This window comes from Capsicum annuum, chromosome 4, assembly GCF_002878395.1.
Source record: "Capsicum annuum cultivar UCD-10X-F1 chromosome 4, UCD10Xv1.1, whole genome shotgun sequence".
Taxonomy (NCBI): Eukaryota; Viridiplantae; Streptophyta; class Magnoliopsida; order Solanales; family Solanaceae; genus Capsicum; species Capsicum annuum.
In genome coordinates, this window is record NC_061114.1 from 167,652,418 (window position 1) to 167,724,506 (window position 72,089).

The 72,089-nt window shown below is 36.3% G+C and overlaps 2 protein-coding genes across 3 annotated transcripts; one reads left to right on the plus strand and one right to left on the minus strand.

Annotated features, from left to right (window-relative positions):
• The first annotated feature begins 14,510 nt into the window (after positions 1–14,510).
• On the plus strand, positions 14,511–16,487 carry LOC107867744 (trimethyltridecatetraene synthase). The gene is made up of 2 exons (XM_016714131.2): positions 14,511–15,567; positions 15,654–16,487. The coding sequence occupies exons 1-2, from the start codon at positions 14,680–14,682 to the stop codon at positions 16,287–16,289; spliced, it is 1,524 nt and encodes a 507-aa protein (XP_016569617.1). The 5' UTR covers positions 14,511–14,679; the 3' UTR covers positions 16,290–16,487.
• Positions 16,488–17,264: 777 nt separating this feature from the next.
• On the minus strand, positions 17,265–42,026 carry LOC107867745 (2-alkenal reductase (NADP(+)-dependent)). 2 transcript variants are annotated; one of them, XM_016714132.2, is made up of 6 exons: positions 41,827–42,023; positions 40,655–40,922; positions 39,940–40,117; positions 39,492–39,658; positions 39,341–39,423; positions 17,265–17,892 (listed from the first exon to the last, which is right to left on the minus strand). In XM_016714132.2, exons 2-6 carry the CDS (start codon positions 40,901–40,903, stop codon positions 17,514–17,516), a joined length of 1,056 nt encoding a protein of 351 aa, XP_016569618.2. In that variant the 5' UTR covers positions 40,904–40,922; positions 41,827–42,023; the 3' UTR covers positions 17,265–17,513. The 2 variants fall into 2 exon arrangements, with proteins under 2 accessions (XP_016569618.2, XP_016569621.1); XM_016714135.2 differs by lacking the exon at positions 40,655–40,922 and having other exon boundaries at positions 41,827–42,026.
• Positions 42,027–72,089: the final 30,063 nt, after the last annotated feature.

Genomic DNA, 72,089 nt, shown 5'->3' on the forward strand with positions numbered 1-72,089 from the left:
ACTTTGGTGGTTCCTTCATAGGTTACCACCAATTTGTCTCACATTTCTTTGGCAGTCTCATAAATTGATATTTTGTCGTATTATTCTCCACACACTACACAAAGAAGTAGACTTATATCGCGTGCATTAGTTTAAATTATCTCTTGTTGTTCTTTGGTAACCTCAAAGCTTTCAGGGTCTCTTATGTTAGAACTACTAGATTCTTTGTCTTTGTCCATTAACTTCTGTTTAAGTCCTAAAATCAGCTTTGGGCCCTTCTTGATAACAACCCATTCGTGGAAGTCATTTGATTGGACAAAGATTCTGAATCTATTTTCTAGTAGGAGTAAAGTTGTCCATTAAAGTATGGTGGTCTTGTGGAGAAGTGGCCATCCTAGAGAAGAGCACCGGCGATTTGATAATTTTTCATTTGATCTTTACTCACTTGCAGTTAAGAAACACTGTTGGTGAGACCTACTCTGATACCAATTGAAATTTAAGAGGGAGTGAATTGAAAATTTTCTGTGAGTCGACTACTGACTCTTCACAGTCGACTCACCTGCAGATCAGTACATTTCACAAGAAATATTATATTTAAAACAATTAATCAAATACATAACTAAATATAAGTAAAGACACCAAGATTTATCCTAGATCAAAACACCAATATAGTGCCTACTTCCAGTCCCCTTAGGTTTAAACTTTTCCTTAGATCTTTGGCTTCGAGTACAATGATGAGAAATAAGTTTTGGAGACTTATTTTTCTCTTGGAATCTTGTGACACGCTTCAGTTTATATCACAAAGTTGACTCGATCCTATTTATTGTATAAAAATTATAAGCTAAAGATTACAAAGCCTTATGAGACTAAGATTGAGACACTTTGAGTTTTTCTTCTAAAAGTTGCGCGCGTACTTCAGCCTTTTGTTTCTTCTTTTATAGTGTCTACCCTTTTCCTGTCGTTACCCTTTGTGAGGAAACCCAAGAGATTTTTTCTCAATCAAGAATTTTGATTGATTCCTTGATAAAGGGATGGCACCGTAATGTATGTCCATATCAGATATGTCCATACGAGGTGCAGTTTTCACAATTATACATGTCCATATCAGATATGTCCATGTAACGATTGTGGCCTTCCTTACTTTTGTTTTATGTCTTGATTGATTTGTTCTTTCATGATTTTGGGATTGTGATCCTTCTTATATTTCCAAGATATTTGATTAATTTGCTTGCCATACTATTTGAATATAGTGATCCTCTTTTTCATGATTGGATGTTCTTCCATTTTTTAAGATGGCTCTCTTGCTTGCTTCCATGTTGAGTTAGTCTTTTTGATCTTCCATACCTTCGGGTGAGATACCCTTCTATATTCCAATATCTTGCAAAGGTTCACTCATTAGTTTGTCATTATTAAAACTTGAATACATGAGGCTAACAATATTAGGTCGGATAAATCCCTTATCAAACAATTCCAATAATTGATTTTTTAATTCCTTCAAACTCTGCTGGGGATATCCTCTAAGGAGGAATAGAAATGGTCTTGGTTCCAGGCTCAACATTAATAGCGAAATCAATATCACGATTCGAAGGCATACCAAGCAAATTCATGAAAAGAAATTCATAAACTGATTGACAATACAGATAGAATCCAAAAGAGGCGGTGAAGCAACAATAGTATCACAAATATGTGCCAAATAAGACAAACATCCCCTCTCTACCAAGCGACTAACACATAGAAAGGATATAGCTCTCTGTAGACCCGAGAAACATACCCTTCTAAGCTATCCTTAGCACAGCCGACAAAGATAAAGTCATAATCTTAGCATAAAATCTAGAATAGCATGATAGGGAGCTAGCCAATCCATACCCAAGATAACGTCAAAATCTATTATATCTACCAAAGTCTCATGCCCAGCAAAGGTCACATCACAGGATCGATGCACCCGATCTACCGCTAAAGAGTTTCCTATAGGGGTAGATACACGAATAGGCATGGCGAGAGTCTTATAAGTAGAATCAAAACTAGAAGAAAAATATGCAGAAACATAAAAGAAGGTCAACCTTAGGCCAAATAACATAGATACAGATTTGAAGCAAATTAGGACAATAACTATGATAACAGCATCAAAAGCCTGTGCCTCGGGTCTGGTGGGTATAGCTTAGCACTGATCACGGCCACAACTGGATGTAACCCTACGACCAACACTACGGGTGCCACCATCTCTACCTCACGTACCCTTAGTTGTACCTTTACTACCCTAAGAGTCACCTCTCACTGTCAATATAGGAGTAGACATAGAAATATAGCGAGGGAAATCCTTGGCCACATAGTAAGACTCATTACACACAAAACAACCTCTATAGCCTAATGTAATTTGAGGAGGTATTTAATCTAGACCAACCACCCTGGGATGATGCCCAACCACCTATAATTGATGGATCTGAAGACCTACTACCTGAACCCTGCAAAGCTGCCTGCACTAGTCTACCATGGTACCCATGGAAACCATTAAAACCACAACCTCAAGAAGCGTGACTGCCAAACTTTCCTAGATGACGCATTCTCTTGATGCCTTCTTAAGTAAATTGAAGCATAGCCTTAGTTATCTTCATATGATCCACCATGATTTGAAATGATTCCCCTGACACTATCATCTAGGTAGTAGCCAATTAAAATAGAATATCCATTCCTTTCACAAACTTTTAAATCTTTTTAGACTTGGTGGCAATACTGGTTATTTAATATCGGGACAAGGTATGAAACATGCCTCATACTTAGAGACAGTCATGGATCCATGCTCCAAGTGATCAAACACCCTCTCATCTAATCCCTTAAACTGTAGGGCATAAAGTTGTCCAAAAAAGCCTCAACAAACTAATTTAAAGTCATCTCTAATGAACCAAGGGATTTGCAACTAATAAGTTTCCGCCACTAATCCTTGGCTACATCTCTTAATTGATAAGTAATGTAAGCAACTCTGTATGACTCAAAAATCTAAGGTTATACAACTTCTCCTAACAATCAATCAAGAACTCATAGGAACCCTCACCCGCAACACCATTGAACTTGGGTAGACCCAAGCGAGTAAATTTCTCAAACCTCTTCTGATCCTCAAAAGACATAACAAAACCTAAAACAATAGGTAAAATAGTAAATCCGGTAGACTGTGATCCTATCTAAGGGGCCAACATAGATGAATGTTGAACTCATGGACTCAAAATAGCACACTCAAATACTAGCATAGAAGGACAACACTCTGAGCCTCTAAAATACCATAAGCAGATATTGGTACTAATGAAGGAACCATACTAAAAACTGGAGGAACACCATAAGCAGACTCTGGCACAGATAGAGGCACAGCACTCGAAGCTGGAGGAATACCAGGTATCTCTAAATGAGTCAGCAATGGAATTAATAAACCCTTCAAGACTAAGGTAGTAATACTCTGTGGAACCTGAGTAGGCCTTATATCTCTAGCATGCTCAACCTTGAGCTAATAGGATATCCCTCTAGTACTATCTTTGAAAGGGGTAGTTCCCTATGCCCGTCTTCTACCTCGAGCTCTTTCGCGAACCATGACTCATCTCCTAGGCTGGGATCCCTCCACGGATGCTAGCTCAGCATCGCTAGCCTTATGAGATCTAGTCCTTTCCATCTGTACGAAAAGAGTGAAACATATTTTAAAATATAGAATATGGAAAACTCGCATGACAAGGAACAAATAAGAAAGTTTTCTAAAGATATCTTATAGCCTTTTGAAGATAGATACATAGGCATACGTACCAATCTACAAGACTTTACTAGACACACTAGTCTTACATTGGTGAGACTAATGAACCTAACTCTGACACCAATTTGTCATGATCCAAAAACTCAAGTCATGATGGCACTTATCGCGGCTAAGCCATAATAAGTAAGTCAATCACCCAAACTGATATATAATAAGGAAACAACATAACATTACCAAAGGCAAGCCTTCTTGAGTAAAGTCAAACCTTTATAAGTACGCCAATAATGGAAGTCTGAATAATAAAGATACAATATACCATCCCAAAACCTGGTGTCACAGTATAAGAACAATCTAAATACAATTCAAAATTGCAAATACAATAAAATCTACAAAACTACAAGTCTATCTATGAATACACAATAAAGATGTCAACTAGATAGGAGGAGCTCTGAAGGTCGACTCTAAAGGCATAGATTGTCCACAACCTCAAAAATATCAATAACCAATCGCACGAACTCAGCTGCTGCTAGATGCACTCATACTTAGATCTGCACCAAAAGGGTACAGTAAGGGTAAGTGTGGTCCACTTGTACTCAGTAGGTATCATAGGTCGACTGAGCAAAGTAAAAACTAAGGTATATAAATACATACTATGAGTATGTTACCTGCAATAAGAAAAATGTCCCAAATGGTAGCTCACACTTCTCCACTAACAGTTCATATGTAAAAAAAATGGATTTATATGCAATGAATAATATGCAGAACACAACACTAAATATGCATAATGTATGAAATATAATTATGATGATCGTGATGTGATATGATTGAGGTTATCACATAACCTTGTATACACTTAATGAGCCTCAAGGATTCCAGGTAGGACCCATGGAGGTTTCACAACCCATATACTTTCTCAATACTAAATACCAATCTCAATATCATTATCTCCTTTTTGACTCGCAGGTTACAACAAAGGGTTTTGTAAAAAATATCTCATTTTTGTCAAAATTAGTGTTACCTCAAGGGAACTAATGTCTCATGAATATATGTATAATATGAGGATGTAATATTCATAACTAAATCAGTATAAAGATCTCGAATCTATTCAAAGTATATAAACATGATCTTAGAATCCATTCAATATTTCAACCATCCATATATATATATATATATATATATATATATATATATATATATATATATATATCCCAGCCTAGTCTCAATAAAGTTAAGCCAAAAGCTACCTCGCAACGTCAAACCCAAGCCTTAAACCCTTCAATGCAGAGCTTTTCCTTTTTGAACGGCCTCAAAATCAACTAAAACATACAAATATAGAATCGAAGCATTAAAATATGGCCAACGATACTCATATTGACTATTTTCAGGTCGGGGTCAAAACGGACCCCCAAAATGTACTTTCAAAAAAAAAGGGTAAAATCAAACGTTTTATTTGGAAAAACCTTAACCATGATTAAAGAAATACATCGAATAAAACCCATGGGAAAATGGGTTTAAAATCATGCTTAAATCAAAGAAATACCTTTTTAGTCCTTTTGGGACAAAAATCCCTAAATTTTGAATTGCAATCGAGATTTAGAAGGGTTTAAAACAATATAGACGAAGTAAAATAATTAAAATAGTGATTTAGAGATTACATAAGCTTTAAAATGGAAGAAATCACCCAAAAATCACTCAACTCAAAGCTCAAAGTCTCAAAACTAGAAGAAAATTTTAGAAAAGGGATTTTTATATCATCCCAGCCATGACCGTTATAGTGGTCATCGCTTAAGTGCTAGTTAAATGCTTTAGCGGTCTATTCCAAATGTGGGATGCCACTAAAGCGGTCCCCTACTGCTAAAGATGCGACTGCTAAAGCGGTCGTTTGTCTACTATAATGGTAGTCTCCTCAGCTGCCAGTGTCTACTAAAGTGGTGGATAGGTCGCTTAAGCAGCTGGAACAGGTTCAGCTAGATCACCAACTTTGCTAAGTTGCAAAGTAGTCGATCAACCCTTCAGGATACGTTCGAAATCCTATGAAGGCAAACAAAATATGCTATCAGACTAAATTTAACATTCTATACTCAATAGAGACATCAAATTTTTGAAAAGATGTTGTTTTCAAAAAATTAACCCTCAAGACCCAATTTCACTAATTTCTGAATCAAGGGTTGAAATGAGATCCAAAATCCATAAAATTAAACCAATCACGCTACCAACCCAAAATCAATGTTTTGGATCTGTTGGTGCGGTCCGCTTTATCACCTGACACTCAAAACAATCAATGTTGATCGAAGCCAACTTTGAACCCTTTTTAACCTCTAAAAGCCACAAACTCGTATAAATCATTTTGAATCGAATTGAGAATCATGCCAAAAATCCACATACACCAAAACAATACATAGAAACTACGGAAAGGGTTAAAATGGTCAAAAACATAAAACAGAAAAATTCACAAAAACAAGTCTTTACAATTGGAGACCTACAACAACAAATATTAGAAGAAGAGTTAATGCCAAATCTTTTTATGATTTCACCAAGCGTAAGACTATTTTTACACATCCTCCACCTAGTGAAAAAGATTTGAAGGAAAAATCTTTTTGCCATATTCTAGTTAGAATTGAATTAAGGGCAGATCTGCAAGTAAAATTGACCTAAGAGTTGAGAGTCTAGATAGCTTGATCTAACTTTGTAGGAACCAATATTGACTTGAGTGATTTCATTAACCACTGGAAGAGGGATAGATTTCAACAATATGTTTACGCTCCATTTATGGTTAACTAAGTAGTCACTCACTTTTGAATTTTCGAGCTTATGAGGGAGATTGTAGTAAGTCCTTAAAGGGATTGTACCCAACCACTTGTCCCACTAAAATAAGTTGTTACCAAAACTTATTTTCTTAAAGATATTAGAATTAATTTTGTCTCTGGTATCTTATAGTTATCTCTAACTATTTAAACATAAAAAGTTCATGACTTTCAAGAGAGGATCAGATCTTGGACAATATTTGGCCTTGAGAAATCTAGACCATAGGTTGTCCTCCACTTTGAATCTCTACCACCTTTTAGCGGCAAAAGAGTAACAAATATCTTGAATTTTCTTAAAATAAACTCCATCTTCTTCATATATATAGGTCATGTTATAGCATGAACACCAAAGGTAACTATTTTTGCCTTCTTTTTTTCCCAGAAGAAGTTAGATAAATAACTCTCTATTTGTTTAATGATAGTTAAATTAGGATCCATAGCTTCTAACAGACAAAGACTTTAAGCTGGAAGCACGTGTTTAATAAGTATAATTTTGCCATCAAAGAAGAAAAATTTACCTTGACAGCCTCCAGCTTTGCTAAGGACTTTGTGAGCAAGCTCTGCAAATTGGCTTCCTTCTTTCTTTTGGTGTATATTGGGCATCTAAAGGTATTTAAATGGAAATTGTGCTTTTTTGAATCTAGTCCATTTTCTTAATCTCCTATTACCTCTTTTGTACCTATGAATTTGAGTTAGCAAATAACTTTTTCTTAGTTGATTTGTTGTCCGGAGGCATCCTGATAGTCATTCAAATCCTTTGTGAGGAGATTAATGGAAAACTTGTTATTGGAAATAAAAAGAATTAAATCATCCGCATAGCTAAGATGGTTTATCTTTGGCCCTCTCGGACTCATAGAGAAGCCAATAAATTAGGGTCCTTATTGAGTCTGTTAAGAGATCTAGATAAAGCCTCAACAATTAATATAAAAAGTCATGGTGAGAAGGGGTATCCCTATTTGAGTCCTCTAGTAGACCTAAAGAATCCATTCTAGTTCCATTAATTAGAATAAAATACCAATTGTTGTCTAAGAATCTATGAATGAGCTCTATGAAAGGTTGTGCAAAGTTGAGTGTCTCAAGAACTCCTGTGAGGAAGGCCAGGAGAGATTGTCATACGCTTTTGACATGTTTGGTATAATAATAGTGTTCTCTTTATCTTTTTATCTTTTTTTATCCCATGGGACTATCTCTTGCACCAAGAGTATGATTTTAGTGATAAATTTTTCCTTGACAAAGCGAGATTGATTCTTTAAAATAAGACTTGGGATAATCTGTGCTAATCGTCTGAGAATAATATTTGATATTATCTTGGTGGAGACATTACAAAGACTAAAAAGGTTTAGTTGGCCCATCGATACAGGACTTGGGAATAATTACCAAATTTGTGTGCGTATAAAACGTGGTTAGTTTAGAATCCAAAAAAAACTTTGGACAAAGTTGCACTCATTCTTTTTAATAAATTCATAAGTATCTTGGTAAAATTAACCATTAAAACCATTAGGCCAACCAAGCTGTTGGGGTCAATTAAAAAAACTGCCTCTTTGATCTCTTCTTCTTTGGGTTGATTGTATAGATCTTGGTTTTCCTCATCAGTAACAATAGGCATTTTATTATCGAGGATGGACAAGTCATATCAATGTCAATAGGGGTAAAAATATTGTTATAATGGTCAATATAATCTTGAACGATTGCTTTATTGCCCTTAATCCATTACCTTTGATTGTTTTTAACCCTATATATATGTGATCTTCTTCTGTTTTCCATTATGACACTATGAAAATACTTGTAGTTGAAGTTGCCTCTTCATCCCACATAATCTTAGACTTTTGCCTGATAATGGATGGATTCCTCTCTCTTCAGCCACCGAATATATTCAGCATAAGCCTTATAAAGGGCTTGGATTATTGTGTCGGAGTTGTTGACTTCATAGTGTAATGACATATTTTGTTGTTACTATAATCACTGTGTTTAAAGGGCACAAGGGTATTGATAATTTAAAATTATATAGATGTCTGTTAAATAATTCTTGGTAGATGAACTAGGGATACAAAATTATAAGGAAAAATATTAGGAAAGCTAGTTATCACCATCTTGCCATATCAAGACACTCCCTGCTATAGTGGTGCCTCTATAATAGAAGTCAGGCCACTATAGTGGGAAACGAACATTCACTCCTCATTTTAAAGCTTCCCTTTTCATCTTTAAAGTTTATGATGTTTCCTTCTTCTAAAAATATCCAAGAGTTGTCTCTTGGCCTAAGAACAACATGAAGGGATAGGCAACTTTGAGAGGGAGTATTTTCGCGGTAGATTATTTTTAAACTAAAATTCATACATTCATCTTAATTAAATTAGATTAAAGGATATTTTGGTATATCTAACATATCTTTTATTTAAGAGCACAAAATTCAAAAGTCTTTTTTATTTTCTTATATATCATGCTAAGTGAAAACAGGTCAATCAATCTGAAATAGAAGGAGTAACTTATTTATAAACGTCCTTTATAACTAGGTTTAGCATAGTGCAATGCTACCTAGGGGTTCAATTCGAGTCACCTGTATTTACCTCGACTCAGTTAAAGCTCGAGCTTAATTAAGCCAGCTCGATGGACGGGCTTTGCTCATGTAATATTTATTTTCAAACTAAAATTTATCCACTGATCCTAATTAAATTAGTAAATGTCAATTCAATAATTATTATTTATTATAATTATTTATAGTTTGGTATTTGTTTAATTATTTGATGCAATTAATTTCCTTATATAACTTGTTCTTAACATACGTTATGGGAGTTATAAAATATTAATAATTTTTAAATTTAAAAATCAAAGAAATTTATGTTACACATCAGAAACTTATGTAAAACTTGTGCTCAATGAACAGGTTCATTATCTTGAAATATTCTGAACATTTTCCTTATGAACAAAAGTTAAAACTTATATCTTGGTGAATAATATACCTAAGTTCTAACTTTAGTCCATAGAGCAAAACTTCTGGTCAATTGAGCAGGTTTATTGTCTATAATGTCTTAAACATCTGCCTTATGGGCAAAAGTTAGAACTTATGTGTGATAGGAAGTTCTAATATTTGAAGGCAGAACTTCTAATCAGTTGAGCAAGTTCACTATCTTGAAATGTTCTATTAATACAATTGACGATAGAGTCGTTGTTATGCAACCTAGTCCATACATCTTCCACAACAAGCCGTTTATACTACAACACTGGGAAATTGACTTCGACTTTGACCCTGAATGCATTAGGAGAATACCCTTATGGGTACAATTCCCTAGACTGCCTGTAGGGTACTGGTCGACTGAGGCATTAAGTAAGATTGCTACTGTGGTAGGGAAACCTCTATACACAAACAAAGTTACTGCTGAAAGAAAAAGAATATCGTATGCTAGGGTACTTATTGAGACTGATGTTTCTAAGGTGTTGCCTAACAATATTGAATTAATTGTACCAACAGGGGTATTCCAACAGAGGATAAAATATGAGTGGAAGCCTAAGTTTTTCCATGACTGCTTAAAGCTTAGCCACGAGGATGTGAATTGCTGGAAGAAGGCAGAGATCAACCTGAAAACCTCAATCAGGAAGGGCCTCCAAGAATAAAAAAAAGAAGGAGAAGAAACAGGCCTCCTATTCAGGAATGGCAGAGAGTACCAGAAGAGAAAATGCCAACACCACAACAAGAGGAGAAGCTGGACCAAATGACAACTCAAACAACTGTACATCAGCACGGCACTGAAATGCAAAGTGAAGCAGATGGAGAAGAGGGGACTGAGGCTAATGTACAATTATTGAGCATACAGAGACAAACTATTGAACCAAGCTCCTCTGGGATGAGTGAAGCTGGAAGGAGGGAATTTAAATCCCCATGATAATCAGCTCCTGGAATATTAGAAGGCTTAATCAAACCCTCAAGCAGAAAGAGGTGCTCCTCTTTCTGAAGACGAATAAGGTTGAATTCTTTGGTTGTATTAAGGCTAGAGTAAAAGAGAGAGATTCAAAGAAAATACTGCAGAAATTCAATACTGACTGGCACTACTCATGTAACTATAATAAATCTAAATTAGGAAGGGTAGGGGTGCTTGGAGAAAACATCTAACTGTTCAAGTGCTAGATATACATGAGTAGTTTATTCATTGCTTTGTAGAGAATCAGGATACACAATTCAGTACCTACATTGCAGTTGTATATACCAAAAATGAACTGCAACAAAGGGAAATATTATGGCATGACTTGAAAGGGCTTGGAATTCATACCCATAGTCCATGGATGTTGCTTGGAGACTTTAATAATGTTCTTAGCACAGTCGATAGAATTGGGCAACCAGTCACTCAAGCAGAGATGCAAGGGTTCCAGGATCTACTTGATGATCTACAACTCACTCCCCAAAGAACCAAAGGGAGCTTCTTCACCTGGAATAACAAGCAACATGTACAAAGAAGAGTACTTAGAAAAATTGATTAGGTACTAGGTAATTTGGCATGGCTGTACCCATATATTGAAGCTGATGCACTTACTCCTGGTATATCTGATCATTCTCATCTCTTAGTCCAAGGTGGTAAGAAGATCAATTTGTATCCTAAGCCCTTTAAACGTTATACTACTATTATGGAGCATACAGAGTTTGCAGAGGTGGTTCAAAGGGATGGTATCAACAGATAGATATGTCTACAATGAAACTTATCTGGCAGAAATTGAAGCTTGTCAAAGTTGAACTAAAAGAATTGAATACCTACATGGCTAGCTACAACCATAAACTCAACCAAGCCAGGCAACAATTAGAGCAAGTACAAGATAAAATTATCCACCACCCACTTTGTCAAACTCTATTTGATCAGGAGAAGAGCCTTATTACAAAAGTTAACAAATGGAACAATGTAGAAAAGAAGGTGCTGAGATAGAAATGAAGGGCATGTTGGATCAAGAGTGGTGATGCTAACACTAAATATTTTCATGCCCAGTAGAGAATTAAAGCAAGCAAAAACACTATCACATCCATTTATATAGCTGCAGAAACTAAATTGACAGAGCTAGAAGCTATTGAAGAGGAATTTATGACCTGTTTCAAATAGAAATAGGAAGTAATGCAGCTGCTCTACGATGTCCTAATACTGAAGTCATCTAGGATGGTATGTGCTTAACCAGAAAGCAACAACTCTCCTTAATACAGGAGATAACTATTGATGAAATTGATAATGCTATAAAAGGCATGCCTATGGATAAAGCTCCAGGAGTGGATGGTTTCTAGTGGAATTCTTCACCAAGAATTGGGCTACTGTTAAAAGTGATGTCTATGATTCCATCCAGGAATTCTTCTCTACTAGTACCATGGACCAAGCATGGAACTGCACTGCTATTACACTAGTTCAAAAATATGCATCCCCTACCTAGGTAAAGGATTATAGACCAATAGTATGCTGCTCTACACTATACAAAGTAGTGGCAAAGATATTGACAAATAGGATCAAAGGTGTGAGTGGCCAACCGGTAGGCTACTCTCAGTCTACATTTATCGAAGGTCGAAGCATCATTGATAACATCCTACTTAGTCATGAGTTATTTAAGGGATATACAAGAAAGGTAATATCTCCAAGGTGTGTCTTAAAGGTAGATTTGAGAAAGGCATATGATACTCTTGACTGGTGCTTCCTGAAGTCTATGTTGGTTGATCTTGGCTTCCCACAAAAGTTTGTACACTGGATAATGGAGTGTGTGACTATTGTGCCATACTCACTTATACTAAATAGAGGTTTAAAAAGCCATTCAAAGGTAAAAGGGAAATTATGCAAGGGGACCTTATGTCCCCTTACCTATTTTTGTTGGCGATGGAGTACTTGCAAAGAGAGATGAACCATCTTGCACAGAATCAAAATTTCAATTTTCATCCAAGTGCAGGAAATTTAGAGTGATACACATATGCTTTGCTGACGATTCACTCATATTTTGCAAGGCAGATATAGAATCTGTCAAGCTACTTAAGCACACATTTCAAAGGTTATCAGATGCTTCTGGGTTGCAGACAAATCTAGACAAAAATTCCCTCTATATCACTGGTGTATCACAAGAAGTGAAGACAGAGATTTTGCAGGAACTTGATTATGTAGAAGAACCCTTCCTTTTAAATACTTGGGAGTTCCATTGTCTACTGAGAAGCTGAATGCCAACCAATGCTTACCTCTTGTGGAAAACATTACTGTCAGGATCACATATTGGTCAACAAGACTACTATTTTATGCAGGTAGAATGCAGCTCATTAAAGCTGTGCTTTTTGGGATGCAGACTTACTGGGCTCATATATTCATTCTACCTAAGAACGTAATGAAAATGATAGAGACCATATGTAGATCATTTCTCTGGACAGGAGTGGGGCAACTATCAAAGAAAGCTTTAGTGTCATAGGAGAAACTATGCTACCCAAAGGTTGCAGGTGGTTTGAATGTGATTAATATCAAGATATGGAATAAAGCAGCAGTCATGAAGCAATTATGGGCAATATCAATCAAAGAGGACTCATTATGGATAAAGTGGGTGCACAACTACTACATAAAGCGCAGAAATCTGGAAAATATGGCCTTACCCAAGAATGCCGCTTGGGTAATCAGGAAAATTTTGGGCTGTCAGGAAACTTTGATGCAGATGAACTCATTACAAGGATCATTTGCTCAAAGAATAGTTGAACTACAGATGGGAGGATCCAACCAGATAAAGAAAGCTTATAAAAGGCTTCTACATCAGCTCCCAAGAGCACCATGGAAAACAATAGTGTTGCAGCCTCAGGTTCACCCCTAGACATCACTTTAACTTGTGGGTGGCCCTGCAACAAAAACTTGCCACAGTGACTCAACTCCAAAAATTTGGTATACAGGTATCTATGGATTGTATATTCTGTGCAAGAACTCTTGAGAGCTTCTCCCACCTGTACTTTGAATGCACATATACTAAAGGATTATGGAGTAGACTAGTGCAGTGGATGGGCTTTGACTATGTTATAGGGACTTGGGAATCAGAAATACAGTGGATTAACCAAATGGCAAAACAAAAATCTGCAACAGCAAACATTACATGCCATGTATTTGCTATGGTAGTATTTTGCATTTGGTGTGAAAGAAACTCTGCTAGGTTCCAAGAAAGTTGTTTTAGAGTGGATGCAGTTTGCAGAGAGGTGGTCATGCATGTTCACATAAGAGGGAGAGAATTAATCAAATGGCAGCCACACCTTCAAAGAATAAATTGCTTCCCTTAATAGTTATGTTAGGAGAATGATGAACATTGTATAGATTTAGAGAATTAGTGAGAGGCAAGGGTTTGCCTGAGCCTGGTATTGTATTACAAACTCTTTTTGATTAATAAAAGCTTGCTTTTAATCAAAAAAAAAAAAATGTTCTAAATATTTGTCTTATGAGCAAACATTAGAACGTCTATCTTATAAAGAAAATTTGTTAAGCCGGGTCAAAAAATCAAGACCCGCTCTTATGGAGGCCCATTTTATAAGACTAGTCTTACGAGGGACAAAATATCAAGACTGGTCCGTTTTAAGGTCATTTCTGAATATGGTAACATTACGATTTAAGTACATATCTCGAGGTGAAAATCTAGCTTCAATTTTAAATTACCTTATATTTAAAAACGGTAGAATTGATGTCAAAAATAAAGAAGACATTTCTCATACAACGAAAAACCTATAGGAGAAAATGATGAATTTTGCGTTAGATAATATGAACTTTGTTGAAAGATCATTTTAGAGAAGAAAAACATTGTAAATATCATATGCTTGAAAAGTCAGCAATGAGATGAAAAAGACAAAAGGTCCTTATACGTTCAATTCCTTACAATATTTTGCGGTCTAATTGATTTACCAATTTCCTTGATACTATTTGCTCTTGACTTTCGAGGAAACTACAAACTAATTATAATACAAAATGTTGGTGCTCACTTTTCAAATCTTGTGCTCTTAAGTGGTCCATATAGTTGTATGATTTAATAGAAGTTTACACGCCAGTGTCATTTTCAGTGTATTTAAATTGGACTACATAGTCAAAAGTCTCAATTTCGGTGCAACTCCAAATCCCACCTGCTGCTTCTATAAATATTTTCCATACTTTACAAACTAAACTAAACTAAACTAAAGAAACTGCTCATCATCCATCACTAGAACGAAATATGGAGAACTCTTGGGGTTTTCTAGTATTGGCAGGGCTAGCTGCATTAGCTTTGCTCTGTAAAATTACCATTTCTCCATGCCGAGTTAACCGGAAGCTACTGCCAGGTCCCAAACCATGGCCCATCATTGGCAATTTGAACCTACTTGGTCCTATTCCACATCAATCTTTTGACTTGCTTTCTAAAAAATATGGAGAATTGATGCTGCTGAAATTTGGCTCCAGGCCAGTTCTTGTGGCATCATCTGCTGAAATGGCAAAACATTTTCTAAAAATACATGATGCAAATTTCGCCTCCCGTCCTCAGCTAGCTGGTGGAAAGTATACAAGCTATAACTATTGTGACATGACATGGGCGCCCTATGGTCCCTATTGGCGCCAAGCACGACGAATTTACCTCAATGAGATATTTACTCCGAAAAGGCTAGACTCATTCGAGTACATCCGTGTTCAAGAAAGACGGACTTTGATTTCCCAGCTAAATTCCCTCGCTGGAAAGCCGGTTTTCCTCAAAGACCATTTGTCACGATTTAGCCTCTGCAGCATGACAAGGATGGTTTTGAGCAACAAGTATTTTGGTGAATCAACAGTCAGGGTAGAAGATTTGCAACACCTGGTAGACCAGTGGTTTTTACTTAATGGAGCTTTTAACATTGGAGACTGGATTCCATGGCTCAGCTTCTTGGACCTGCAGGGCTATGTGAAACAAATGAAGGCTTTAAAAAGAACTTTCGATAAGTTCCACAACATTGTGCTAGATGACCATAGGGCTAAGAAAAATGCAGAGAACTTTGTCCCAAAGGACATGGTGGATGTATTGTTGCAGATGGCTGACGACCCTACTCTGGAAGTCAAACTCACAAATGATTGTGTCAAAGGATTAATGCAGGTTAATCCCTACAAGTGTTCTAAAAACAATTTCTCAAAATTATCTCTTGTTTTTGACGAACTTCTAACCTTGCTAAACTATGGCAGGATCTGCTAACTGGAGGAACAGATAGCTTGACAGCAGCGGTGCAATGGGCTTTTCAAGAACTTCTCAGACAGCCAAGGGTTATTGATAAAGCAATGGAAGAGCTTGACCGGGTTGTCGGGAAGGAGAGATGGGTAGAAGAGAAAGATTGTTCACAGCTGTCATACATTGAAGCAATCCTCAAGGAAACACTAAGGTTACATCCTCTTGGAACTATGCTAGCACCACATTGTGCTATTGAAGATTGTAACGTGGCTGGTTATGACATAGAGAAAGGAACGACCGTTCTGGTGAATGTTTGGACCATTGGAAGGGATCCCAAGTACTGGGATAGGGCAGAAGAGTTTCTCCCTGAGAGGTTCCTGGAAAAGGACATTGATATGGATGGACATAATTTTGCCTTCTTGCCATTTGGCTCTGGGCGAAGAAGGTGCCCTGGCTATAGCCTGGGACTTAAGGTTATCCGAGCAACTTTAGCCAACATGTTGCATGGATTCAACTGGAAATTACCTGAAGGTATGAAGCCAGAAAGCATAAGTGTGGAAGAACATTATGGGCTCACCACACATCCAAAGTTTCCTGTTCTTGTGATCATGGAACCTAGACTCTCTTCAGATCTCTATCCTCCTATCACTTGATCCTAAGTGCTTCATGTTATAGCATATCCTTATCTGTCTAAGAAATAGCGGATAGGTCTCATAGAAAGGAATCTATGCATAAGTTTTGGATTACTATTAAAACTTAAAAGTGAAGAACTAGTTTTGTTTATTCTATTTTGGATTAGTTTATACAAGAACAAAAGAAGACATATACGAATAAAAGTAGCTATTATATCTTATTGTGCTTTAATATTTTATTGGACAAGTACTACCAATAATCCCACAACCACCCCTGCAGTTTGTCACCACAAAACAACAACATACCCAGTGAAATCCCACAAGTGAGTTCTAGGGAGTGTAGAGTGTACCAGACCTTACCACTACTTCGTTGAGGTAGAGAGGCGGTTTCTGAAAGACCCTCGGCTCAAGTGCAGCAAATGCATTCCAAGTACAAAGGAGGAAATAGTGAAGAAAATATAGCAACTACCAAGGAAACAGTGCAAAGTCTAAAGAGAAAAACAAGAACAACAACAAAACTGTGCGATAATCGAAAAACAATCCACAACAAGACTGACAAATATCACAAGCAGGGACCACAATACTGCGGCTAGTACACAACAAACACCAACAAGCCTAAACCCTCGACAAGCAATTCAACACTCCAACCCGACTAACCTTCCACCCCAATACGCGTCCTCCACACCCTAACAAGCCCAAACACTGTTTTTTTGATGTTCTCTTTCTGGTTGCTATACTACTGGAGGACTGCTTTATCTTTTAGAAGTAAAGTAAGTTTCAAAATGTTCACTTTAACCTTCAGACTCCAAGCTGAGTTATCTTCCATTTTACAAGCATACAGCATACAATTTTAGACCAAGACAGTGTACTTGACTAGAAGGCTTCGTTTCATATGATCTTTCAATCAATTATTACATGGGAGAGAAACCTAAATCTTAGTAAATCTTAGCCTTTAACCACTTACTTTCATAGTTAAAAGAATTATTACTTCTGTGCTTCTCAAATATAACCCTTAGTCTTATACTTTCATAGTTAAAAGAATTATTACTTCTGTGTTTCTCAAATATAACCCTTAGTCTTACATAACTTGGTATTTTGAAACTTTGCAACGTTGCACCAGAAAACTATCATAACAGTTTACTCAAAAGGAGGATTACATCAATATCCTCAGCATATTGCTTTGACAACATTTGATAAGAAGGATAAACGAAATACAGAACTTTTTTTCATCCAAATTCTTCAAGTTCAGTCAGTTGAAACCTGAATAATCTGCTTCCCGACATTTCGCCCGTGATAAATACCAACGAAAGCAGATGCGGCATTTTCTAAACGCTCAGCAATGTCTTCTACAAAGAGCAGCTTTTTCTCTCTTATAAGCTGAATAGCAAACTCTAGGTACTCTGGAACCTTGTGCCGGAAGTCGAGCTCAGAAAAACCTTCCATTCGTAATCTCTTCGTGATAAGACAAAACAAATTGTGGATACCATCTGGTTTCTTCAAATTGTACTGAGAGATCATCCCAGAAACTGCAATCCTACCATAGAGATTCATGTGCAAAAGAACCTCATCCAGCATATTTCCTCCAACGTTGTCAAAGTAAATATCAATACCCCTAGGGAAGTGCCTTCATTTTGCAAAGACAAGAATTAAAGAAGCACATCAATCCACAGAAAGTAAGTAGTAAAGTAATTGTTTCAGACTCGTAAAATTTGATAATCAATTTAAGCATTTATCAGTGCTCTCTGAAGACTAGAAAATCCTTCATTTTGCAGTGAGACGGATGAAGAGATGTGTCACTCCATAGAAAAGTAATTTTTTTCTCAACTTAACCAAATTTAACATAGAAAAGTACTTGCTTCTGATTCATAAAGTTCGATAATTAATTTCAGCATTTGTCAATACCTCTGGAAAGAGCCTTCATTCTGCAGAAAGAAAAAAGAAAGCACTCCACATAAAAGTAACGTCAGGAAGAGCTTTTGATACGGAAATATCATGGGTTAACTAGCACACAATCACACACAAACAAATAGAAAAAAAAATAACACCAGAATTTAACGAGGTTTGGCTAAACTATCAGGACATAAGTAGAAAGAGTTTTCCACTATGAAAGAAGATGAAGTGTACAATCATATGAATCCCCAACTACAATTGCTATATATAGATCCCACGCAGTCCCACGTCTATAAGAGAAAGGTTTTCTCAATCCTACAAGGAACACGTTTTTCTTTTCCAAATATATTAGGGCAATGAGGTTCCCAAACCAATAAGGATTATGAGTTTCCTACATATACAAGGAAACAATTAAAGACATAATTAATGAATCTTCTCTTGGGTTGAATTCTCTTAAATCAAAAAGAACGTCTATCCTCCGCCCTCAAAAGGGCCATAATGTGTACTACACACACCAATCAAGTCTAGACAGGCTAAACTTGTTGGTAGGTACTACCTTGGTCATCATATCAATCGGGTTATCATGTGTACACATTTTTTTCATATCAAAATCTTTTTTGCAGCGTACTACCTTTCATCCCTTTGCAATGAACCAAACATTCATGTTTGATTCTTGTGAAGAGACTCAATCTCTTCATCTATAGCACCAACCCACTAACCACTAATCTACCTCTGAACTAGATAGTTTCTTCATAGCTATTGGACTCCCACACATCAACGGTCTGTGCAACTGTGCAACTGACAAAGCAAATTCCACAAGATTTGCATATCCAAGAAGATTTCCATCAACTACGTTTGCAAACCTTGTTGGTCAATTGATCACTCTCTTCTCTTTGCCTGTTGCAACGCTATACCATTGTTGTTGCATAGGTGCATCAACATTATCATCTTAATTAAGGTTTTGCACCTCTTCCACTTCCTCGGCTCCTGAACTACTGAGTGATCTAGTGGAGATTCAATTTCTAGCTCTATGAGGCCACTGACCCCACGATCTGTTTCTACTATAGCCTTTTCCCTCTAACTGTTTAGTGAGGCGGAGTGATGTAACGCCCCAAATCTAGTACCCGGAACGTTACACCGTACTCATGACCCCGAAGAAGCTAACCCATGACTGATATATCTGTAACTGAGCACTGAACAATATACTGTAAATATGCGGAATATAAGCTGTAAGGCCATAAGGTTCAAAACTGAACTAATACTGAATATAAAACAATGTCTGCAATGGGGTATCACAATACCCAAAACTGAAATAAACTGTCTGAAACATGTTGTAGTCTGAAAGCCTCTAAACTGTCTGATAAACTGTGGAGCTGATGGGACATGTCCCCAACTAACTCCGAACAACTAAAATAATAAAGTAATAAAATAATCATGTTATCCTCGAATGATGAGGACTCACTGTTAGTCTGGCTGCTAAACGCCTAATCTACTAAGGATGCTCGGGAGCTCGTGCTTCTAAACCTATGGTATAAAACACCATAGCGCAAATGCGTCAGTACGATTAAATGTACTGGTATGCAAGTGAGGTAGGTTGAATGCAATGGTTCATATGCATGAACAATACTACTGACTGAATAACATGAACGTGAGAATACATGCATGAATACGTAACTGTAACCGAGATCGTGATAGCGCTGACTCATGAATTCTGATAATGTGGATTTACTGATATTTGAGCATTAATATTGGGATACTGAATGACCAAGTCTATTAAGTACAGAGAAACTGATGTCATATTACAGATAAAGGAATGGTTGTTTCTGACAGTTCTGATTATAAAGGAACTGGTTTGATTGACTGAATCTGACAGTCCTGAAACTGAATACTGATAACATGAGTTTCGTATAATTAATATACTATTAACCGGGTGACTATGTCTGACAGTCCTGATTCTGATGGAACTAGCTGAGTTCCATACTGAGCTGAGCGACTGTACCTGACAGTCCTGAAATCTGTAGAACTGAACTGAGTTCTATTACTAAGACTGGATCTGAAACTGAGACTGTGGGAGGTAATAATCTAACTGACATGCCCCGAAACTGAACTAGTGGGGTCCAAACTGGACCCCAGTTGGAAGGGTGTCAGTACCGTGTCACGGGTAAAGACAAGCTGTGAGTAAACCCTCTCTGATAGGGAGCTCTTCCGTCAACCCCTCCTAGTAGGAAAAACTCAAATGAGGTGTATAATCCCTAGACTCGTAGGGTACATCTCAACCTACGTTGGCTACGTAGTTCTGGAACGCAGGGATTGCTACTAAGGATCACACCCTCTACTGGATGACAGTGTGTGTCCTCATCCCCGGGTTTACTCGGTGTTGAATCCTACTCCCAACTGAATAGACACTGAACTGATTATACTGAACTGAACTGTTATTGATCATATTGTATAACTGATTTGATCTGAGTTCACTAAGTTCCGTTGATTGACAGAATACTACTGAGATCCGGTAACTGACCGGGATTGCTGAGATTACGAAGATTACAGAGATTAATGAGTAGGACTAGGCTGGTACTGAATTTACTAAGTTTTCCTGAGTCATGAGACTGACTGAATTCTAAGGATCATGGCTTGACTGAGAGTATCGTGAAAACATGTCGCTGGCTCTAGGCACACAGCAAAATTGTCGGATACAAGTACCCCCAGGACTCGATAGCATGAAACTGACAGGACATGACACTTCTTGAACACATGACCAATATCAACAATTCATAATACATTAATTTGGGGATTTCATGAAGCACATAGTTATCATAGTCTTGTACATGAATGGAATTGCATATAAACATGTCATACTTTCATCAACCTAATCTCATGGGCATTCCCTCAACCATTCATAATGCACACAATATCATGGAAGGCATTCTTGGTCATAGGGTAAAGCATGCATTTATCACTTGGGTCACAGTTAAGCTATAACGCATAATTTCGATTCTCTTAGGCATTTTATCAAACACCTAGGATGCATAACTTAGGCATAGGCATGACCATCAAATTAATACAACAAAACTCCATATTTCAACTCAATTTCACATGTTTCAGACCACATACTAGCATAGGTTCATGAACACATAAAGATTCCAACTTGGGAATCACACAACCATAATCACATGTACATAATTAACCCACAACAAAATATTCACAATACAAGATTTAAAACTTGATTCTTGGGCTTCATGAATGAAAGGAATCCATGAAAGAACACTGTGCATACCTTAGTTCTTGATTCTATGAAGATTGACAGAGAGATTCTTGAATTTAAGTATTGAATTTGTATCCCCAATTGAAAACCCTAGCTTGTTCTTGAGAGAAACTTGAGAGAAACACTATAGTTTGGGTGAAATATGGTTGAATCACGTGTTATTGGGTTTATATAGGGGTGGAAAATTGACCTTTTTAAACCTGGACGCATCTTTTAAATTTTGTAAAAATTTTCCCGATCTGAACCCCTGGCGAGACGCAGTGCTATCGCGCCGTGTCACTGGAATTTGACAACTGGGAAATTGAACTACGGCGCGACGCGAGGACATCACGGAGCTTCACTGGAATTTGACAATTGGGATTTGGGAGCCCTCCGTGACGCAGTGAAATCGCGGAGTCTTACTGGAAATTGACGAATGTCATTTTGGCTTATGGCGCGACGCACCACTGACTGAGATGACGGTGTTTTATGACTGAAACTTGAAATAGTCATAACTTCTTACCCGGTTATTGAATTTAGGCGAATCTTATATCGATGGAAAGCTTATTGAATTTCCCACATGATAAAAAGTGAAAATCTTGAAAATACCACATGTATAAAAGTGGATTCATCTTTAAAACAAGTATGAGACATTTTTGGGACGAATTTAAGCTAAGTAGAAGTATGGGGTATTACAATATCTCCCCCTTGGGAACATTTATCCTCGAATGAGACTGATTGAGATGGGAGAAACAATAAGCTAAAGTACATACTGAACATGAACAACTGAAACATTACTTGACTGACATTACTGAGATTCACACTGAGCATGCATATCTGATGCATAATTTTATGACTGAGCTGATGCATGACTGCATCACTGAGAGTACTGATAAGCTGATCACGCATATCTGATGCGTGAATACATAACTGAACTGACTCATGAACATGTGACTGAATATGTAAGGGTAAAGATACCAAGTTTGAAACGAAAATTAAGCATAGTTTGTAACTGAAATTTGAACCATAAGCTGAACGAACTTAAGGAAAACTATTACCTTGGGCAGAGTCTGAAATGTGATACATGGGTATGGGTTGGTTATCGTGATTTGAACTAAGTCATCGAGTACATGGCATACGATCGAGATTGGAGCTAGAGGGTCAACGTATAGGTACCCACTAATCCAAACTAGATTCGTTACGTGAAGAGAAGCTGGAGGGTTTAGGACACGATAGCTCAGGGGTTATAGAGCATCTCCCCTTTGGGACACTATGTCCCTAGAAGAATACTGACTTGACTGCGATACTGAGGAAAACTAGGACGATGCACAGGGCACCTACGAACTGAATCGTGACTGAATATCTGGGATCTGAAACTAAGGCATGATACATGAACCAAGTTGAACATGCAACTACCTAGTTGGTCCATCTTAGAATGATCCCATTCATGAGGCTCCGGATAGTGCGACTGGATGGAAAAATGGAAACCACACCGTCCGAACTTGTTCGCCTGACTGTTAAACTGAACTACTGGCTCTGCGGACTAACTCATGCTGAAATCTTATACTCAACTGAAGCGTTCTATGACACTTTCTACAGAGTTCTAGTGACTATAGGGAGAAAGCGAATCTTGGTCTGGCCTGAGCAGGACATCTGAATAGGAGATCGCTAGCAAGGCCTATGAGACATCGTCTAAAATAAAGTGACTAGACCTTACGCACTGCTACCGAAACTATTGAAAAGATTCACATGGGCACTAAGCACGAATGCATAATCATACTAATATATCTGATTAACTGAATGATGGATAGCTGAGTACTAGACGTGTAAAACTGAACTGCACTTGGTTCGGGATAGCTGAACTGAAACTATAGAGTGTTATGCATAAAAGGTAATGACTGACTGGGTAACATGAGGTAGCTAAGCATGAGTGAGGGAAAACTGTATTACCTTAGGAATGCAAGACCAGGCGTGTAACATGATTCGGGAGCATTCTGTAAACTGAGGTACTGAAATACTAATATCTGAGTAACTGATGGTTATATGCTATGGTCGGGTAATCCTGAAAGTGAACTGAGTTTCTAATCTGGATGGACTAGGACTGGGACTGAGATTGTAGCTAAGACGGTAATCGAGACTGTAACCATAACTAAGACTATAACTGAGACTGAATGCTGGTTTTCTATAACTGAGGTTTAGACTGATACGAACGTACTGAATTCTGATGGTTAAGTAACTGATAGTTGAAAGCCATGGTCATGTAGGACTATCTGAGTCCTTTACTGAATATTGATTACTGAACTGACGTTGTAACTAAAGCCTACGGAACGGAACATTAACACTACGAATTCACCGAGGGATCTAAACTGAGGGTATACGTGACATAATTTGAGTTTGACTGAACACTAGGAGTGAAGTCATGAATCGTGTGGGCTAAGCATACTGTAAAGCATGACATGAATGCATGAGCCATGAGCTGCATGAACTGGGTTTGAAATTGCTAATCGTGGAACATGATTTGCAACACTAGATGAACTTAGACTCCTCATATGAGGAACATGAAACATACTCTATTCTATGAAAAGCGCATGGATATAAGTTGTATTCGTGGGACTGAAACGTAAAGCATGCGCAACTATCATGATGGTTGAAGTCAGTGTTGTAAAAGGCGCTTGCCATGTCACCAATGGTGAAATGGCGAGGCGAGGGGAGGCCTGGTCGCCTTTTCAGGTCATGGCGTTGAGAAAATCAAAAGGCATCGCCTTTGTGAGAAAGGCAACATGGCGAGGCAAGGCGACAATGGCGGCGCCTTTCAATTTTTTTAAAAAAAAATTAGGTTTTTCGGTATATAAACTAATTTTAGGGCTTATTTACACATTTTGGCTCTACCAACTTGCTTAGTGGTGACTGCGGCTGCTACCATCCATCTCACAAATTTGATTCCGGCGACCGGCGACGTACACCGGCGACTCTAGTAAGCAGTGAGCCAGTGAACTATAGATTTCTATATTTTTTTCTTCTTTCTTCTTCTTCATAATCCAGCAATTAGACTTGTACTTTGGTGCTTTTTTTTTCTTCCTCTTTTCTCTTCTTCTTCTATTTTCCTTCCACTATATTTTGTACCAGTGAACTTGTCTTAAAGACTTAAACAATGTTACTGTAACAGTAACCAGTAAGCTTGTGCCTTGTAGCCTTATTATGTAATTTCTTTTTTAACAACTTATATAGAATTCAAGTAACATAGTATGATAATAATATACTAATTAAATGACTTGATGTCTTGATCATTAACAGTTATTTCAATTTCAATGGCGTCTCAATAAACTTTACAGTTTTAGTATTGCTTGTTTTATGGATATTGGATTGTTAAGTCATTCAAGTTCTAGACTTTTAGTATCTATCTACTATCTATTTTTAATTCTTGACTAGAAATATTTCCAAATATACTAGTGTTATTGAAATTTTGATCATTTATATATTATTTTAATTTTTTTATATCAATTTTCGTTGTACATTCAAAAGGCGCTCGCCTCGCCGCTCGCCGTGCCGCGTGGTGAGGCGGGATCTTGTCGCCTTTCGCCGTCCAAAACACTGATTGAAGTACAAAACTTCGCACTGAGGTAGGAGTAGGTCGGGAATCATCTTCCTTTATGGATCTTCTACACTTACTGGCATTACTACTAGAATATGAAGGCCTAACTTTTTGAGATATCATAACCAGACAGTTCCTGTATACCTGTCGGGTTGAGTTAGACTGACTCACTAGGGTAGAGACTGGAAAAGGTCCTATTAACATTTGGTCTGACCTTAAAGTTGACTGCTATGCAAGGAGTTATAAAAGAAAAAGAAGCTCCTAAATCTGAAGAAGCATGAACATGTAAATGAAGGATCTGTAACATACTAATGGCTGCATCAGGACTTTCCTAATCTAGTCGGGACTGAAGTGCATAGTCTGTTTGGGCGTTGCAAACCGATAGCGCTGGAATTGGTACCTTGCTGATTCGGGCGATCGGACTGAGCTGAAGGACGACCGTGCTGACTTCGAGGACCGGGTTTAGGACAGTCTCGGACCTTGTGACCTGACTCGCCATATCCGAAACACACATTACTGCCGGCTCTACACACACCCTTATGATGCTTACCACACTCTTTGCAAAGCGGATGCGTAAAAACCCTGCTCTCACTACCCTGGGCCTTGGACCCTGGTGCCCCATCTCTACGGTCATTTCTAAACTTTGGTGCTGGTGCACTAGCTGAAGATGGAACTGGGGCTGAAAACTTCTGTCTATGCTGAGAACGGTTATCACCCTGCGACCATGGCTGAGAAAAACTATAACTACCAGTCCTGGCTTTCTTGTTTTCCCTCTCCTTTTTAAGTTTCTGCTCCTCAATCTGCTGAGCATGGACCATAAGCCCAGATATGTCCATCTCCTTAATCAACATCGCAGTTTTGCACTCCTTAACCACTCTACCTGATATCCCAGACATAAACTTACTCATTCTGGATCTACTGCCTACTACTACATGGGGAGCGTACCTGGCTAACTGATTAAACTTGAGGGAATACTCTTTTACGCTCATGCTACCTTGTCTGAGGTTTATGAACTCTTAACACTTTGGCTTCTTTCTGCTCTAGGGGAAAAAATCTGTCTAAGAAGGCTGTAGCAAACTCTTCCCATTCTATGGGCTCTGCATCTGTACCCCTAACTACCTTCCACTGCTTGAACCACGTATGGGCTACATCTTGTAGCTGATAAGCGGCTAACTCTGCACTCTCACTGGAAGTCACTCCCATGATGATGTCTATGACTTTCTGAACCTGGTCGAGGAATTCCTGTGGATCCTCTTCGAACTTAGAACCTGAGAATAGAGGAGGATTCATTCGGGTGAAGTCCCGAATCCTGGCTGCAGCAGAATTAGCCACTGGATCGGCTGGAACAGCAGCTGGCCGTTTGTTCTGAGCTGTGACTGAATGAGCTAGAGTAGAGAATGCAGTCCTGAATTCTGCATGAGAGACATGCTCATCCAGAGGATCTGGCTGAATGGGCTGAGGTGCTGACTGATTCCCTGTCCCTCTTTCATTAGCCCTTTTGGGAGGCGTGTTCTGTAAACGAAAGGGAGAGCGGATTAGACCGAGAGTTAAATTCGAGCTTATGCTCACTAGCACGACATAAATACTGAAAGAAAGGAAATTGTTCCTAAAACATCTAATAGACTCCTGCACATAAGTGTGGTGCACAACACACCCATGCACAAGACTCTACTAGATGTGGCTTTTCAGACTTCCTAGGACACTGTTGAACCTTAGGCTCTGATACCAAGTTTGTAACGCCCCAAATCTGGTACCCGAAACGTTACACGGTGCTCATGACCCCGAAGGACCACAAGCTAACCCATGACTAACATTTGTAACTGAGCACCAAATAATATACTGTAAATATGTGGAATATAAGAAAACTATATCTACAATGGGGTATCACAATACCCAAAACTGAAATAAACTGTCTGAAACATGTTGTAGTCTGAAAGCCTCTAAACTGTCTGATAAACTGTGGAGTTGATGGGACATGTCCCCAACTAACTCCAAAACTACTGAAATAATAAAGTAATAAAATAATAATGTTATCCTCGGATGATGAGGACTCACTGTTAGTCTGGCTGCTGAACGTCTGATCTACTAAGATGCTCGGGAGCTCGTGCTTCTAAACCTATGGTATAAAACATCATACTGCAAATATGTCAGTACGATTGAATGTACTGGTATGTAAGTGAGGTAGGCTGAATGCAATGGTTCATATGCATGAACAATACTACTGACTGAATAACATAAACGTGAGAATACATACATGAATACGTAACTGTAACCGAGATCGTGATAACGCTGACTCATGAATTCTGATAACGTGGATTTACTAATATCTGAGTACTAATATTGGGATACTGAATGACTAAGTCTATTAAGTACTGAGGAACTGATGTCATATTACAGATAAAGGAATAATTGTTTCTGACAGTTTTGATTATGAAAAACTGGTTTGATTGACTATATCTGACAGTTCTGAAACTGAATACTGATAACATGAGTTTCATATAATTAATATACTATTAACTGGGTGACTGTGTCTGACAGTCCGGATTCTGATGGAACTAGCTGAGTTCTGTACTGAGCTGAGCGACTGTATCTAACATTCCTGAAATCTGTAGAACTGAACTGAGTTCTATTACTAAGACTGGATCTAAAACTGAGACTGTGGGAGGTAGTCATCTAACCGACATGCCCCGAAACTAAACTGGTGGGGTCCAACCTATAACCCGAGCTGGAAGGGTGTCAGTACCGTGTCACGGGTAAAGACAAGCTGTGAGTAAACCCTCTCGGACAGGGAGCGCTTCCGTCAACCCCTTCTAGTAGGAAAAACTCAAATGAGGTGTATAATCCCTAGACTCGTAGGGTACATCTCAACCTACGCTGTTACGTAGTTCTGGAACGCAGGGATTGCTACTAAGGATCACACCCTCTACTGGCTAACAGTGTGTGTCCTCATCCCCGAGTTTACTCGGTGCTGAATCCTACTCCCAACTGAATAGACACTGAACTGATTATACTAAATTGAACTGTTACTGATCATATTGTATAACTGATTTGAACTGAGTTCACTAAGTTCCATTGATTGACGGAATACTACTGAGATCCGGTAATTGACCGGGATTGCTGAGAGTACGAAGATTACTGAGATTACTGATGTTACTGAGATCACTGAGGTCACTGAGATTACTGAGTAAGAATAGACTGATACTGAATTTACTGAGTTTTCCTGAGTCATGAGACTGACTGAATTCTAAGGATCATGGCTTGACTAAGAGTATCGTGAGAACATGTCACTGGCTCTGGGCACACAGCAAAATTATCGGGTACAAGTACCCTCGGGACTCGATAGCATGAAACTGACAGGACATGACACTTCTTGAACACATGACCAATATCAACAATTCATAATACATTAATTTGGGGATTTCATGAAGCACATGGTTATCATAGTCTTGTACATGAATGGAATTGCATATAAACATGTCAAACTTTCATCAACCTAATCTCATGGACATTCCCTCAACCATTCATAATGCACACAATATCATGGAAGTCATTCTTGGTCATAGGGTAAAGCATGCATTTATCACTTAGGTCACAATTAAGCTATAATGCATAATTTCTATTCTCTTAGGCATTTTATCAAACACCTAGGATGCATGACTTAGGGCATAGGCATGACCATCAAATTAATACAACAAAACTTCATAGTTCAACTCAATTTCACATGTTTCAGACCACATACTAGCATAGGTTCATGAACAACACATAAAGATTCCAACTTGGGAATCATACAACCATAATCACATGAACATAATTAACCCACAACAAAATATTCACAATACAAGATTTAAAACTTGATTCTTGGGCTTCATGGATGAAAGGAATCCATAAATGAACACTGTGCATACCTTAGTTCTTGATTCTACGAAGATTGACGGAGAGATGCTTGAATTTGAGTATTGAATTTGAATCCCCAATTGAAAACCCTAGCTTGCTCTTGAGAAAAACTTGCGAGAAACACTATATTTTGGGTGAAATATGGCTGAATCACATGTTATTGGGTTTATATAGGGGTGGGAAATTGACCCTCAACCCTGGACGCTTCTTTTAAATTTTGTGAAAATTTTCCCGATCTGGACCCCTGGCGCAACACGGCGCTATCGCGCCGTGTCACTGGAATTTGACAACTGGGAAATTGGACTACGGCGCGACGCAGGGACATCACGGAGCTTCATTGGAATTTGACAATTGGGATTTGGGAGCCCTCCGCGACACGGTGAAATCGCGGAGTCTTACTGGAAATTGACGAATGTCATTTTGGCTTAGGGCGTGGCGCGCCATTGACTGAGATGACGGTGTTTTACGACTGAAACTTGAAATAGTCATAACTTCTTACCCGGTTATTAGATTTAGGCGAATCTTATATCGATGGAAAGCTTATTGAATTTCCCACATGACAAAAAGTGAAAATCTTGAAAATACCACATGTATAAAAGTGGATTCATCTTTAAAACAAGTCTTTTGACATTTCTGGGACGAATTTAAGCTAGGTAGGAGTATGGGGTATTACAAGTGACATCCCTACTAATAAGTAATCCTAAAGTCTAATGATATGTGCAGCAAAACTTATAACTTTTCACTACAATTGCATACCTTAGAAACATGCACTTATTTGTCCTTGACTAAAGTTTGTCATCCCTAGCATGAGCATGAACAGGACAACCAAATATTCTCGAATTTAAATATTCAGCAGGCAAATTGGACCATCCTTCAAAAAGTGTTTTGAACTCATAGTTATGGATGGAGATCTATTGACCAAATAACAAGTTGTATTAAATGCTTCACCCAAAAATCCTTGCTAACATAAGTGCGAAAGCATGATTTATGCCTATCACAAAGTGATCCATTCATACGGTCTGCAACACTATTTTGTTGTGGGGTTCCAATTCAAGTGTGGTGTCTCACTATGTCTCTCTATTATAGAAATCATTGAACTCTAAGTTGTAAAATTGCAATCCATTGTCAATCCGAAGATGCTTAACTTTTTTTTTATTTGTCTCTCAACCATCATCCTCCATTTAAAAAATGTCGGCAACGCCTCATCCTTTGTTTTCAAGAAATACACCCATACTATTCTAGAATATCCTCTATCAAAGTCGTAAAATACTTGACACAGTCTTGGAGGGAACTTTATTTGGATCCCACAAATGTATATAATCTAACTTGCATTTGGTCTTATGATCTGCCTTGTTGCTGAACTTCACCCTTATTTGCTTACCAAACATACAATGCTTACAAAAATTCAAAGCTTCATTTTTGTAGCCATTCAGAAAATTTTGCTTGCTCAACAAAGAAATCTCTCACACGACCAATTCGCAAGTGCCACAATATGATTGGTTCATGTCACTGTTTCTAGATGAAGCTACATTTGATTCCCCTTCAACTATATCGCCTTGAAGATAGTATAATCTAGAAAGTGGCTTATGCTTCATGAGTACCATGCACCTTTATACTTGAGTGTGCCATTCTTTTAGTTAAACTTATATCCTTGAACACTCAAAATTGAAAAGAATAACGACCCTCATAATTGTATTAGAGTTTTCTACATGTTTTTCATATTCTTACTCTTCCCATAGCTTCCAAATGTCATTTGTGTCTTGCGGGGATGAATGACATGATTTCCGAGGTGATCGGATGAATTTTAGAGAAGTTTTCCAGTTTTGAAAATTTGATATTTGAAAAGTTTGATCAAAGGCAACACTATAGGTTAATGAGCTTTGAATTTTACTCCAGTCGGGACTTAGTTGGGTGGTTTGCATGGATCCTGAGATAGTCGGGAGTAAGTAGGGTCATTGTTCGGATTTTTGAGTTTAAAGAAAGTTAAGTTTGACCACGATAAACTTTTAGTTAACACAACCTCAAATCGGTAATTTGATGATTCCAACACGCCTGAGACAAGTTTTATGGTCAATTTGCATTTTTTATTTGTTTCTAAGAGGTTCCAGATAATTTGTGATGGGTGGATCGAAATTTTCGGTTGAAGTTGAGATTGTTAGCTCTTGTTGCTTCTGGTGCTACAAATTTCCTTCGTTGCATTCGCAAGTGAGGGTCACGTTTACGGAGAAGGAGGTCTGTTGGTCATCGCGATCGTGACAAGAGGCTTAAGTTCGCTAGGTCAATATTTGTGGACCAGTCCAAGTGCGCTTCATGTTCATAATGGGTTCATCGTGTTTGCACAGAGTTCGCCAGGGTAGGTCGTCACGTTCGCGAAGAACGAATTTCACTATGCAATGTTAGATTCCAATTCTCAATTTCGTAATTCATAACAAAATTTTGATACCTTAGACACCGATTTTAATGATTTCAAAGGCATCATGTTTATTTTGGCTCAAAGATATGAATCTAACATCCGATTTACCAACGTATTTCTATTCCATCATGAATTTCTTAATTTAATCCGTTGAAACGATTAGGAATTGGGGGAGGAGGGGGTATAAGTGGACTTGAATATTGGTAATTCTTTGATTAGGGGGCCGATTAATGGTCCGAACTAGCTAATTTTCAATGGTGAGTTCCCCAACCTATGGGTAAACCAATTTCGAAAGAAATTTCCATATTCAAAACCAAGGCTCGAGGTTAATCTTTTGACCCAGTTTTTGAGCCAAGTTTTTCTATGGCAATATTGGTGCCTATGGACTTGTATATTCAACTAGATTACATATTTGACCAGATTGGGACCATTCAAAGGCGTTTCGAAAGGGAAAATTCCATAATATGACATTTTTATGCTTTGAGATTAAGGCAAGTCCGAACTTTCTAAACTCTATATAATGTTTTGTTGGCAATTGCTTATGTGATGGATTGAGGGTGTTTGGGGTCTTGTATAGATGAGATGAAGAACGTTTATGCGAGCATCCGTGCCATGCTATCAATAGAAGTTTAAGATCTGATTGTTTTGACTGATTTATTGAATAAGTAAATGTTAGGAACACGATGTTTGGGTTCTGTCATTGATAAACTGACTTATTGACTTGATTTACATTCATCCTTCGTGATTATCCATGATTTGAGAGTAGGGTAAATATGATGATTCATGACTCATTTAAGATAGAATATTTCATGTTTGACTGATTATGACTTTAATGTATGTTGGGAGGATGTTAAATTAGCTAAATGGTTGATATACGAGTACTTGATTGGCTTGGCAACTATAATACATGATTTTTTAAGTATACCAGAAAGGTTGATATGATGAGAAGGCATTTATATATGTTCATGATCTACTTTCTCCTATATTTGAGGCATTTATTTATATTTTCATACAAGTTCACATCATATGCATAATATTTGACGAATCATGTGGTTTTTATCCGATGGCCTAAGAGCATGACACAGATGTATTGAGATACGATTATGAGATACAGTTGCTTCTTTGGGATACTCTCCAATGGCCCACCGACAGGATCCGTATTCAGCAGTGATATCATATTCTCTGATGGTCTGTCTACCCACAGGATCCGAAGGCAGTACATAGACCTCACGAATCCCCCATGGGTCACAACCAACCGACAGAGGTGGCACGCGTGTACTGCATTGGCCAGCATATCATCATCACATCATGTGCATTGCGTTATATGCTATCACTTTATATGTTTTATTTGATTTTCTATCTATGAAATAATCTTACTTTAGGTAATGTGCACACTGATTAAGCAGGTTATTTACTCTACTTGATACTTTATTTACTCATGTAAACTGTCCTGGATTCTTATTTCTTGTTAGACTAAGTGGAGAGTTTGGCAAGATAAGACTAACCCTCGCCATCGTTTTATTTAGGGTCGGTTGACGATACTGATAAGTACATGTGTTTTGACGTACTCACCCTTGCTCTTCTGCACCTTCGAATGACGGTTCAGTTCTAGCTTCTAGTGGCAATTGAGTCATTGTAGGACTTGAGATTTCAGACTAGAGTTCAGGGTGCTACTCAGCTATTTCGTAGCACTAGATTGTAGATCTCTTTACTTTTAGACAACTTGTAGACATTGACTTCGTGTATGTTCTTGTACTATAAGGGGAGCCTTGGAGTAACTGGTAAAATTGTTGTCACGTGACCAGGAGGTTATGGGTCCACGCCTTGGAAACAGCCCCTTGCAAAAATGTAAGGTGAGGCTGTGTACAATAGACCCTTGTGGTCAGGCCCTTCTTCGGACCCTGCGCATAGGGGGAGCTTAGTGCACCGGGCTGCCCTTTTTTAGATGCTCTTGTACTAGTGTCACCAAATCCTTAGCGTTTTCGTTCATTTCTGTTTTGTTATGATTTGGGATTCGACTCTTTATTTTGGTAATGTTTAAATGAATTTCCACTTATTTTCGTTTGCTTCTCGTTTAAATGATTTGTAAATGAATGGGGCTCACTCACATGGTAGGGTGGGTGCCTCAAAGCTTAATGGATTTTTGGGTCGTGACATCAAATTCCTCTTCATCCAAGGAGCATGTCAACACGATGTTTCATAATGATATCGAACATTCTCAATTTGATGTTACCGATGACCATTACAGTTAATGGATTATCATTACCTAGGTACACAGTCTCACTCGTCAGCTTGTAAGTTGCAAACTAATTCTTGTGTGGACAAATATGAAAAGTTGCACCAGAATCAAGAATCAAGAATTATGCCAATGACTAGATCATAACACAAACTTCTGTTGCAAGACCCTTGACTTTATTCCTATTATCCAAAAAGCTCTTCTTTAACTCTTTAGATTTTAGTGCATCACTGATTCCATCCAATGAAATATTGTCTTTCTCATGTAGCCACATATCAGCAAAAGGATTGTAAGACGGTCGTAAAAAAAATAGCATGATAAAGGCTTGATCCTCGCTCTCAATTTTGATATCGATGTTCTTCAGATCCAATATTTTTTATTTTGATATCTCTCTCAACTAGGGTATCTTCGTTCACATGGAGATTGTACAACCTTTTTTTTAGGAAGAGGCAATTCGTCAGCTATTTCTTTGAAGTTCGTCTTGTATGACTCTTTCACCTTTTTAGGAAAAACCTCCTCATTCCCTTTCATAACCTTCGAAATACCAGAGACAATCTCATGATAACTTTCCACATAATGAAACTAGAACCACCATCGAATTTCTCTAATTCAAACTTTAAAGATGACTTCCCTTATGATGTGTAAGAACCCTAGCCTTGCTCTAATACCAATTGTTCTGGAATATCATGAGTTAACTAGCATACAATCACATACAAAGCAAATAGAGAAAAAAATAACACATGAATTTAACAAGGTTTAACTAAGCCTATTGGTTGAGGTAGAAGTAGAGAGAGTTTTCCACTATGAAAAAAGTAGTACAATCATATGAATTCCGCAACTATAATCTTTATATATAGATCTCAAGTCTTTAAAATCTATGAGAACTAATGGAGAAAAAAATATTATTGAAAATTGTGTGTCGACATAATTATATCCAGTCCCTATTTATAGACACTACATTATAATCCTTTTCCAAGTAGGACTTGATATACAATTCTTATTGCTACTTATATTCTAACACTCCCCCTCAAGCTGGTGCATACAAATCATATGTACCTAGCTTATTACAAATGTAATTAATACGAGGACCGGTGAGGGACTTCGTGAAGATATTAGCAAGTTGATCACTCGACTTGACAAACTTTGTAACAATATCTCCTGAGAGAAATTTTTCTCTGACAAAGTGACAATCAATTTCTATGTATTTAGTCCTCTCATGAAACACTGGATTTGATGCAATATAAAGGGCTGCTTGATTATAACACACAAGTTCCATCTTACCAGTTTCTGCAAATTTTAGTTCTCTCAATAGTTGTTTGATCCAAACTAGCTCACAGGTTGCTACAGTCATTGCTCGATATTTTGCTTCTGCACTTGTTCGAGCTACCACACCCTGTTTCTTACTCTTTCAGAACACCAAATTACCTCCTACTAAAACACAATATCCGAATATAGTGTGTCTATCAGAGGGTGATCCTACCCAATCAGCATCTGTATATCCAGCAATATGCTGATGACCTCGATCCTCAAAGAGTAGTCCTTTACCTGGAGCTGACTTTATATATCACAGAATACGAACAACTGCATCCCAATGACTATCACGGAGGAAGTCATAAACTGACTTACAACACTTACAGAAAAGGATATGTCAGGTTTAGTCACTGTGAGATAATTCAACTTTTCAACCAACCGTCTATACCTTTCAGGATCACTGAGTGCTCCCCCAGTCCTGGCAGAAGTTTAGCATTTCAATATACGAGTGTCAATGGGTCTACATCCCATCATTCCTGTTTCCTCAAGAATGTCTAAGGCGTACTTGCGTTGAGAAATAACAATACCTTATCTGGACTAAGCAACCTCAATACCTAGAAAATATTTCAATCTGCCGAGGTCTTTGGTCTAAAAACGCTAAAAGAGATGTTACTTCAACTTAGTGATATCATCTTGATCATTATCGGTGATAACGATATCATCAACATAAACCACTAAATAAATACACAGATTTGGTTCAGAATGCCGATCGAACATTGAGTGATCAGCTCCACTACGAATCATGCCAAATTGTTGAATTACTATGCTAAACTTTCCAAACCAGGCTCAAGGAGACTGTTTTAGACCATAGAGTAACCTGAGCAATCGACATACAAGGCTACTACTCCCCCTAAGCAATAAAACCAGGTGGTTGCTCCATATAGACTTCTTCCTCAAAATCACCGTGCAAAAAAGCATTCTTAATGTCCAACTAATAAAGAGGTCAATAACGAACAGCAGCAATAGATAAGAAAAGACGGACAGATGCTATTTTAGTCACGGGAGAGAAAGTGTCACTATAATCAAGCCTAAATATTTGTGTGTATCATTTGGCAACAAGGCGAGCCTTAAGCCGATCAACCTGACCGTCTGGACCAACTTTGACTGCATATACCCAACGACAACCAATAGAGGATTTACCTGCAGGAATGAAAACAAGCTCCCAAGTACCACTTGTATGCAAGCAGACATCTCATCTATCATAGCCTGCTTCCATCCTAAATGAGATAATGTTTCACCTATAGTTTTTAAATGGAAACAGAGGACAAAGATGATACAAAAGCATAATGGGGTGATGATAAACGATGATAACTCAAGAAAGTATAATGTGGATTAGCATTACAAGTGGAATGCATACCCAGTTTGGACTGCAAAAGGCGACAAGAGGCGACAAGGCCCCACCTTGCCATTCGGCGAGGCGAGCGCCTTTTGAATGTACGGCAACAATTAATATAAAAAGTTAAAATAATATATAAATGATCAAAATTTCAATAACACAAATATACTAGGAAATATTTCAAGTCAAGAATTAAAAATATATAGTGTATAGATACTAAAAGTCTAGAACTTAAATGACTCAACAATTCATCGAGTAATGCCGCCATTCATGGTACATCGACAAAAATTACAGATCACCGCATCTTTTGTCGGTCCTTGTGTACCATAATTCCATTCTAGGTCCTTTTGTTTGCTACTAGTAGATTGGGAAGCCATTGAAATTGAAAGTTGTTAATGATCAAATAATTTAATTAATATATTAATATTACCATCATGCTATGTCAATTCTATAATCTACATAAGTTATTAAAAAAAATTACATAATAAGTTATAAGAAAAAAAGAAGTATATTAATATAATTATATCAAAAAAAATTACATAATAAGTATAATAAGTATATTAAAAAAAATTACATAATAAGTATAATAAGTATATTAAAAAAAATTACATAATAAGTATATTAAATTAATACTACCACTGCTATATGACTGTAACAGTGCATGTAACACGGTAATAAGTATATTAAATTAATATTACCACTGTTGTATGACTGTAACAGTGCATGTAACACTGTATGACTGTATGATAGTAACACTGTATGATTGTAACGGCCACCGAAAAATAGAAGAAAAAAAAGATAAAAAGAGGAAGAAAAAAAATAACAGCACCAAAAGACATACAGTCGCTGGATTAAGAAGAAGAAGAAAAAAGAAAAAAAATATAAATCACTGCTTACCGGAGTTTCGGAAGTCGCCGAAGTTCGTCGACGGTCGCCAGAATCAAACTTGTGAGATGAATGGTAGCAACCGCAGTCAACAATTTGTAAGTTGGTAGTGTTTAAATGTGTAAATAAACCCTAAAATTAGCTTGTATACTTAAAATCCTAATATTTTTAAAAACAACTAAAAGGCGTCGCCTTTCTCGCTGCCTCGCCACGTCGCCTTTCTCGCAAAGGCGTTGCCATTTGAATTTTGCCACGCCATGAACTGAAGAGGCGACATAGGATCGCCTCTCCATTCGCCATTGGCGACGAGGCGCTCGCCTTTTACAACACTGCGCATACCTTTTTGAAGTACAACTAATTGGCTACGCGGAAGCAAGTCCGCAGTAGAAGCGGTATCCGGCGCATGACATGAATCATCTGGGAGTAATGTTGGACGCGGACGACGATGATAAGTCAGAAGTGGTGGCACTGCAGCTGGAGATTTAGAAGTAATCATCAATTCCTCAAAGGTTGGTACAAGTAAACATGGAGATACAAGCAAGACCTCAGAAATATCGAGATGATCAGAAGATGTATAGTAAGGTTGAGATTCAAAAAGGTGACATCGCCGGACATAAGATAGCGATGAAGATCCAGTGAATAATAACGATACCCTTTTTGAACTCGAGAGTAACCAAGAAACACACACTTAAGAGCACGAGGGGCTAATTTATCTTTTTCGGGGGCTAAGTTATGAACAAACATGTGCTCCCAAAAACACGAGGGGGATAGAGTAGAGAGGTGACTATGGAAAAAATATGGAATAGGGAACCTGATTGTGAATGAAAAATGATGACATTCTATTAATTAGCAAGATGCAAGGACTGCATCACCCCAAAAATGCAGCGATAGATGGGGTGAACTGACTCTACTAGGTTGAAAAGTCATCAATGAATCTAACAAAATAACGAAAACCTAAGGGTGAACTGACTCTACTAGGACCCCAAACATCATAATGAACTAATGAGAAAATAGACTCCGAACGACTCTCAATACAACGTGAAAAGGTAGCACGGGTGTGTTTCCCAAGTTGACATGACTCACAATCTAATGTGGATAAACTAGACAAACTAGGCACCATCTTTTGTAGCTTGGATAGACTCGGATGTCCCAAACGTCTATGAATTAGGTCTAGAATGGACGAAACAAGGGCATCAACCTAGAATCAATAGATCATCATAAGAGACTACATAATTGAGCATCAACTTTCTCCTATTGTTCTATCTTTCGCATCTTCCGCGCTAGATTTTGTCTTTTCATCTACCACACTAGCTTTGTTCTTTAAGTGATCTTGGACACCTTGACCTTTGCACCACAACTCAACCGAGAAAAGCCAGGCTAAATAATTTGAACTTCCCATTAAAGGTTTAGAAGTGATCATAGGACTTGAACTTCAAATTCCAATATTTTTGGAGCAAAAAATACAATGCCCAAAAGACATCTTGGGAATTTGACTTGAAAACCCCAAGAAATAGTTACTGAATATCTGAAAACAGTTACCAAAAATATGAAGTCATTGGAATTTAGGATCCGGCGATCGAAATCTCAAAATACTTGGCAGAATCTGGAAAAGAGTAAGTGGACGGAGTCGGAATAGTTCGGCGACCCAACGGAAAAAAGAACCACTCAAAAATTCGATCGGAAATGGGCCACGCGCCAGCGCGTGACGAAGATCTCGCCGGAATTTCAGGATTCCGGTTGGCGCGTGGCTGGTACTTCTCCGGCGGTTTTGGTCGGGTTTTTGTCGCCTGATCTTTCCGATCCTCTTGGTGGTGTTGTATTTTTCACACAACCCACAAAATAAAATATGACACAAATCAGTCACCAGAATTGCCGCACGGTGACTGAGTAATCTTTTCTGATGTTTCTCACCAACTCTCTGATACCATGTGAGAACTAATGGAGAAAAAAATATTATTGAAAATTGTGTGTTTACATACTTACATCCAGTCCCTATTTATAGACACTGCTTTATAATCCTTTTCCAAGTAGGATTTTATATATAATTCCTATTCCTACTCATATTCTAACAAAATCTATAAGAGAAAGGTTTTCTCAATCCTACAAACACAATATATCTTCCTTTCCTAAATCTATTAGGAGAATGAGTATTTCTACCGTTAATGCAAATTTGAGATAGAAACCTACTACTTTCAGACTCATAAATTCGATAATTAATTTCAATATTTGTCTATAAATGAGATCTTATCTAAGTTTATCATAGCAGTTCCAAACCTTTTCAAGGCTCCAGCAAGATCATTTCCTTCTTTGTAGTTAAACGCATCATCGAAGCCAAGTTCTGATTTTAAAAGATTTACCTGCAAAACAGGTGCAACACATCTTTAATAACACCCACTTGCTTATAAAAGCAAAAGTGGGACATTACCTTTTCATCAGTACTAGCGCTGCCAACAACATAGCAGCCTTTCATTTTGGCTAATTGTCCAACAAGCTGACCAACTCCTCCTGCTGCAGATGAGACATAAACTACATCCCCTTCCTTAGCAGAGCATACATTATTAAAGCCAATGTAGGCTGCAAGTCCTGGCATACCTGTAAGTTCATTGCTATGGTGAAATCAAGTGTTTTTATTAGAAAGAACAATCCGCAATTTGTCCATTCTATTTAGGCAAAACCCAATATGGAATCCAAGTTTGAAATTTTCAATTGGGCTAATAAACCATAGATTTTCAAGAAGTTTTTGACTAAGTGTGAAATTTGAAGTAATTGTTTCAATGAGCAACCTTTTCATACCATAACCAGGAAGCAACTATATAAAAGGGGAAGGGAGGAGTTGGGGCATATAATTAGGAAATGTAAATATAAATTGGTACCTAGAATTCCAGCATAGTATGAGAGAGGCACATCTGTGTATTTAATCTTGAAAAGTCCATTCGGATTCTGAATCAAGCTATAGTCTTCCCAACCAGTCATTCCCCAGATATAATCCCCCTCCTCAAAATCTGTATTTGCTGATTTAATAACTTTAGCCACACCAAGTCCAGTAATGACCTAAAAGTTATCCAAATTGAAGATAACTATCAAAAAATCAAAACTCTACTCCCTTATTTCATCCCTCCTCCACCACACAACTCAGTCAGGAACATTAAAAGCAACATTCAAGTATACACGGGTAATATGTGAAGGAGATAAACTTAATTGTGAAAAAGCTATAATTTATTCCTTAAACTTATGCCGCTTTAAAAATATGCATTTGCAAATTTTTATGACCTTTGCTACAAGACGGCAAATAATGACACCAAAATTCAAAGGGGAAATCACTGTCAAGAATCCAAATTGAAGCATATGTTGTATGCTTAATAGAAGATAACTCAAGAAATAAGTTAGCAGCATTCAAGAATCCAGGTAAAATGACAAGTAAGATAGAGTTAATTAGGAAACAACCTATTTTTTATGCCCCTTTTAGGAATCAGTTTTTGCCACACCAAGTCTAGTAATGACTAAAAAGGTACTCCAAATCCAAATGAAATTAGCATTTACATTTGGCAGCCTCCCAAAGAAAGAAGGGTTGGAAAATCATCAACTTACAGAACCAGGTTTGAATGAGACAAGTAAAGGAACATCTTTGGACTTATGAGAAGACATCCTGTGGCGCATGTAAGGGTCACAACCCAAGTAAAGATTCTTGACAAACAAACCATTTGATCCTTGTGAAATCTGGCAACATATCACCGAACTTCTTAACTCGAAATCACTCTCTTTTGGATACCCTTCAACATAATTCTTCAACACAACTTGCTTGTTCGGTAACATCATGTTTGAATGTTCATCTGCCATTATTCTTTCTTCTCTGCAGCTGCCATTTTAGAAACCTACACCTTTTTAAAAGCCTGGTGCACACCGAGTCAACGTAAATGCTAACTAGGGGTGTTCACACGTCGGTTTGGATGGTTATTGGTCAAAATCAAAACTAAACTAATATAATCGATTTTTAAATTATTAAAACCAAACAAAATCAAATCAAATCAAATCAAATATAACATATCAATGGTTTGGCTATCATCAGTTTGGATTTGGTTGTTCGGCTATTAACCATACACGAAAATAAAAGAAATGATTTATATGAAATAACATAATCATATAGCCAATTCCAAACATAATTAGGACTGAAGGGAAATATATTGTTATCGGAAGAAAAAGCATAGACGACCTTTAAATTACAAGGCGAGTTGTGTTATGTATGATCTCCTAACAATACCGTCAATTGTTTTTCTATAACATTCAATTCATTCAACATAAATTTGATTCGTACTTAGTTAGAAGAGGATAAAAGAGAAACATATAACGTAAAATTCATGAACAAATAATAAAAAATAGTCACAAATGTTGCTTATTTTTATACTTGGGAGATTAAAGTGTCAAATTTATCGATCACCAAGCACCAAAATCTAAAATAGGAAGATCAGTAGTCATATTCATTTGGTATGGGAGCAATGAAAAGAGATCTATAGAACTTATTCAATAATTAGGCAATGAATGAAAAGAAATAAGTAAGGACTTTCTGATGGTAGTAAATTTTGGAAGCTTAAATGCAATTAATTACTTTATGTGTTCTGCATTGAATACTGAATATACAAGGGAAATAGCAGCTTTTAAAGACATGCCTGGAAACACATTAGAATAGACTAATATTCTGAATAAACATCTTCTTCTATTTTGACTTGTGCTATAATTTTCAAAATCAAGTAAACAATATTTACCTGTGGAAGAGTAAAGGAATTTTTGTACAACTCTTCGTCCTCCTGAAGTTTTTTTGAACTTTTGAGAAGAAGGTTAGGTAAACGAAGAAGGGAAGACAGGCTTGTGACTATTCAAAAGGAAAACAAGAAAAGACGACAATGAATCCACTTGACATGACACAGCTAAGAAACTTAGCTAGTCAAGCGGGTTCAATTTTTTTCTCTCGGTTTTTAGGTAGCGTTAATGTCGCTAGCTAGCTAGAGTTGTCAGACACGTTGAGCCAGCCTGATCTGATGGTAATTTGACGGAGTTGGATTTCAATTTTTACACCTAATTAAAAAATAAAGTTTTTTAGCTCGGTACATATAAGTTCATGGCTCGTGGAGGCTTGAGCAATGTGGATTAGATTAGTCTGTGGGTCGATTCTTAAGTCAAATACGCAACTATTTAGATTGTTTATTAATATTTTTATTTGATTTGAAGAACATCATGTCAAAAATTATTTAATTTCGTTATTATGAGTATTTTTTGAATGTTCGAGACTTGATACAAGTATTAACACTATATAATATTGTGTGGTAATATTTATGTTTATTAACATTCTAAAATTAAATTATAAAATATTATTTTTTTAAAAATAGGCTGGCCCGCAGCCCACAGAGTAATAGTGTAGACTTGTTGGGTCAGCCCGACCTGACCCGTCAAACTCAAAACATGTGTGGGCTAGTCCGGATAGATTGGGCCAACCTATATTGACGGCTCTATCGCTAGCTGGTGGCCTGTGGGTCCATCCATTTATGATGTCGTAGACTTTTTCTTTTAAGTTTATTACTGTAAATTGTTGATAAGAATTTTTTTTTCAAGGTCGAACCTCCAACCTCTTACTTTAGCGGTGAGACCACCACATCAACTCTTGTGGTTTGTTGATAATAATTTTAGTTACATGTTTATCGCTTTTGAGTACTTATTCACTTCATCCTATATTAGTTTGGATGATTCTAGTTTACGTGGTAGTTAAAAAATCATAAATAAAATAATTATTTTTCTAATTCAACCATTAAAATCTTTTTTATAAACTTTACCGTAAAGTATTAACATTTTTTTACAAAAAATTAATTTATAAGAATAATTTGAAAGAAATTTAACTAATATTTTCTGAATATAATAAGATAACCAATAAATATAGGACGGAGAAAATAGTACTTTTATTATATTAGTATAAAAAATTTATAATCTAAAAAGTTGAGTACTTTTTCTTCTTCTCGAAGGTTAGGTTAGTGCATTTTGATTTAAATATATATTACTTACTAATTTTTTTTTCTAATTTTATTGATGATTTTTCAAAATACAACATATTTATTGTTATTGTTATTATAAGAGTAATAATAAACAAATACACTGAATATATGTGGAAAATTTCAATTTCATTAGTTAAAAAGTTTATATATTTTTGTTAGGAAATGATATAAGTCTAATTATTTATTCCAAATTTAATTAAAACCCATCTCAAATTGATATCTATATCTATATCTATATCTATATCTATAATTTATATCTATAATCGATATATAAATCTATAATCTATAATCTATATCTATAATATATTAAAAGTGTGGAACCCCTTATAAAAGTGATTTAAACTTTTTGTTCTTCATTAAAACACTCTTCTTTAATCAAAATTGTCTTTTCACTATTTTTTTAAATTTATTATTTAATTATTTTTATTATATTAACTAGACTCCTAAAATATATAGGATTCCTAAAACATATGGAGGAAAAATTAATTAATACTTTCTTTTGTAGTGATCAATTAGAAAAATACTCCTAAAGTAGGATAGAAAAGTACTCCTAAAATAGGACTATTAAGAAATACTTCTATAAATATTAAGATGCACTTTAAACTAGAGAAGAAACTGGTTTACTTATTGAAAAAATATGATTGATGTTCATTTAACTTGATTCGCTTGCATGGCAAGATTGGTGGATGTTTAATTTTCTAACCTTCAGCTTCTTTGTTATTTTTGACAATATTATAGAATTCAACGTGTGTGTATATATCTATATATATATCTTCTTTGTTTTCATTCAAGTCATTTTAACTGAAGCTTTGTGATCACTATTGTATTACTTTGTTGTAGTTTACAGGTCGTAGATGAATTTACTGGTGCTAGATGAATGTCGGTTGGCTTCGAGGAATTGTTTAGGTAAATGTTAAGTTTAATTGTATTGTTTTTATATCTCTTTTTTGAGATTTTTTTTTTGTGTAAAGGTAGAGTTTAGTTGTTTTATTTTGATATCTCTATTGTCGTATTATTTTATTATAGTTTACAGGTAGTAGATGAGTAGCGAACCACTTTGAGGAATTTTTTGTGTAAAAGTTAGATTTAATTATATTGTTTTGATGTCCCTATCATCGTATTGTTTTGTTGCAGTTTACAGATGTTAGATGAATGTTGATCGACTTTGAATTTTTTTTTGGTAAATATTAGGTTTAATTAAATAAATTCTCCAAAAGATGTTGAATTTAATTATTATATTTATTTTTATTATTTAAACAAATATCCTATTTAGTGTAACGTTTGAACTCAATAAAGTAAGGTACACGCGCAAGGAGAGTACACACACATATATATACTAGTTTAGGTGTACGCGTCTTGCGCGTGTACCTCACTTTCAAACGTTAGCATATTTGTTTAAATAATAAAGATGAATACAATAATTAAATTCAACATCTTTTGGAGAATTTATTTAATAAAACCTAACATTTACCCAAAAAAATTCTCAAAACCAATCGACATTCATCTACCACATGTAAACTACAACAAAACAATACGATGATAGAGACATCAAAACAATATAATTAAATCTAACCTTTACACAAAAATTTTCTTAAAGCCGTCTGACACTCATCTACCACATGAAAACTATAACAAAATAATACGACAATAGAGATATCAAAATAATATAACTACACTTTACCTTTACACAAAAAAAAATTCAAAATAGAGATATAAAAATAATACAATTAAACCTATTTTTACCTAAAAAAATCCTCAAAGTCGACCGACATTCAGCTACCATATGTAAATTCATCTACGACTTGTAAAATACGACAAAATAATACAACAAAGCTTCAGTTTTTGTAGACACCTAATGTTGTTCCTCCCAAAACCCAATTTATCCATTTTTTCACTTCTTGTTATCATTCACTCTCACCCATGTGATTATACCCTACAAAAATACAAAAAATAACAACCCTATCCTAACCAACTTTACAACCTCTCCAATTAAAAGACAACACATCACCACCCAATACCCTCCTACCCTACCGACCCACGTGTCCCCTTCACATTTTTTGTCCACAAAGAAAAAAGGATATGCATACACAAAGAAAGCAAACCTAGGGGGACCCACCAAGATTCCCTCAACAATATACCTACACCCACCATATATACATATGGGCCCATATATTTCAAGGGAAAAATCATAATCTTGAACAAAAAAAAAAACACACCATTTTTCTTTCTTGGGACCAACAAAGAAATATTTTTCTTCTTTTTTCTTTCTTCTCCACCAAAAACACATGCACCCTTCATTTTCATACTTACCATCATCTTCATTGGTACACACGCTACCAGAGACTCCATTTTTTTTTCTCACATGACATCGATACACACACCAAAAACACACAAATTTAAGAGAGATTGGAGAATCGAAGGGGAAGAGAGACTAAAATCGAGTGAGAGATAGAGGTGAGAATCGAAAGGAGAGGTAGAGGTCGCGTCTGGTTTCTGTTCCAGCGACACAGTCACCGGAGAACGTCCAAATAGGCTAAAGTTCGCCGAAACGTGCTGTGCTGGTCGTTGTCGGTTTCCACAGCCTTGTTCATTGATATCCGCTGATGTTCGATCTTATCGGAGTATTGGGTACATCGTTTATCTCGGTGGATTCATGGTGGTCTTTTTTAGGCCTCCGTTTCTCAATACCAAGTTAGAGTTCGTTCACTGTCCTTCATAGGTTCTCTTTTCAAATTGGATTTCGAGGGATTTTTTATGCTCGAATTGGTTCATAGTTGAGATTTTGGTGTTCGTTGAGGTTCTCGGAGTGGCTCTCATCTTTGTTTTCAAGTTAATCAAAATCTTTTGAGGTTCAATTCTCGACTCTACTCTCTTATTATCATTATGTGTTTGACGATGACTGATTGGGAATTTTATTGATACTTGGTGTTGTTTATCTTAATGGCTAGTTGTTGGTATGAAATCGATGTTGATATGTCTTGATAACTATTTTCATGTTAAAGTTCATGTGTTAAAAGGAATTTTGGGAGGGGTTAAACATGATGAAGTGAATTCGTGTTAATTTTTGGATCTTCGATTATATTGAATTTGTTGGAATTGTGATAAACCGAATCTAGTAGGAAAATTCTAAGTCGGGTAGGTAAATTTTAGGAATGGTGTTTTGTTGAATGTTTGAATGTGCGTGTGAATAGCTCATTCTACTTTATCGCACAAGATTTGAAGATGTATTTATTCGCCGGGTAATGCCCCGAGATTATATTGTACTTATTCACCGGGAATGCCCCGAAGTATCATGTACGCAAAGGAGGCTCGTGATCAAGGACCGAGGCATCGGGTAAAGCATTGGAACATAGTTTGGGATTAGTGTAGGTTTACTTTTCAATATCTTTTTATTTCGGGTTGTAATAATTGGACTGGACATTATCATTTTGGTCTTTGTTGTTTGATGTGTTTGTTGCTTATTTATGTGTCTTATGTGGTTTATACATTTTTAGTGTCAAAATTAGACGATACGCTCCACCAAGCGACCGTGGTCGAACCACGGGATCGAAGGGTGCCTAACACCTTCCCCTCGGTCAACAGAATTCCTTGGTCGAAATCTCTGTTCGCGGATTAGTTTTTAGAGTCAAACCATTTTGAAAAAGGATTTTCAAAGGTGACTTTGCACACCCGATCTATGCCAGGTGGCGACTCTGAATTTAATTATGAAATGAATCCTTTTCGAAACAAATTTTTATCTTTTGTCTCTTAATAATAAAAACCCTTTCGAAACTTTAAAATGAATCTTTTTGGTTAAAAAAAGGGTGTGACAGCTCTAGCGACTCTGTTGTGGATTTTTCAAAATTCGAGCTTATTTTTTAAATTGTATCGGCTTAGTTTGACATCGTGGGTGTACAAACATTATTTGTGTTGTCGTTTGTGTTATTATTGTTGAGTGCCTACGTGCTCTTTGTTTATAGCTTTTCTCTTATATGTTACCGCTTTATATCTAGCATCATGTGCATAACCCGAGTTAATTTTTTTCTGCAACAAATTTTGTAGTACACGTTGTGTACACGACCTATCGTTGAGTCACCCTTATTTTAGAAGGGGGAGCCGTTGGCTGGTATGGAGTAGGTGGAAAGTAAAGCAACCACTATCGACCATACGCTCTCCCGAATAGCCTTTTTAGTGAACTCCAGCGTAGGTCAGCCTTTAGGTCATGCTTATGTGCATCATATTGAGACTTAGCGGGGCCCACTTGGTCCTTTGTAGGAGACTCACCTCTAAAGCATCCCTACATGCTAAATGTTGCATCTTTGAGGGTAATAAAGTCATTTGACAGACTAATTTGGGCAAAAGCATGTATTAGAAGTAAAGTATGTAGGCAAGAAATTGTTGGAAAAAAAAGAGGAAAAAAAGAGTGAAAAAAAGAGAGTTTCGTAGTTTTTTAGAATTACTTTATGGCTTTTATTTTTTTTTACAATTCAAAAATTCAAAAAGATTTTTGTACCTTTTTCACGCATTTACTCAAAAACAAAAAACCTCAGAAATATTTTCCCTTTATCTCCTTTAGCATGCATTTATAATTTAAAAAAATTAAAAAAAAAAACATTTTTAGGAGCTTTTTATAAAAGGAAAATGCAAAAAAAAGTTGATAGAATGTCACGACCAGAACCGGGCCCTGGCCGTGGCGAGTATTCTGAACCATGAGGCCCGAAACACCCCTATCTGTATGGTAATCACGCACACAATTCATATGATAAAAGAAATGCGGAAGATACACAATATAACGGAAACATGGTTAAGAATCTTGCGTAGACTGAAAACAAATATCTATCTGAAAACTAGGACAAGGCTCCCAGTAGACCCAAAACTAATAAATGATAAATTAAACTGTAGACATCAGGCCTTCCGAAATATAGAAGGCTCACCACTTGATTCTGCGATCTGGCGAAAGGAATCTACTGGTTGCCTGGACCCCTAGACTGTGCCTCCGAACTTGGGATGAGAGAGGGTCAATACAAAAGTACTGGTACGCAGAGAAATCAAAATAGAAATGTAATATTTTTACACAATTAGGTGAGAGCCATTATAAAGCAATTTCATATCAAATTATTTGAAAACACATGGGCACAATGTAATAGTTTTCAATACCAATGTAATGCGATTGAGCTAGGTGGAATAACCTACAATTGTAATTCCACGGCTATGTGGAATCCGCCTCTAGTGCTCGGCGGGCAAACCTCCAATCCAAGTAGCCGCCAGGATTTGGAGCCGATATATCCCCATGTGAGTACACCGCAGGGAATCCCTCCATATGAGATGTCCCAATTATTTTATTATCCTCCCATGTAGGATATAATATCATATGACCCGCATCGGCAACTACGGTTTCCAGCAATGAGCCCTTTCACTCAAACGCCTTCTTCGGGCATCCACCTTTCTCATGAAAATCAATGCATTCAAACTTTGTTCAAATCAATCACATGTCATACTCTGTAGGGTATTGTCATACCCGACTTGCAAGCCATTAATATCACATCATTCTTCTCATTCAACCATTGTATTCAAGATGAATAACCTTCTCGTTTTCAAGTCAAAATCATATCAATTCTCAAGACATTTCATGTCATGCTCTTCAAGATGTTTTCAAATAATTTACATCATATTAATATTTAAAACAAATTCACATCAAGAGAGGAAATTTCATATCATTCATGCTCTCAAGTTAACATCTTTTCGGAATACATGCATATACATATATCATATAGCAAATCACTTTGGGAGTAGGCCTAAGGGCCAAATCAATATCATAAAACATTTAAAACATAATCATATTCGTAATTTCAAAACCCCCATTTGAAAACATGAATTTTTAAAGCCCATGAGATTTTTAAGATAACTCCACGTACCTCGATTACTATGAATATTAGATGCTTCTCGAAGCCTATGTTGAGAGGATTCCAAATATACAATTAGTTCCTAAAACCCCCAATTGAATCTTGAGTTGCTTGGGTTTTTATTTTGAAACCCTAAGGAGAATCCTTGAGCACTTTTGATGAATGAAGGTGTATTTTGGGGTCCTTGGAACTGAATTTCGTGTTTTAGGGCTAAGTAAGGGTGGAAAAGAACCATTTTGCCCCAAAAATGGAGTGTTTAAGTCACTTGAAACCTTTACATAGGCGCCGCCCATTCCATCGCCTATGTTTACATAGGCGCTGCCTAGGCTATCGCCTATGCTTTCCAGTGGCCATGGGCGATTGATTAGGCGACGCATATCACTTTGAAAGGCCATAACTTCTTGCTCGGGTGTCGGATTTTAGCAAAATTGGTATCGTTGGAAAGCTAACTCGAAGACCTATCATTTGACACATATTAGTCTCCCTAATTCGACATATACAGAGAGTTATAGTCGATGGAAGCTGACACAATTTACAACATCCACTAAAACTTAGTCGATCGAAATTGTTTCAACTCGTCCTTGAGTTGAAAGACCTCTATGGTCTAAATTCAAACTTGAATGGATTCACATGATACACAAATAATTAACATGCCATATTGGCATAGGATTTTATGGCTTTGAGATTTATCAACACATCGGAATCATGGTCTATATTGTAGCCCGAAATGCAGGGCATTACATTATCCCCCCCCTTAGGATCATTCGTCCCCGAATGATGATGTGGAGCACAGACAGACACGATTTCAAGTATAATAAAGGACTAGGAAAGATATGATAGGAATAATACCTTCTGTCTCATCCTTCATCGAAGCAAACAAATTGGGATATCTAATTCTCATGTCATCTTCTGACTCCCAAGTTGCTTCTTTGACTTTTTGATTCCTCCACAATACCTTTACTGAGGCTATCTCTTTGCTCCTCTTCTTTCGAACTTGGCGATCTAAAATTTCAATGGGCTCTTCTTTGTAAGACAAGGAATCTGTCACTTTGACACCCTCTACTGGCAATACCAAAGAATGATCTCCAATGTATTTTTTTAACATGGATACATGGAATATCGGATAAACGGAACCCAAACTTGCAGGCAATTCTAGCTCATAAGCAACTGCACCAATCTTTCTCAAAATCTGATATGGCCCTATATAGCAAGGGCTCAATTTACCTCTTTTTCCAAACCGCATAACTCCTTTCATAGGAGAAACCTTGAGAAATACCCAATCACCAACTTCAAACTCTAGTTCTCTTCTCTAAACATCGGTATAGGACTTCTGACGACTCTGAGCAGTCTTGAGTCATTCTTTAATGATCTTCACTTTCTCCATCGCCTGATGAACAAGATCAGGCCCATACAACTGAGTTTCACCCACTTTATATCATCCAATTGGAGACCTACATCTCCTCCCATACAAAGCCTCAAAAGGAGCCATCTTGATGCTGGTATGGTAACTATTATTGTAAGCAAATTCAATCAGTGGCAGGTAATCTACCCAACTACCTTTAAAATCAATGACGTATGCCCTCAACATATCTTTGAGGCTTTGAATGATAAGCTCAACTTGCCCATCCGTCTGAGGTGGAAAGCTGTGCTCAAATTCACTTGTGTACCTAAACCCTTCTAAAAAGATCTCCAGAACTGAGATGAAAACTGCGTACCTCTATCGAATATAATGTACACTGGTGCCCCATGCAACCGAACTATCTCCTCAATGTAAATCTTAGCATAACCCTCTCCCGAATAATTAGTCCTCACAGGCAAAAAGTGGGCTGACTTTGTCAACCGATCTACAATCACCCATATAAAATCATACTGGTTTTGGGATCTCGAAAGTCCTGTAATGAAGTCTATGTTTATCATCTCCTACTTCCATAAAGGCAGGGCTATCTCTTGGGAAGTACCACCTAGCCTCATGTGTTCTACCTTCACTTGTTGACAGTTCAAATACTTGGACACAAAATCAGCTACATCATGTTTCATGTTATTCCACCAATACAAGATTTTCAGATCATGGTACATCTTAGTAGATCCTGGGTGAACGAAATACCTCGAAGTGTGCACCTCATTAAGGATTCTTTCTCGTAGCCCATCAACATTCAGAACGGACAACCTACCCTGAAATCTCAGAATACCACCACCATCAATTTCAAATGACATAACCTTTTGTTGACCCACATCTTTCTTGATTTGCATCAAGATGGGATCTTCAACCTGCTTCTCCTTAACTTCAGCACAAAGGGATGACTTAGCTAACTCATGAACAATCACCCCTCCATCATGACCTGAACCGGGCCCTGGCCGTGACGAGTATTCCGAACCATGAGGCCCGAAACACCCCTATTTGTCTGGTAATCATGCACACAATTCATATGATAAAAGAAATGCGAAAGATACACAGTATAACGAAAACATAGTCAAGAATTATGCGAAAGTAATAATGGGGAATAATGTCCCACAATCTCAACACAACATCTCTATAACGTCTGCAAAATCTCTACTACATGACTGAAAATAAATATCTATATGAAAACTGGGACAAGGCCCCCAGTAGATCCAAAACTAATAAATGATAAATTAAACTACAGACATCAGGCTTTCCAAATTATAGAAGGCTCACCACTTGATTCTGCAATCTGTCAAAAGGAATCAACTGGTTGCCTGGACCCCTAGACTGTGCCTCCGAACCTGGGAGGAGAGGAGGTCAATACAAAAGTACTGGTACACAGAGAAATCAAAACAGAAATATAATATTTTTACACAATATAGGTGAGAGCCATTATAAAGTAATTTCATATCAAATTTTTTGAAAACACATGGGCATAATGTAATAGTTTTCAATACCAATGTAATGCGATTGAGCTAGGTGAAATACCCTACAATTGTAATTCCACGTCTATGTGGAATCCGCCTCTGGTGCTCGGCGGGCAAGCCTCCAATCCAAGTAGCCGCCAGGATTTGGAGCCGGTATACCCCCCATGTGAGTACACTGCAGGGAATCCCCCATGTGAGATGTCTTAATTATTTTATTATCCTTTCATGTAGGATACAATGTCATATGACCCGTATCGGCAACTACGGTTTCCAGTGATAAGCCCTTTCACTCAAATACCTTCTTCGGGTATCCAACTTTCTCATGAAAATCAATGCATTCTAACTTTATTCAAATCAATCACATGTCGTACTCTGTAAGATATCGTTATACCCGAATTACAAGCCATCAATATCACATCATTCTTCTCATTCAACCATTGTATTCAACATGAATAACCTTTTCGTTTTCAAGTTAAAATCATATCAATTCTCAAAACATTCATGTCATGCTCTTCAAGATGTTTTCAAATAATTTACATCATATGAACATTTAAAACAAATTCAAATCAAGAGAGGAAATTTCATATCATTCATGCTCTCAAGTTAACATATTTTCGGAATACATGCATATGCATATCTCATATAGCAAATCACTTTGGGAGTAGGCCTAAGGGATAAATCAATATCATAAAACTTTTAAAACATAATCATATTCCTAATTTCAAAACCCCCATTTGAAAACATGAATTTTTAAAGCCCATGAGATTTTTGAGATAACCCCATGTACCTCGATTACTATGAATATTAGATGTTTCTCAAAGCCTACATTGAGAGGATTCCAAATATGCAATTAGTTCCTAAAACCCCCGGTTGAATCTTGAGTTGCTTGGGTTTTTATTTTGAAACCCTAAGGAGAATCCTTGAGCACTTTTGATGAATGAAGGTGTATTTTGGTGTCCTTGGAATTGAATTTCATACTTTAGGGCTAAGTAAGGGTGGAAAAGGATCATTTTGCCCCAAAAATGGAGTGTTTAAGTCACTTGAAACTGTTACATAGGCTCCGCCCATTCCATCGCCTATGTTTACATAGGCGCCGCCTAAGCTATCGCCTATGCTTTCCAGTGGCCATGGGTGATTGGTTATGTGATGCATATCACTTTGAAAGGCCATAACTTCTTGCTCGGGTGTCGGATTTTAGAAAAATTGGTATCGTTGGAAAGCTAACTTGAAGACATATCATTTGACACATAGTAGGCTCCCTAATTTGACTTATACAAAGAGTTATAGTCAATGGAAGCTGACATAATTTACAACGTCCACTAAAACTTAGTCGATCGAAATTATTTCAACTTGTCCTTGAGTTGAAGGACCTCTAAGGTCTAAATTCCAGCTTGAATGGATTCACATGCTACACAAATAATTAACATGCCGTATTGACATAGGATTTTATAGCTTCTGGATTTATCAAGACATCAGAATCATGGTCCATATTGTAGCCAAAAATGCGGGGCGTTACATAGAAGTTTTGTACATTTCATATAATAAAAATACCAAAAAGATTTTCCTTTTATATCTGTTGGTGTCATTTTTTAGGGTTAAGTATCAAATTGAAAACTCAAAAAAAGATTTTATTGTTGTTTTTCATCTACTGTTTGTGGTCGCGTCTCTTAAGTCAGGGTTCAGTCGGTTATTTAATCCTTAATTGTCCTATCTGGACGAACTACAGACTCCTCATTCTCTTCTCTCGGGAGTGATATACGCAGGCAGCCTATTATAGGCTCGGGGATCTTATTTAAAAAATCCAAAAAGATTTTCTTTACTCTTCATTTAGAGTAGGTGTTTCATACATGTCTTGAAAAGAAAAAAAATTCCTCAGTAGTTGTAGGTTTCATTTTTGGTTGATCTTATTTCAAAAATTCAAAAATATTTTTTTCACTCTTCATTTAGAGTAGGTGTCATATGTATCAATAAAAGAAAACTACAAAATATTTTTCTTTAATAGGTTCAAGTTTCGTTTTCGTATGAAGTACAAAATTGAAAACCCAAAAATAGTTTCTTTGGTAATCATAGGTTTCATTTTTTATAGGTTATTAAAGCTGAAAAATTCAAGAAAGATTTTCGTCTATTCTTTTGACAATTTGTCATTTTTCTTTTCTTCTTAAAATTTCAAGAAAAAAAAAAGAAAGAGAAAAAGAAAAAGAGTTTAATTGGCCATTTTAGCAAGACTTCACGAACTAGGCACACCTGATTCTTCTCTCTGGGAAGTGAGATACGTAGGCGCCCCTCTTGGGTTCGGTGACCTTTTTCTAAAAGAAAAAAAAAGGTTTTGAAAAAAAAGTTTTGAATTCTAACATATTTGCTATCTCTTGTTCAGTTAGTTTAAGGTGGTTGGTTTGTGGCATTTTGCCTGGTCCTCCATATTGCACCAAGTCACAGAGAAAGTTATGGACAACGAAGATATTGAGTTTGTTGTCACTGATCAAATAGGGAGTTCGAGCAATGAGAATCTAGGAGCTAATGAAGAGATTCGGAAATTAAGGCAGCAAATGATAGAAATGCATCGAGCTGGGCTAATGGGTTGCCGCCTCCTCCAGTTCCCATTGATAATCTGGAATATCTTTCTAGCTTTCCTCCTATGTCACATGCATAATTTCCTATTTTTGTTGATATTCCATAACATGCATCAGGATTGACTCCGGGGCAATAATATCCAACCACTTTCAATGTTCATTTCCTCACTCCCTAATCCAAGACTACCACATACTCGGCTCTACTTGTTGTTCATGCTTTTGCGGTGCTACCCCCACCTGAAGCTCTTACTTTTGATGTTCATCCATAAGTTGTGCCTACCTACTCTACAAGAGAGCCTGCATTGAATATTACTGGTGATCAGGGTTACACTTCCAAGCCTACATTCAAGTTGACTGGTCTCTACGGTGACACTCACCCGACTGAATTTCCTCCTAACACTGAGAAGCCTGTTATGATAGAAGAACAAGAGGAAATGGGCAAAAAATTGAGAAGTTTGGAACTGGCTATGAAGAACTTGCAAGGACTTGGGGGTTACAAAAGTGTCTCATATAAGGACTTATGCATGTTTCCAGGTGTCAACCTTTCTCCTGGCTTTAAAATGCCAAAGTTTGAGAAGTATAACAGACATGGGGACCCAGTGGCATATTTGAGGTGCTATTGTAACCAATCAAGGGGCGTTATAGGGAAGGAAGAACTACTCATGGCTTATTTTGGGGAGAGTCTTTTAGTCCTAGCTTCAGAATGGTTTGTTGACCAAGACATTGACAAGTGGATTAGTTGGGATGACCTAGCTAATGAATTTGTGCGACAATTTCAATACAATGTGGATTTGATCCCTGACGAAAAATCCCTAACTAGTATAAAAAAGAAGAATACTGAAAGTTTCAATGAGTATCAATCAAATGGCGTGAACAAGCTGCAAGAGTAAAACCGTCAATGAAAGAAAGAAAAATATTAGAGGTGTTTATTCAAGCGTAGGATGAAACATATTATCAATACTTTTTACCTGCATTAGGCAAGTCATTTATTGAGGTCCTTAAAATGGGAAAGATGATAGAAGAGAGAATTAAGACTGGTCGCATTGTGAGTTTTGCAACATTGAAAACGACAACTTAAGCAATTCAAAAGGGTTCAGGAAGTATTGGGGAGACAGAATGAGGAAGCTGCATCTTCTATTATAGTTGGACAGCAGGCACGGTTAAGAAGACCCCATTGTCGTCACTCTCAGGATCAAACCCAAGTTCATGCCCAAGCTCCACATAATCACTCCCAAAATCCATTATACTCTACTCCTCTACCTCTATATCCAGTATATAATGCACAACCACATGTTCAACCCCCATCTTACCCACAGTGGAACACACCAACTCCTCAGAGTCATCCTCTAACTCTACAAACATACCAAAACCCTTCTAAGCCTGAATTTTGATCCAAGCCAAACAATAAAATAAGGTAGAAGTCGAGAGATAGATTTACACCAATTAAAGAGTTGTATGCCAGTTTATTTTAGAGATTGGTACAATGGGGTATGATCACTTCTCTTCTCAGGTGAACTCTTAATCAACGTTTAAGAAATTTTGTTCCTAATGTACCATGTGCGTATCATTCTGATACTCAGGGCCATAGTATTAAAGATTGTCGATATTTGAAAAGAGAAATTGAAAAGATGATTCAATATGTCTTAATTATGGTGCAGAATATTGATAGTGAGGGAAACTCTAGTCATGTTGATATGCAAACCAGTGGTTAAGTTGTCAGGCTGAACAATTGAGAAGTTATCCCACTCCCTACTAGGAATAGGTCTGGTTGTTTGTTTTGTTTCCTTTTCATTTTTTCGAATTATGTCAGGGTTGTAGTTCGGGATCTATCTTGTTTTATCCTTTTGTTGTTTAGGTTCAAACCCTTTTATCTTTTATTTCAACTAAATGAATTGTCCCATTTCCTTTGTGTTTTAAATATGTGTTGTTTGTTTGTTTTCTTTATACAGTATATTTTATGTTGACTCTAGTGATATGACATGCTTGTGGAATTTTCAGCTAGATCTTATAGTCCAATTTAACCATGAAATATAGCATCGGAGGGCTAAGGTTAGAAAAAAATCTGAGAAAATTGGTAGAGTGCTGAGACATTTGATGACAAGTTGGAGCTTTCTTTCAAAATTAAGGCAATTATTTTGAGAATCACAAGAATAACTTGATCATCAATTGAAAAACATAGCTCAGTTAGGTCAAACAGTGTTTGTGTGATCCTATCAAGAGGAACAGAAAGAAAATCAACTCCACGAAAGCATGATGAGTCATTCAATGTGAGGGATGTACAACAAATATGGAGTTGCATGTTTGACAAGTATAGAAAAAGAGGTGACACTCATGTTCGGGGAAAGTTAGTGTTGTAAAACATGTCATAAATGATGTTGATCGTGCACTTTCACATTGTATGCTATGTACTAGTATTTTCAAGGATTGATATGACGAAGGCATTTTATTCTGCTATCCAAATATTATGTCATCCTTTGTTTACCCCATTTGAGCTTTAGTCCTATTTTCTTTCATACCCCTCTTTTGGAATCAAGATAAAGCCAGCAAAGCTCAAAAGAAACGTATCGAGCAAGAGAATAGAGTTAGAAAGTTTCAAAACAAAAAGAAGAGAGAAAAATGTGTCCACAAAGGAAGAAAAGAGTTTCAGGAAATTAGAGTCAGAAAAATCACAAAAAAAAATTCAAAAGAAAAAAGAAATTAGAATCAAGCAAAACAAGTTGCCAGAACTACGCGTGACCTGATTCTCCTCTCTCGGGGGTGAGATACGTAGGCTGCCCTACTCTAGGCTCGGTCCAACTAAATAAAAAATTTAGAATTGCTCAGTCTGGGTCATGAGTTGATCCTCATTATTTGAGTCAATACCAAAAGTTGTAAGTCCTACCGCACTTCAAGTGTCGTTTGAGCCCCATGCCATCCTTTCTTTCTAACCCTATCCAAAAGCCAAGTTACAACCAAAGAAAGACCTTCAGATCAATCTTTGAGGATGTTAAGGCTAAGCATGCAAGGGATATGATGATATATTTGGGAACTACTTGTTTTCCTCAGCATAAGAAATCAGGAGAGAAATAAAAATGAGAGAGTCTTATTGGTGAAAACCCTCACGGGCACCGTAAGATGATGGTAAGTTGAGAAAAATAAAAATGAGAGATTCTTATCGGTGAAAATTCATATGGGCACCGTAAGACGATTGTGAGTTGGGATAGATGAAAATAAGAGAATCTCTTTGGTGAAAAACCTTCACGAACACCATGAGGTAATGGTGAGCTGAGAGAAAAAAAAACATATTGGCGAAAACCCTTCAAGGAGCTACTAGCCGAATGGGGTCTTAAATGTAATTGACCTAAGTAAGAAACTCAGTTTCAAGGCCATTAACTCAACAACAATAGGTAGAAAGTTTGGATGAAAAGATCATATTGCTTAATCCAAAATACATGGCATAATCATTACTGTTAACTGTCATTTTTAGATGAATTTTTCATTTTTTTTGTTTCAAAAGGGGGCATTCATTGTCTTTTATTCCTTCTCTTTATTTTTATTTTATCTTTCTTGAGTCAGTTATCCAAATAAAAATTGTCACTTTTTTTCTCTTATCTTTGAATCAAGTCCTTGTCAAAACAAGTGAAAAAAGATTTCAAACATGGCTACCAGTTTCTTTAATTGCACAAAGCAAGACAAAAGCTAGCGCATGAAAGAGGCATGATTCTGAGCCGAAAAAAGGGCATACAGAAAGTTTTGTCAACAAACAAGTTGGGGAACTCAAAAAAATACCAAGGTTTAAAGGGTTTATCTGAGAAGCATGGCAAGGCAGAGATACTATGTTTGTTTCAGTCACTCTTAACAATCTGAGTTCGGGTCAATGATTCAACAAGTCAATGATATATGCTAATGGTTGGAAGCAAGGTTAAAAGTGACAAGGGCAAGAGCGATTGTCGCGAAAGCTAAAGCTACAAACCATCCACCATGTTTTAAATTCACAAGTTTTCTTTTATGAAACAAGAAACATATTACCTTCAAAGCAGGGACTTCAGAGCATAAACATCAAGGGCTGCAATGCCTCACTTTTATAAATATAGGAAGCAATATTGCTGCACAGGTTTGATAATAAAATCATGGTAAAAATTCTTCATCCTATATCCCTCGGAGACACACTTGTCCAGGGATTTCAGTTTTCATTTGCTAGGTGATACACTTCTTAAATTGAACCTTCACTCCTAGAAGATGTACCTTTTAGTCGAGTCATTCCTTTTGATTCCTATAAGACGTACCTTTTAGTCGAGTCATTCCCCTTGACCCCTAAAAGACGTACCTTTTAGTCGAGTTATTTCTTTGATTCCTATAAGATGTAACTTTTATTCGAGTCATTCCCCTTGATCCCTAGAAGACGTACCTTTTAGTCGAGTTATTCTTACCTTTTAGTCGAGTCATTCCCCTTGACTCCTATAAGACAAACCTTTTAGTCGAGTCATTTCCTTGACCCCTAGAAGACGTACCTTTTAGTTGAATCATTCCCCTTGATCCCTAGAAGACGTACCTTTTAGTTGAGTCATTTCCTTTGATTTCTATTAGACGTACTTTTTAGTTGAGTCATCTCCTTTGATTCCTATAAGACGTACCTTTTATTTGAGTCATTCACTTTGATTCCTATAAGACGTACTTTTTAATCGAGTCATTCCCCTTGACCCCTAGAAGACGTACCATTTAGTCGAGTCATTCCTTGGATTCCTATAAGAAGTACCTTTTAGTCTAGTCATTCCCCTTAATCCCTAGAAGACGTACCTTTTAGTTGAGTCATTCCCTTTGACCCCTAGAAGGCGTACCTTTTAGTCAAGTCATTTTCTTTGATTCCTATAAGACTATCTTTTAGTCGAGTCATCTCCTTTGATTCCTATAAGACATACCTTTTAGTTGAATTATTCCAATTAACTCATAAAAGATGCATTTCTTTATGTGGGATAATTTTTTTTTAGTTTTGATGTGATTTCAGGAGCCCGCCTAAAGAACAAGGTGAATACATGAAAAGTCAAGCAACAAGGTGAAGCAGTTGAAAAGCAAGCAACAAGAGGAAGAAAATTGAAAGTAAACAGTTAAAAAATGGCAAGTCAGGAACCCGCCTGAAGAACAGGGTGAAAAAATTATAAGTCAGGCAACAAATTGAAGAAATTAAAAGTCAGGAGCCCGCCTGAAGAATAGGGTGATGAAACTCAAGTCAAAAGTAAAAAAAAGCTGCATAGATAGGGTTTTTTGTAGTTTTATTTATGTTTTAACTTGTAATTTTCATTTTTGATGCAATGACAGAGCCGCAGACCGAAACCTCGATGGAACCTCACTCGATTCTCCAATTCGGTATAGTCCCTCTTCTTCCAATCCTTTGAGATACCTGTGACTTGATTCCCTTATAACTCGGGTAGGTAGGATGTCCTAAGTCAAGACCCGGTTGCCCTTCTTTCTTTTCTTTATTTCCTTAAATAATGGTCAGGTCAAAATTTGGTCTCGTTGTCTACTTTTTTGTCTGAAAACACTTGTGTTTACACCCAAAAAGAGGCATGATGTAGACATCTAATTTTGTCCCTCCCTAAACCCAATTTATCCATTTTTTTACTTGTTGTTATCATATACTCTCACCCATGTGATTATGCCCTACAAAAATACAAAAAATAACAACCCTATCCTAACCAACTTTACAACCTCTCCAATTAAAAGACAACACGTCACCACCCAATACCTTCCTACCCTACCTACCCACGTGCCCTCTCACATTTCTTGTCTACAAAGAAAAAAGGATATACACATACAAAGAAAGAAAACCTAGGGGGACCCACCAAGATTCCCTCAACAATATACCTACACCCACCATATATACATACGGGCCCATAAATTTCAAAGGAAAAAAATCATAATCTTGAACCAAAAAAAAGCACGCCATTTTTCTTTCTTGGGACCAACAGAGAAACATTTTTCTTCTTTTTCTTTCTTCTCCACCAAAAACACACGCACCCTTCTTTTTCATACTTACCATCATCTTCACTGGTACACACGCTACCAGAGACTCCATTTTTCTTTCTCATAGGACACTGATACACACACCAAAAACACACAAATTTGAGAGAGATTAGAAATCAGAGGGGAAGAGAGAGTAAAATCGAGTAAGAGATAGAGGTGAGAATCGAAATGAGAGGTAGAGGTTGCGTCTGGTTACTGTTCCAGTGGCACAGTTACTAGAGAACGTCCAAACAGACTGAAGTTCGCAGGAACGTGCTGTGCTGGTCGTTATCAGTTTCCACAGCCTTGTTCATCGATATTTGCTGATATCCGAGCTTATCGGAGTGTTGGGTACATCGTTTATCTCGGTGGATTCATGGTGGTCTTTTTTAGGTCTCCGTTTTTCAATACCAAGTTAAAGTTCGTTCACTGTCCTTCATGGGTTTTCTTTTCGAATTGGATTTCGAGGGATTTTTTGTGCTCGAATTGGTTCATAGTTGAGATTTTGGTGTTCGTTGAGGTTCTCGGAGTGGCTCTCATCTTTGTTTTCAAGTTAATCAAAAGCTTTTGAGGTCCAATTCTCGACTCTACTCTCTTATTATCATTATGTGTTTGACAATGACTGATTGGGAATTTTGTTGATACTTGGTGTTGTTTATCTTAATGGCTAGTTGTTGGTATGAAATCGATGTTGATATTGATTTATAACTATTTTCATGTTAAAGTTCATGTGTTAAAAGGAATTTTGGGAGGGGTTAAGCATGATATTATATTGAATTTGTTGGACTTGTGATAAATCCAATCTAGTAGGAAAATGCTAAATAGGGTAGGTAAATTTTAGGAATGGTGTTTTGTTGAATGTTTGAATATGCGTGTGAATAGTTCTTTCTACTTTATCGCACAAGATTTGAAGATGCATTCATTCGCCGGGGAATGCCCCGAGATTATACTGTACTTATTCACCGGGGAATGCCCCGAAGTATCATGTATGCAAAGGAGGCTCGTAATCAAGGCCCGAGGCATCAGGTAAAGCATTGGAACATATTTTGGGATTAGTGTAGGTTTACTTTTTAGTATCTTTTTATTTGGGGTTGTAATGATTGGACTAGACACTATTATTTTGGTCTTGGATTGTTGTTTGATGTGTCTGTTGCTTGTTTATGTGTCTTATGTGGTTTATACATTTTTAGTTTCAAAATTAGACGATACGCTCCACCAAGCGACTGTGGTCGAATCACGAGATCGAGGGGTGTCTAACACCTTCTCCCCGGTTAACAGAATTCCTTGGCCGAAATCTCTGTTCACAGATCAATTTTTAGAGTCAAACCATTTTGAAAAAAGGATTTTCAAAGGTGACTTGGCACACCCGATCTATGCCAAGTGGCGACTCTGAATTTAATTATGAAATGAATCCTTTTCGAAATAAATTTTTATCTTTTGTCACTTAATAATAAAAACCCTTTCGAAACTTTAAAATGAATCTTTTTGGTTAAAAAAGGGGTGTTACAGTTTTGATGAAATAATTCTTGTCCGAGCGAAATTTTTTTTAGGAGTCCCATATATTTTAGGAGTTTAGTTAATATAATAAAAAATAAAATAATAAATTGAAGAAAATAGTGTAAAGACAGTTTTGTCTAAAGGATGGTCATTTAGTGAAGGACAAAAAGTTCAAATCACTTTTATAAGGGACTTCCCACTTTTAATATATTATAAAGATATAAAGATATATATATATGAACCCGCTTGAATAAAATTTAGGATTTGCCAATACAAGATGTTTAAATTACAAATAAATTATGATATATATATATATATATATATATATATATATATATATATATATATATATAATTTTAGTTCGATTTGATTATTTCTTCGTTCATTTTAACAAAATCAAAGTAAATAAAAATCAATTTGTTTAATCATTTTTTTAATTTTGTTTAGTTACCACTTAATTACCAACTAAGGCCTGCACATGATCTTTTTTCTAAAATAAAAATATATGGCTTTTGGCCTTCTATTATTAAAAAGAAATATGTACAAAAAGTTGGCCAAAGCAAAACAAAAAGAAAAGAGAGAAAAAGACAATTAATCCTAAAGCCAACGACTAGACAAAAACAAAAAAAGAAAAAGAAAAAGGAAAGGGAAAAGAAGTAGATAAAGCCAGAAGCTAAGAACCCTAGATCTATGCTGTTTTCGTCGGAACCATCCCCAAGATTAGAGGACCAAGGCCAGAGATGAATAACAAGCAGCAGATGCAGAGAACTCAAGCTAAGCAAACCTTTCTCCTTTATTTACTAGTAAATACTTCTTGCTTTCGCTACCAGTCATGTCTCTTTTTCTTATTAAGATGTTGATAGAAAACACTCGAGAAACCTCACAAATTATCACATGCACCGTGTTTCCTGTTCCAAAATAAAATTTTGTTCAAGATTGAAAAGTTTTGGAGGCAGTGAGTGATGCATCAGTAGGTACTTTCACTACTAAATTATAGATTTAAGATTTGAAAAGAACTCTTGTTGATCATAACAATATCCATCTATTTTTTTTAATTCTCCTTAGTGGAATAACCCGAACGAAGTTGATATCGCTGTTTTGTGAAAATTTTGAATTTTGAGAGTCGTCACTTAATTTTGAAAAGGAATTAAGAAACCTTTATAAAATACTTTAAACGATCCAAAATAAAAATATCGTTTAAAATTTGAAGATTCTGATTAAGCGATTCCTATTAACATTTTAGTAGGGTTTAAGACACCTAAAATGTCCGCTAACTTGCGATTATCCAGATTATTTGAAAACACCTTTGACTAACTTAAAAAAAGATTGATTCGTTGAAAAGTGATTATTTTTTAGAAAAAATTTATGTAAAATAGATTTAGGCGACTTGATAGGAATTTTAACTAAGTCTAACAAAACTAGTAAGCAAATAAACACATAAAGGGGAAAGGGAGGAGAAAGTAAAAGATTTAGGCCATTGGGCCCAAATCAACGAAACCTGTCCTAATCTAGATATTGGGACCTTGGCCCATAACCTGTCCTAGTATAATTTTCGAACCTTTGGATTGAGTTTCACTTTACCATTATTAAATACAACTTTAGCTTCGAGGCCCAAATGAATGAATAAATAAATAAAATAAATAAGGAGAACAATAAAAATGAATAAATAAATAAATGAGACTTTCAAGTCTCTTAGCCGCTTCGAGAATGAGACTTTAACCCCTTTTCCTTCTTTCGACTTCTTGCATCCGTATGTAATCGACTTTAGGCTTTCTTTTAGCTTGACTCGAAGAATAGGCCTCATTGGCCCATGATGAATATGCAAAAAGGGAAAAGTCCGTGTGGGACTCGAATGATGTCCATGCGTAGAAAAAAAATAAAGTACACATCAATACATAATCGACACAGTAAAAGAAGTCAACGTGTGATCAAACCAAATAGGAAAACTAAAATAGCTAATACATGATCAACCAAGGAGGAAAGAAAATGTGAAGGAAATTTGTTCATATTAACTATATAAGTAAAGAAACAGAGATCCTAACAGATAATCGAAAAATAATTGGAGATAATAAGACACACAATATCAGCTCAATAATAGGCACTATCAATGTAGGAGAATTAAAGTAACTAACGTGGGATCAACATAATGAAGGAAGAGAATACGGGGAACCCAATACCTAATCCACTGAGGAAATAACATAACATGGATCTTTAATAATTAAAAATCGATTAGTCAATAATGAGATATGCTCATAAGGACAAAACAATAACATGGACGATTGGTATGTATCCAAGCATAACAGAAATAGAAATTGAATTAATTTCTAGACTAAAATTTAAGAAGACATTAGTGGGGCTTGAGGGACATTATCTTGGGGACTTTAGGAGGCAACCTTTGAGAAGGAATTCTCAAACTTTATTTCTAAGAAAAGTCAAGTAGCAAAAACTAATGAACGACCAAAGCTTTCCTTTTTAGACTTGAAATGATATAAATATCAAATCGAGTCGTTGGGGTAGCGAAGGCTTTACTTCACACACAAAAAAAGGGAAAACAACCTTTCAGAATGTAAATCGCACTCTAATGAACTCTTTTTAGTATGTAAAGTCATAGGGTGATTAAGGTGATTATTGCATGATAATCGAACAAAACAAGCAAGGGCTGGAAAACACTTGAGGATCCCGAATGCTCTAAAGGGAACATTGGCAGTAGACTCTCGAAGATGGATGTAGACAACTGTGATACTCTACTCCACATTTAGATCTCGCTTTCGAGAGTAAAATGGATATGACTTAATCCCTCCTTTCTTGACCAAGAAAAATCATCGGGAATCTTTAGTCTAAACAAAAATTACATATATAAAGTAACAACAAAATTGAAACATCCTTTTCGAATCGGCATACTTAAGTGTCTAGCAGTTCGACAGGGCAATATCGCATTTACCATTCTAACAAAAACCCAAACTGGACAAAAATCCAAAGGAAAAATGGAAATCAAATTTCAAATTTTTGATACCAAAATAGTCGCAACTGATAAATTAAAGAAGGAGGAGTGGCAGGGGATATTATTCTCATCTTCATCCTCTTTTCGACAGACTCAAATGAAATGGCCGTCGAGGGATTGTCCTACTAGCCGCACTACGACACAGTCTAACAATGACAACAAATAAGATAACGTCGAAAAATAGCTACGTTTAAGACCCCATCAGGATGGAAACTATTAAGTAAGAATCAAAACATAGACCTTAACCATGAAAACAATGACCCAAACTACAAATAGCAACCATGAAAACAATGATCCAAACTACAAACAACAACCATGAAAATAATGATCCAAACTACAAACAGTGCACAAGATGAGGACTTAAATCGAAAATTACTCGATACTTTCAAGATTACATGACTAACTACAAAATTGAGACAACGATAACAGAAAACCACATATTGGGGGATTATAATAGGAAATAACCCTAACGTAACAACACAACTAAACATCCTTCTTTACTAAAGAAAAACATATGGCCTTTAAGGCCTCTATAACAAACAACCCAGCACACCATATCACTAAAAGAAACCTACAACTTCAGAAAGTTGAGATGAAGCAGAAATCATCGAAAGCTTAAACAGGATGGGATATTACCTGTTAGGGAGCAACAAAAAGGGATGACGAGTTGACTACAGGATTCCGACCACCACCAAGAGACCTTTTCATGACTTTTAAAGCTCTGAACAGTCGTCGACTCTTCTTAATCAACAGAACTTATACTACAAAAGCTATTTTTTCCTTTTTCAAAAGTATTTTCGGACCTCTCGAATTCTCTCACTCCCCTGTTTGAGACTGTCTCTCCTGTTTTTGCTTCCCTTTTCCAAATAATTTTTTTAACCCCCTTCCAAAAGAAATTTTTTCAACCCCCTTACAGCTCGGCAGTCGGCCCCTTTTATAGAAGCGAATTGAGGGTTCCCCTTCAGCTTTGAATGGTGGGATTAGGGTATTTATGGGGATAATTTGGGGATTTCTTAGCTGGGCCCTTTTAAATAAATTGGGATAAGGGTCGGATTTTCCCTTTAATTTCGTACTGATTTTTTTTTTTGAAGGGAATTTGAATTTTGGAGGTATTAGGGAAAACAAATTCTATTCCAACTAATAGAAATTTGGCACCGATTGTATCGTCATAGTACGAATTCAACAAATTTTCAAGGAATTTGGAGAAGATTCTTTGAATACCATGACTCAGTTGTCACCTAGCAAAATGTTAGAAGATTTGAGGTGGTTTTCATACTAAAAATCATGTTAATCATGTGAGGATGAAAAAGCTAGATGTTTGGACGAGAAACAAGCCATTGGGGCTTTGCCGGGTCGAAATTGGCTCAGAACCCGGGTCACCAAAATGGCTGCTGTGTGTTGTACGCAAGTTGTTTATGCGTACTCTTGCTGTTATGTTGAATTGTTGAGGGATAAAGAAGAATGGAAGGTGGACCGGGTTGGTTGGAATTTTTTTGGGCTGTTAATGAAAAAGCTAGAATGGGCTGCTGGATTGTCAGTGTTGGGCCGATTGGTTGATATAAATTGTTAAAAAAAAGGAATAGGGCTGAACTAACTTGAGCTATTTATTAGATAGACAATGAATAAAATTTAGATAATTATATTTAAATTTTAGCCAAAATAAAATTCAAATGACCAATTGCATTGCAATCATGGCCGAATTGATTTTAATTAGTGTCCAATTAAATAAATTGACAAAATTAAAACAACATTTGAAATAAATTAACAACTAAGTCAATACCGAGTATCTTGATTCCATAAAATCAAACAAATATCTCTTTGAATAAATTATTTTTGAGAATAAATTATATTTAAATCAAGATTTTAATCATAATATTTATTTTCAAAACGGAAAAGGGCCTAAAATGCCCTTCAACTATGTAAAATAGTGCAAAAATACTCTCCGTCTACCTATTGAGCCTAAAATGTCCTTTCCATCTACCTATTGGGCCTAAAATGCCTTCTCACCTACCTATTGAGCCTAAAATGCCCTTTCCGTCTACTTATTGGGCCTATTTTTCCTTTTTATTTAGGCAAATTACATGAAAATGCCATCCTTAAAACTTAATTACATAAAGAATAATATTTTTTCAATATTATAAAATTATTTTTTTTACATATATAGCCATTTAAAAAACAGAAAAGATAATTATAATTTCTAATTTAATGTTGTAATTAATTATCAGTTCACCTTAATTTAAGAGATATATTTTCAATATTCAAATTAAAAGTGAAAAAAATAATCCCTACTTACAAATCTCTCTCTCTTATATTCAAAATTCAAATATTTTAAAATAAACTAAGTACTCCATTATTTGCTTGTGTATGTTTCGTTTCATTTTCATGTCTGTTAATCATCTAGTATTATTTCATTATCGTATATTTTTAATTCTAATATAATGGGTTAACCATAATTTTTTATGGATAAATATTTATAAAATAAAAACCAATATGTTGGAAGTACAACTATACCATGTATTTTTGCTGTGTAAATATAATTTACGTCAAATTCAAATTATTATTATATTTTTGATATAATTTATGAGATAAATATTCATGGTATATCTCATTATGTCTGAAGTACTTTTCTTGTTAAAAATTATTTATTAAATATAAATATATATTTTCAGTATTACATGGTATAAACTTTTTATATCTAAAATATACAATATATGTTTATGGTATAAATATAATTTATAATGGTATAGATATAATTTGTATGGTATAAATATATGATGTCTTTTTATGATATAAATATATGATATATTTTATGGAGGCAACGTGAATGCATTCAATAAAATGAAAAACATAAAATTTTGATATCGTATATAAAAAATGAATGAACAAAGGCTTCCATAAAAATAGGTAATAAACAAGAAATATGAAAATTTAATATATAATTATTTTTCTATATATTAGAATCTGTTATACAAGTAAATATTTTAAATGCCTACAACCAACTAATACGACTTTGTATATGTAATAATTTTTTTAAAATGGCTATTTATGTTTTTTTATTTATCAAATCAATTTAGAATGACGAAAAATTGATATTGTGCACTATTTATTTGGTTAATATTAATAAAAATGATAGGGATTTTATGTAGTTTAATAAAGATAAGTTGTGGTATTATATAACTTTTTTAAAAATAAAAGGGCAAAATAGCCCCAATAGGTAGATTGAAAGAGCATTTTAGGCCCAATAGGTAGACAGGAAGGGCATTTTAGGCTTAATAGGTAGACAAAGGACATTTTGCACCATTTCACATAGTTGCAGGGCATTTTGGGCCCTTTTCCATTTTCAAAATAATCCTTAATTAAAATCAAAATTTCATGGAATAAATTTTTAAGTAATCAAATTATATAACCTCGTATAATTAAACAAAATAATATAAAATCGCTACTTAAAATGACAAAATTACATACAAAAATATTTTGAAAGATTTTTATTCAGATGAAATAAATATTTTGATTTTATTTAAAATTTATAGAAACTAGGGACTAAACTTAATTGCGGAGGGCAAAAATTAGGTGTCAACAACCACTATCAAGAAACATAAAGGTCGTACAAATATGTCACTTTATGAGTCTATAAAATACAAGACTTTACATGTTTGAATTGAATGATTACATCTAGATTAGATATAAAGTTGATGATATTTTGCTCTCCTTTGTGTGAGCCTTTGTATTGCAAAAAATAACTTGTAGTGAGGATCCTAATCCCTATTTTTCTTAACTCTCAAATATGGAATTTGATGTTTGTCATCTATTAGAATATATCGAGCTTTTTGTGCTAACTCCTGATAGTTGTAGTAGTCTTTTACCTGTAAAATGAATAACATAGTTAAAAAGTCTCTAAGTTGCTTCCCCTCTTTATAGTTATGGCTGATTACTCTCTCTAACATTCTCTATTTCTTTATCAATTCAACTTCCATGCTTAATGCTCATGGATAGTCCCAAACACCATCAATCATCTTCTTCATAATCAAGGAATCTATCTCCACTATAAGTGGTAATAAGTTGTTCCTCACACAGTACATCAATCCTTCATGAATAGCCAAAGCCACAACTTTTAAACTAGTAGTATTGGTGATGAGCTTGACTTTTTCATATACCAAATAACCTTCATTGCTTCTAATACAGAAAGCCACAATGTTAAACCAATGCTTCCTTCGAAAAAACCATATGTGTTATATTTATATATTTCTGTTTGGTAGTAGATCTCACTTCATTAGTGTAACGCCCTGAGAATACCCCCAGAACGTCACATGGCGCCTAAGACTACGAATAGTTCCAAGCTAACCCATGATATCTAATTGGCACTGAACTCATAGAAAGGTGGACTAAAATATACATAATTGTCGAAGGAAACCAACATTTAAATCTACCTTTTGAAACCTTACAACTTAGAAATCTCAATAAAATCTCTTTAACTAAAATAAACATCGTCCGACAAGCCTTTAATCTTATAACTGAAAAAGTCACTGGAACAGACCCTAGCTGAACCATAAAGAAATAATCTAATTAAGTAACATCTGTAAAGTCTGAAACTCCAATAGACTTGGTCCTCGAACTATGAGGACTCACTAAGTATCCAGTAGTAGGAGATGATGCCCACAATCAATCGTTCTGTAGGAAACAAGCACCAGAACCTACATATAAGACAATGTAGCACATAAACATATATATGGGTCAATACTTCTAGAATGTGCTGAGTATGTGGGGGTAAATGCATAAGACAGAATTGGATAAACCTTTAAATCATGCATGCTAAGTGTACAAGGACTCAACTTGTCCATGAATAAAATTCAAAGCTGAAAGATCATATAACATTAATAATAAAGTGTCAAGACCTGAGACTAACCCCTAGTCATAACACGGTGCTTAGAACCACAAGTGATCCCAAGCTAACCCATGAACTGACATGATACTTGAGTAACTAATTTAGAATAAATAAAATGCTAAATTTATTGTGTGGAAACATAATCATGACATAATCTAGATAAATAAAATACTGATAAAGTTTACAACCGGATAAAACTAAAGAGAACTGGAATTTACATCTGATTGACTATTTATGAAGCCTCTACTATACTGACTACAGGTAGCCAGGACATGCCTCCAACTACCATAAATCATACCTATGAATAAATACAACACAATACATGAACTACAACTGACTGGAGTCCCCAAAATAGGAGAACTCATCACCTGCTGGCTGGAAGCTACAACTATCTGATTATGATGTGTAGGCTACAACAGGTACCTACATTATAAGACAATATAGAATATAGACATATATGCGGACCAGTACTTTTGGAATGTACTGAGTAAGAAGGGGTGAATGCAAGAAGTAAAGATGAGTAGATACATAATCTTAAAACATGCATGCTAAGTGCTAGTAGACTCACCAAGAGACTGAAATCAACCGAAAATTAAAGTATCTTAAAACATAAGTAACAAACATAGTTTGATAAGCCGGTGAATCACTACACTTAATTTCTTAAATCTTTACTTCTGTAGAATGAATGGAACTGAGGCTGGGAAGCGGTAGAACATAGCTACTGTATGTAAGTCTCATGTAAAACTGAATAGACTGTAAAACCGTACTAAGGGTCATGTATGGATACTGAATATGAAGACATGAACATGTAAAATTGAGAATGCAAGACCAAGTAAAGCATGTACTGAAATAATCTGAATATCTGAACAACTAATATCTGAATAACTAAAATCATCTGTAAAATTAACTGATAAATACTGAAATTTGTCTACTTGGTCAAGCAAACCTGAACTAAGATAAACTGAATACTGACTGAAACTATAGGAGCTATCATATAACAAACATAAATCATGTGAGCTATTATGGAGTCCAATATCTGACCCACGTTGAGGAAGGCTATTCTATCCTTGCCATAAGAGTAGAACCTACACTGGCGTGATCACTAAACTGAGCTCATATTAGGCAAGGGACAACACTCTTTGGCGAGGTCCCTAAACCTACGATGGCACATAGCTTTGTAACTTAGGGACCGCTACTAATGTCTCATGCCTAACTGACGGGGTAGACGCCATCCCTATGTTCACTTGATGCTGAATCCTACTCCCAACTCAAAGACAATAAAATACTAACTGGTGCATGCACTGATAACTGACAACTTATAAGATCAAGTTATGGTATTCTAAAAATAACAGTGCATGCATACGAATTTGAGGTAATTATAAGCATATAAACTAATAATGCTCAACATGATCATGGTGTTCTGAATATGTTATTAAAACTATGGTCTGACTGACTTGTTACTTGAAGAAAATGGAAATCATGCAAAACACATAGGTATCGGGTTTTCATAACCCGCCAACATTGAATGACCATAAAATATGATAACAAAGCTTAAAACAGTAGTATGGAAACATGGTTCATAGACCTAAAATTTGGATATCTCACCGAAAAGTGAAAAGATTGAACTTGATCATAGACTTATCTTAAAACATGAGAAAACAACATTATTACATGGCCAAATTTAAAATTCGCTATTATAACATGAAATTCACTTGGAGATGACATGAGAAATTGGAACTTGAATCATGAGATAATTCTGACTTTTTATGGAATCTTACGTGGACACTTCAGTGTAATTTGAGCATGAAATCATATTAAAATTAAGGGACTAGCAATTTCTTATCAAAGTAATGGAATTCAAGATAAGACATCAAACTTGTAGTTGGAAACATGAATAAATACAACTCTTATGCTCTTTAGTCCCTTAATCACATGATAATGCTATATTTTCACACATAAGGATTTGGGGATGAATTCTATCTTAAAATATGTAAATTTAACTTCAAAAGTCATGAATTTGGACACAAGGTTGAAAGTTTAACCTTTTTCAAAACCCCACATACCTTTATTGATGAATTCTAGAAGAAATCTTAAAATTGAAACTTGAATCCTTGTGTTCTTGAGAGAAAAAGCTTGGATTATTGTTATTGGGAAAATGATGGTTTTTACGTGAGTTGATTTGAATAAGATGGGCAAATAATACCCTTTTGGGTACTTTAATTCGTGCCTTGGACGTTTAGGGCTGAGGGGACAGGATCAAAGTGCCCCTTGACCCTTAAAAAGCTGAAATAGGGGGAATAAGTTTC

Excerpts from the sequence above, each read along its gene's own strand:
- LOC107867745 (XM_016714132.2), bottom strand. The coding sequence starts at position 40,903 with ATGGCAGATGAACATTCAAACATGATGTTACCGAACAAGCAAGTTGTG. Across the intron at positions 40,118-40,654 it reads TCTCATTCAAACCTGGTTCT|GTCATTACTGGACTTGGTGT; the intron begins GTAAGTTGATGA and ends GATAACTTTTAG. Across the intron at positions 17,893-39,340 it reads CTTGCTGGAGCCTTGAAAAG|GCACTTCCCTAGGGGTATTG; the intron begins GTTTGGAACTGC and ends TGCAAAATGAAG.
- LOC107867744 (XM_016714131.2), top strand. The coding sequence starts at position 14,680 with ATGGAGAACTCTTGGGGTTTTCTAGTATTGGCAGGGCTAGCTGCATTA. Across the intron at positions 15,568-15,653 it reads GTGTCAAAGGATTAATGCAG|GATCTGCTAACTGGAGGAAC; the intron begins GTTAATCCCTAC and ends AAACTATGGCAG.